The 72,089-nt window shown below is 36.9% G+C and overlaps 1 protein-coding gene across 1 annotated transcript; it reads left to right on the top strand.

Annotated features, from left to right (window-relative positions):
- Positions 1-12,612: 12,612 nt before the first annotated feature.
- Positions 12,613-59,956, top strand: LOC101889579 (type-2 histone deacetylase 1). Its single transcript, XM_059120292.1, has 3 exons — positions 12,613-14,076; positions 51,445-51,773; positions 59,792-59,956. The coding sequence occupies exons 1-3, from the start codon at positions 13,085-13,087 to the stop codon at positions 59,917-59,919; spliced, it is 1,449 nt and encodes a 482-aa protein (XP_058976275.1). The 5' UTR covers positions 12,613-13,084; the 3' UTR covers positions 59,920-59,956.
- Positions 59,957-72,089: the final 12,133 nt, after the last annotated feature.

Below are 72,089 nucleotides of genomic sequence, written 5' to 3'. Positions count from 1 at the left end.
GTTGTGGGGGAGGTACCAGAAGGTACACCAGATCTTGCGTTAACATAAATATTGAGATATGTGAAATTTGAAGACAATCGGACTCTCATTTTGCATTTTTGAGAGACATATTTATTCTAAATGATGACCCTTTGTGGGGGAGGTACTAGAAGGAGTGTTCCTGTATATTCTATCTTAACACTAGATTGTGTTTTAATAAAAATATTGGGATGTGTGAAATTTTAGGGGAATTGGATACACATTTCTCGTTTTACGAGTTTCATGGCTATTCAAAATTTTGACTCCTTGTGGGGAAGGTACTAGAAGGAGTGAGCCGATGTATTGCATCTTCAAACTAGACCTTCGGTTAATAAACATATTGTTATGTGTGAAATATGAAGAGAATCAGATGCTTACTAAATATAAAATATTGAGATGTGAAAAGCCTAACTGGAATTGGATGCTAATTTCCCGTTTTATGAGCTTCATGAATATTCAAAATTTTGACACTTTGTGGGAGAGGTACCAGAAGGAGTGTGCCGATATATCCCATCTTTACACCAGACCGTGGGTTAATAAGAATATTGGTATGTTTGAAATAAGAAGAGAACCGGATGCTTATTTCGGATTTTATAATCGCTGAGTTTAAATTAAATCGGATGCTTATATCGCGTTTAATGAGCTTAATGGTCATTCAAAATTTTAACTCGTTGTGGGGGAGGTATAATAAGTAGTGGTCCATTATATCGGTACTTTATACCAGATATTGTGTGTGGAAATATTAAGATGTGCGAAACTTGAAGAACATCGGACACATATTTCACATTTTATAATAGTTATATTTGTTGCAAATTGTGACCCTTTGTGGGGTGAATACCAGAAGGAGTGAGGAATAATATTCAGATTTGTGAAAATTGAAGAGAATTGGATGGTTATTTCGTATTTCATAGATCGACTCTAAATGTCCTGAAACTGAAACTGATTTGTTCCAAAGGGATCTAGGGTCTAAAATCGTTATTTCGATGAGGTACGTTTTGGCCGTATCAAAGTTATATATATATCCTCTCTAGCCATATGACTGAGGATATTATAAGTATTCTTGCTCGACAACTTCCCTAGTGGCGCCCAATGTGGCGTGAATGTTAAGAACTCCAGATTCTAACATCTGAGGACTATAATTCTCCACATAGGTCTCAGTGTCTCTTTTTATACCCCCCACACCTTCGTATAGTAACTCCCATATAAGGGTAACTCCCTATATTCGGTATTTTGATGATTTCAGCGATATTATTCACCAGTATTTGATCATATTTCGTATTTGAAGTTTCTAATGGATACTACAGTCTATGAGATCAAATTGGATATGCAGGTCCAGGTTTTCGTATCCAGTATTTTTATGATTTTAGAAGCATTTTTCAACGGTTTTTTTGTTTTTTGTTTTTCGTTTTTTTTTTTTTTTTTTTGGAAAATTTGAAAATTTCTTTGAAATGTTGGAGGGTATTCAAAGTTCGCCCCAATTAGTTTTATAGTAAAGAATATTGGCAGATAAATGTTCTTACTCCTGACTTTGTTACAGAGCTCAAAGTGATACAGTTGCATTTTAAAAGTAGTCCGCAGTTATGTTCAGTCATGAACAAAAAATGTAACAAATGGCGCCCAATGTTGATTTTTCTGTAGTTAAGATTGAACAAGTTAAAAAGCAGTAAGTTCGTCCGGGCCGAATTTTGAATACCCTCCACCATTGGGAATATAGCTGTTATATTGGGGTCTATACGACATGGACCTACACAGGCCTTGTTTGCCATAAGCCATTACCATATTGAAATTCGAAACTTGAAATAAATGGTGAACAATGTAGCCAAAATCATCAAAATATCGTATATAGGGAGGTACGGTTATATCGGAGCTGTGCGAAGACATGGACCAGCATAGACAATTTTCTGTCACAGACTATAGCATCCATAACGAACTTCAAATACGACATCTCAAAAAATTTCGTTGGGTATTGTACCTACCGAATATAGAGAGGTACTGATATATGGGGCCTATACGTAGACCTGTGCCTGCATATACAATTTTCTGTCACAAACTGTAGTTTCCATTACGAATACGTAATTTAAAACAATTCCGTTTAATAATGACGCTAAAATCATCAAAATACCGAATTTTGGAAGGTACCATTATATGGGGGCTATACGAAGACGTGGACCTGCACAGACAATTTTTGTCATAGGCTGTAGCACCCATTACGAATCTCAAATACCAAATTTGAAACAATTCCGGTGAATAATATAGCTAAAATCATCAAAATACCGAATATCGGGAGGTACCGTTATATGGGGGCTATATGAAAACGTGGACCTACATGGCCCATTTATTAACTTAACCTGTCTACTGGAAAAATAAACACGTGTGCAAAATTTTTGCCTTCTATCTCAATTCGTTCGAAAGATAGCGTGAGTACAACAGACATACGGACAGACAGACAGACAGACGGACATGGCTAAATCGATTTAGAATTTTACGCTGATGAAGAATATATATACTTTGTTGGGTCTGACATGAGTATTTCGAGGAGTTACAAACGAAATGACAAAGTTAATATACCCTCCATAGTATGGTGAGGGTATAAAAAAGCTCAGATTATAACATCTGGGGATCACTATTTAAAAACCAAACCGATACCACTTTATTTCTGTGGTATCCAAAACCCAGCAGATCGCCCATATAGCAGATCTTTGAATTGTTACCTGCAGAATAGACTTGGAACTCTGTGGAGGGATAACACTCTCTAACCACTCTCTCATCGATACAATGATGCATCATGTAGAACCCTCTCGACTTCATCACTTTATTTTAGAATTCCATCCCATTGTAAATTTAACTTATTTTTCTATCCTTTACCCAAGCATTCATGTTTTTTTCTTTTCACCCCTAATGAAATCCATAATTCCCAAGATAATATTATTATTAAATAATATTAAAATTTTAAATTCATTTTTAATATAATTTCATTAGCTAACCATCAAGTTGATTAAACGATAATTTTAAATTAATTACCGCAGAGTTTTTTTTTTTACTTTTGTTGTTTCTGTCACTTGCTGGCAAAGGTTTGATTAAAATATTCAATGACATTTCATACCACTCCCCCCGCCTGGGGGATGTTTATGCTATTTAATTGTTGTGTTATATAATAAATGTAATTAACAAATAAAATACATTTCTAGTTAAATTATAATTAATTAAAGTCACCAATCGATAATGACACAGATGACGGAATATATGGATTATTCCAGGAAATAATTCACTCGATGAGTTACGATATCACACACTCCAAGTGCATCTCAAAAAATGGAAGATATTCCTTTTCAAAGAGCTATCGAAATGTAAATTTGAAGAAATGGCAAAGCTTTGGGGTAGTTATAAACTGCAATCGGAGGAAAATATTAGATAAGATTTATATCCAATTCTGAATCGATTTCCAACAAATTTGGCGGAGGCATTTGTACATATTGTACCAAATAACATTGTTATAGTGTGCGTAATGCCCAGCTACTAGCAAGTGCCAGTTATTCCATCAGCGTCATCCTTAAAATTCAAGGTTTGTTCCAACAGTTCGTATTAGGCCGCCATACATATGATGGAGGGTATATCAAAATCGTCATTTCGTTTATAACCCTTCGAAATAATAATTTTAGACATAATAAAGTATACAGGGTGAGATGAAATAACTGCAACTAACTTCAGGCTACTGTCATTTCTAAGTCATTCGTCCGACAGCTGTTAAAATTATTCCAGTGACAGCTCATTATATTATTAACAAGCGTACAAAAACACTTTGGTGAGAATTGTCCAGAAAAAAAGTTATTCGCGATGGAATTCAAGCGTGATAGTGTGATTTCTTTATATTTGGCAGGAAAACCACAAGTGGTTATCGTTAGGGCACTCCAGCATTTAAATGTGAATAAATATTTTGTGTCTCGTACCATCGCTCGTTACCATGATACTGGTAGCGTAGCGCGACGTCAAGGAAGTAGACGGAAGAAAACAGCAACATCAGCAGAAATGGTTAGAAAAGTAAAGAAGCGACTTGATCGAAACCCGCGTCGCAGTGGCCAGTGGCCGAAAAATGGCTCGTGAGCTGAATATGTCGCAACATTCCATTCGGCAAATAAGAAAAGTGCAAAACTTACACCGCAACAGAAAGAAAGTAGACTCAAAAGAGCTAAAGAATTGCTTCGCTTGACCGAAAGTGGTGAACTGCCGAATTTGGTTTTCTCTGATGAGAAACCATTTGTTGTCCAGCAGTTTGTAAACAAACAAAATGATCGTGTTTACTTGCCAATGAGGTCAGGTAAAAATGTGCAACTTCGGTTGGTCACCAGAACTCAAGCGCCGGCCTTGGTGATTGTGTGAGCCACCATAACAGTCGATGTTTGTTCTCCGCTCGTATTAATCGACCGTGGTATCACAATAAATGACGAATGTTGTCGCGCAAATATTCTGGAGGGTGTATTAAATCCTTGGGCACGCAAACATATGCCCGCAACCTTGGACATTCCAACAGGCCTCAGCACCATCGTACTCAGCACGCGCCACCCAAGCATGGTTACAAAATGAGGAACCTCATTTCATTTCCAGCGCACAATGGCAACCAAAATCTCCGGATACCTATCCGTTGGACTCTTGTGTCTGGAGTATTTTGAAAAGCAAGGTTGGCACAAAATCGATCATCTCAAGCAAGCGCTTCTATTGAGTATTATGTCTGCAGGACTTTTGGTATTGAAAATGGGCCACATATGTCCACATTTTCGAATAGCCCCCATATAACGGTACCTGCCGATATTCGGTATTTTGTTGATTTTAGCGACATTATTCACCGGAACTATTTCAAATTTATTATTTGAAGCTCGTAATGAATACTACAGCATAAGACAGAAAATGGCCTATGTAGGTTCACGTCTTCATATAGCTCCCATATAACGGTTCCCCCCGATATTCGGTACTTTGATGATTTTAGCGACATTATTTACCGGAACTATTTCAAATTTCGCATTTGAAGTTCGTAATGGATATTACAGCTTGTGACAGAAAATTGTCCGTGCAGGTTCACGTCTTCGTGTAGCCCCCATATGACGGTACCTGCCGATATTCGGTATTTTGATGATTTTAGCGACATTATTTACCGGAACTATTTCAAATGTAGTATTTGAATTTCGTAATGAATTCTACAGCCTATGACAGAAAATTGTCCGTGCAGGTTCACGTCTTCGTATAGCCCCCATATGACGGTACCCCCAATATCCGGTATTTTGATGATTTTAGCGACATTATTAACCGGAACTATTTCAAATGTAGTATTTGAAGTTCGTAATGAATTCTACAGCCTATGACAGAAAATTGTCCGTGCAGGTTCACGTCTTCGTATAGCCCCCATATGACGGTACCCCCAATATCCTGTATTTTGATGATTTTAGCGACATTATTTACCGGAATTGTTTCAAATTTCGCATTTGAAGTTCGTAATGAATGCTACAGCCTGTGACAGAAAGTTGTCTGTGCAGGTTCACGTCTTCGTATAGCCCCCATATAACTGTACCTCACGATTTTCGGTATTTTGATGATTTTAGCGATATTGTTCTACGGAATTGTTTCTAATTTGGTATTTGAAGTTTGAAAGGAATACTACAGACTAAGACAGAAAATTGTCTTTGCAGGTCCATGTCTTCATATAGTCCTCATATAACGGTACCTCCCGATATGCCATATTTTGATGATTTTAGCGACATTATTTACCGGAATTGTTTCAAAGTTGGTACTTGAAGTTTTAATGGATACTACAGCCAAAAACAGAAAACGAGCCATGTAGGTCCACGTCTTCGTATAGCCACCATATTACGGTACCTGCCGATATTCGGTATTTTGATGATTTTAGCGACATTATTTACCGGAACTATTTCAAATTTAGTATTTGAAGTTCGTAATGAATATCACAGCCTATGGTAGAAAGTTGTCTGTGCAGGTTCACGTCTTCGTATGGCTCCCATATAACGGTACCCCTGATATTCGGTATTTTGATTAATTTAGAGACATTATTTACTGGAATTGTTTCCAATTTCGCGTTTGAAGTTCGTAATGAATACTACAGCCTATCACAGCCTATGATAGAAAGTTGTCTGTGCAGCTCCACGTCTTCGTATAGCCCCCATATAACGGTACCTGCCGATATACGGTATTTTGATTATTTTAGCGACATTATTTACCGGAATTATTTCAAATTTTGTATTTGAAGTTCGTAATGGATAATACATCCTATGCCAGAAAATTATCTCTGCAGGCTTATGACAAAAGTTGCGTATGCAGGTCCACGACGTCGTATAGACCCAAATATACGGTTACATTCGGTATCTTTAAGATTTTAACAGAATTTCTAATTCATTTTAATATTTTGAAAATTGCCAAATTTGTACCAAATGGTGGAGGGTATTCAAATTTCGTTCCGGCCGAACTTAGAGCTTTTTTACTTGTTGGCGTTCATTCAATAAAATTAAAAAAAAAAGAAAAATATATGGCGTTTGTCTTTGTTGCAGTTTTTTTTTTATTTCTCCCTGTATTGCTTCTTTTCCACATTCTTTTACAATTCCCTGTAATTTTTGAAAAAAAAAAAATAAAAATTTGGTCGCATTGTGTAATCATTTTAGTATTTTAATAAAATCAGTTGGAAAAATAATTGTAATACTCTCTCGAGCCTTTGAAAATATTTTTAAAATAATATAAATGATTGATCCGTCGGTTCTAAAAATTTTTCATAAAAATCCACTTTTGTCGTCTCTGGGAAATATTCCTAAAAACTTAAAAACTAGTCCTCACAATAATGTTTTTCAAAACGTTGTAAAAATATTTTAATAACTATGTTTGCCCATCAGAAAATATCTTTTACAAATCCAGGATATTTGCACTGGTTGTCCTTTTAAAATGTTCTTATTCTGGTGTGACTGAAGATCTAAGGCCCATTAAAATATGTTTCTAATTCCAGGAAACAAGTAAGCAAAGGCTATAGTCGAGCGAAGCCGACAATATGATAGCCTACGACACTGCAATGTGTTAGAAGCCCCCTAATGTCCAAATCCATCTCCGATGGTCCTAAGTCTCTTCTCAGGAAAAACTCTTTGTCGATTGGTTTCAAATTGTGTGATCAGGAAAATTGTTTGGTTTTTGGTTCTTTTGACCCCTAAATATTTTGAGACAAACTCCAAATGCAAGAGGCCCCTTCGTATCTCCAAATTTAGACTCCTGTATATGATTTGCTTGTCTGCAATATTTGGCTATATTCGTCAACGAAATCAGCATTAAGAAAAGTTCGCCTATTGTGTATTTTGGATTTCGCCTTAGCCATTTTCAGCGTTTCGGTGGAATGGAAATATTGGTATTTTTTCAAACAAAAGTAGTGGTCCATTCTACTCGCTGTCCCAAACTCTAACTTCATGCGTGATTTCGTGTCCTTAAGTTTATATTTGAGACCTTTAAATTGGCTGCGAAAACAGGAAAAATTTTAGTTGTTGGTCCATTTCAACCTCTTTCAACTTTATTTTTTAATATCCCGAACTCTTCCAAAAATCTATTTTCAAATCTATAAAAGTATTTATGTTTTTTTTCCATGAAATTCTATTGTAACTTTTACAAATTGGCTCATATTCGCTTAATTTTTTATCCATTTCCTTGCCTATTTCAAAATCACCATCCAACCCTATGTTAATCATCTCTATTAGCTTACATTTACAGTATTAATGTCGTATGTATGGAAAAAATGTGTGTGTATTTGTGCGCTATTCTTAGTAGAGACATAAATATACCGCAGGACTAGGGCTATAACCAAAAACCGGTAAATATCAACTGACCGATAATTATGCGGAATGATTGTTGTACAGACGACGCAGGGTCTGGGCATAAAACCTCACATTTAAATATCTATGTGTGTGTATGCGAGCGTTTTCATATTAAATGAGGTTTTCGGTTTCAACTTCAATTTATATAAGCACGCACACTAACATACCAATATATATGTAGAAGAGTATGCATGTGTGTGTTTATGCGGTTAATTCAAGTGCGACAACGAATAATTCGATTTCAATTTAACTAATTAGTTGACAATGAGTTATCGTTAAATACTACGACAACAACAACAACTATCATTTTAACGTGAGTGTGGCATACTACAAACTCACACACACACACATAGTAATGGTCACTTTTGAACCCATTAATGATATCGTGGTAATAGCAACGGACAACGCGTCATGTCTACGCCTATCTAGATACGTTGATGAGTATGTGTTCCATTGGCATTCAATATTGTGTGACTATCGTCATAATTACTTCAAGTCATCATTAACAGCATCATCGACATCATTATCGCCATCACCATCATCTACATCATCGTCATCATCATCGCCATCATCAGTGCCGCTGTTAATGATAAGTGTTTATTGCGGTGGGATTGTTAATCTTGATACATCTTTAGAATCAGCAGATTGATTTCAAATGAAATGAATTGAAATGTTTCGATTTGTTATACTTCCATGTAATCTCATGTAATGAGGGTTTGTGATATTCTCTTCGATGGTGGGGCATACAGTCACAGCTAAATAATTAACCGAGAGTGGTATCCTTTTCAAATTAATGAAAATCTGAGGGGAATCGCAAGGGGGGGGGGGGGGGGGGGGAGGGTGTAGTGACGTTGGGTTAACTTGGAATAAATTGAAAATATGATGGGGAAGCCAAATATGGCTACAATTAAAATGTGTGGAGGTGAAATATAGTAAATGCGGTCAGAAATTAATGAGAAATGGAAATCAAATTCTTTTCTGTTTTATGTCAAAAGTTCTGGTTTACTCATGCCTAGAAGAAATCGCAAAGGTCCGGTTGTGGGTTAAGCAAAAATATATTTCAAATATCTACCAAATTTATGATTTTGAAGTTTTATTAAGAATATGTTTTTCTTACGGATATGAACGCCATAATCGTAGATTTATGAGGAAGCTACTTATTAATATCAGCTACTTATTTCAATTTTTAGGAATATTTTTGAGGACATTTGTGGATTTTAAGCATATGTTTTTTATAGACAATAAGAAATATCATCTTGAATAATATTTAAGCACTAGCAGAGCTATAATCTTAAATTTTTAGGTAACGATTTTTTGAAAATTTAATGTATGATGTTGGTTTTGGAAATGTGTGATAAGGGGGTGTGGATGTAAAAATAATATTTTTTAAAGAACAATTACACCAATAAACCTGGATTTTTATTTTTAAGAATATTTGTAAGGAAGATTTTTTCAAGGGTCAATGCAAAAGAATTTTTCATGAACTAATAGACCAATAGGTGTTGATTTTTAATTAAAATATTATTTTCAAGGACCAATGGGTGTGTATTTAAAAAATATGTTTCTAAGGGCCAATAAACGTGTATATTAAAATAATCTCTTTTAAGGACCAGGGAACGTGGATTTTTAAAAAAAATATTTTTTCAAGGGCCAAAAGACCTATGGGCGGGGATTTAAAAAAAAACTTTTTTAAGGATAATAATAAAGGCGGATTATTAAGTAATATTTTTTTTTTTTTTTTTTTTTTTTGTTGCAAAATCGTCAGGCAAAATCCCATTATTGTTGTTTTTATAAAAACAACGTTTGTTTATGAGTGGAGAACGATGGTAATGTTTACCAGGGGGTAAGGCAGGGAATACCTAGGTTTCGGAAAGAGCCACCAATCCTCATCAGTTCCCTTGTTTCTTGTCTGGGATATTCTCCCCAGAAGTTATTTTAAAAATAACTTCTATGACAAAAAACATTTTTTACCCAAGTGACGAGATCGTAAGCTCAATAGAAGAGAAACAAAATAATTACATAAAACTAAAATTCTTTTGGAAAATCTTCTAAATCTTACAACCGCACTTATAAACATTTACATCTTTCTCCACTTGTTATGCTTTCGTTCAACCTGAAGTAAGTAACATAACCATGTAAGTTTGTTTTGTCTGTTACAACAAAAACCCCTTCGTCGACCGTTTTTTCACGGACCAATATACCAATGTGAGTCGAGTTTTAAAACATATGTTTTCGAGGACCAATGAACGTGGATTTTTAAGCTGGATTTTTAAAATAATATTTTTTCAAGGACTAATGGACGTGAATTTTTATCAAAATAGTTTATCAAGGACCAATGCGCGTGGAATAAAGACAAATAGACTAATAAGCGTGGATTTACAATAAAAATGTTCTCAAATACTAATAAGCGGGGATTTAACAAAAACCCTCATTTTTTTTCCAAAGACCAATAAATGTGGATTTTTAAAAAAATATTTTTTCAAGGACCAATAAACGTGGATTTTTAAAAAATATTTTTTCAAGGACCAATAAACGTGGATTTTTAAAAAATATTTTTACAAGGACCAATAAACGTGGATTTTTAAAAAATATTTTTTCAAGGACCAATAAACGTGGATTTTTAAAAAAATATTTTTTAAGGACCAGTAAACATGGATTTTTAAAAAATATTTTTTCAAGGACCAATAAACGTGGATGGGTTTTTAAAAAATATTTTTTCAAGGACCAAAAAACGTGGATTTTTAAAAAAATATTTTTAAGGACCAGTAAACATGGGTTTTTAAAAAATATTTTTTCAAGGACCAAAAAACGTGGATTTTTAAAAAAATATTTTTTAAGGACCAGTAAACATGGATTTTTAAAAAATATTTTTTCAAGGACCAATAAACGTGGATTTTTAAAAAAATATTTTTTAAGGACCAGTAAACATGGATTTTTAAAAAATATTTTTTCAAGGACCAATAAACGTGGATTTTAAAAAAATATTTTTTAAGGGCCAAAAGACCTATAAAAGTGGATTTTAAAAAATAAAAATAAATAAACGTATATTTTTAAAAAATAGTTTTTCAAGGACCAATGGACGTGGATTTAAAAAAAAAAAAATTTCAAGGACAAAAGACGTGGATTTTAAAATATTTTTTCAAGGACCAATGAATGTGGACCAATAAACGTGGCTTTTTAAAAAATATTTTTTCAAGGACCAATGAACGTGGCTTTTTAAAGAATATTTTTTCAAGGATCAATAAACGTGAAATTTTAAAGAATAGTTTTTCAAGGACCAATAAACGTGGATTTTAAGGAATATATAGATATAGATTTTGGATTTTATAAAGAATATATTTTCAAGGATGAATAGTAAAATGGACGTGGATTTTTACAAAAATATATTTTCGACGACCAATAGGCCAATGGGTGTGGATTTGAAAAAATAAATGTTTTCTCAAAGACCAATAGGCCTTTAAAAAATATTTTTTCAATGACCAAAATTGTAATGGGCCTGGATTTTTAAAAAAATATTTTTTCAAAGACCAATTTTGCAATGGGAGTGGAATTTAAAAAATATATATATTTTTTCAAAGACCAATTTTGCAATGGTCCTGGATTTAATATTTTTTTTCAAAGACCAATTTCGCAATGGGCTTAGTATTTTAAAAAAATATATATATTTGAAGAACCAATGAGCGTAGATTATTGAAAAAATATTTTGTTTAAGAAAAAGGACCAATTGACTTGGATTTTTGAAAAAATATTTTTTTAAGAAAAAAAAAATCATAAAGGACGTGAATTTTTAAAAAAATATTTTTAAGGTCCACTGGACGTGGATTTTTGAAAAAAAAAAAAATAAATTTAATGGACCCTGGGCATGGATTTATAAAAAAAATATTATTTTAGTGCCCATTGATCGCGGATTTAGAAAAAAAATATTTTTTAAGGGACCAATGGTCAAGACCCTTAGATATATAAAAAAATCCGGAATTGTTTTTATATGGGTGCTACTACGAGACATTGATCTACATTGAACATTTTCTACAAGAAGCGTTTCTGCCCCCTTCTATACCAATCTGTCAAAAAGGGCGGTTGATACTGGAAATAACTGATTTTAAATAGCTGCCTCGGCTTGCAATGTAGTAGCAGTATTTCACCATTGACTTCAAGAATATTGCCCTTTAAAGTGGAAATTATCTGTGGCTTTTCGGTGCAACACTGTGTCGAATCACAGCTCCGAGGTGTCCAAACAATATCAGCTCTGCGGCTGATAATGCCTTAAAAACGGTGTCTGAAAGCCCAGATTTTGATCTAATAATCGAATACTATCACTTCCTCTTGGAATTTCCCATCCCCCAGACCATGACCCGAAAAAATTTCTTTTTTTTTTTTTTTTTTTGAAAGTCTATCAGTTTTATAATCGTGTGTATTTCACGGATTATATCTACAATAATTTACATTTTAATAATTTTCTAGGTCTATATTAGCTACGATTCTGGAATATTTGAGAAATATTTCTATCGAAGCTATAATTTTGAAAATAAAAAGAATTAATTACCTCAAGTGCATGGATCGCTAATTTTTAATACATTTTTCAAGAATCGTCTGAGTTATGATAAAGGACCAGTAGAGCTGTAATCATGATTTTTTTCCAAATATTTCCCAATGATATCCTCTTGCTCTATCTGCTTTATACACTTTTTACATTATAAGATCTTCCATTAATTTCTTTTTTTTTTTATTTTTTTTCAGTTATCTCAAAAAATGCTATCAAAATTTCAACCAATTTATATTATCGAAATTCAGTGAAAGTTCATTGCCATCGCGTTGCAAAAGTGTTTTCCCTTTCAACCCATCCGATGTAAAGAGATCTACACTCTCACATATATATCGGCGAAGAGAGCTCGGAGTGTTTTAAAACAAAATTTCGATACTGTGATAATTAAACAAACCAAAAAGTTCATAAAACCAAAAAAAAAAAAAAAATATTCGCTAAATAAATGCTGGCCAAAAATTTGCGTGTAATTAAAACAACAAGCCACAAAAAATAAAAACAAAATTCACAAACATCCAACAACCAACCAGCAAAACAAACAACCAAATCTAACTCCAATAAAAACACCATTTAAATTCAACACCATTCGACGGAGCAGCAACAAACTTGGCCGTTTGGGGAATAGAGAAATTATCATTTCGACAAAAACAAATAATAAAACGCGTTCGCCATCATCATCATGCTGCAATCTATGAAATTGCGTACAGATCAACTTTCCGATGCAAATAGTAACAGCAGCAGCAACAACAACAACAACGTCAGCAGTGCCAGTAATACCAATAGCAACACTAACGCCGGAGTAGTAATGGTGGACAATGGTCTTGGCACAACCACAGCAACATTAAATCCTAGCCAACTTTACACAGCCACCAACAGCAACAACAACTCCGGGACATTGTCAGCACCTGTTGCCCGAATTGTGGCAACACCGGGGGCGGCAGCACTTGCTGCAGCTCATGCTAATGGACTTGGTGTAGTTGTTTACGCTAATAACACTAACAACACAAACAGCGCCAGCAACAACAACAACATCATTGGCAATGGCGACAGTAATGTTGGCGGCATTGGCGTTGGCATTAACAATAACAATAAACATATGATGATGGTAAACAATAATCATTTAAATAATCTACAACAACAGCAACAACAACATCCCCTGCATCAACAGCTACATCAGTATCAGACCAAGTATTTAGAGACTGCCATTGCTGCGGAGACAACAGCATCGGCGGCCACAATTAATTCAACCAAAGTTACAACATCGTCGAAAACTTTTCATCCCTATTCGCGTCCTCCACCGCCCACAGCAGCAACAGCAGCAGCATCGGCAGCTGCCACACCGGCTTTGTGCTTATCGTCCTTTGGCTATGCCACACAAATAAATTCCAACATTGGGAATTTAAAAACAAATTCTGCTACAGCTGTGGAGACTGCAACAAACAACAACAGCAACAATAGTAGTAATAATACAAACACCTCTCCAGCATCAAGTGGATTATTAACTTTCCCAGTGCCACCAACAACATCATCGTCGACAACAGAATTATCATCACAGTTTCCAACAGCTACACAAACATCGTCAGGAACTTTATTAGCCAGCAGCAACAACAATAATAACAACAACAGCATGGAACATCAGCAACAGCACCACCAATCCTCAGAAACTAATCCGTAAGTTGAACATGAATCCAATTTTTGAAATATTTAAGTAGAATGTAGCGGTTTTTATCAAAACAAAAAATTAGACAGACAAAAACAAAGGTAATATTTAGGGGATATATTGACTTTGACAGTTCTTACATCTATAGAAGAGACCTTTTATATATAATACTAGCTGAACCCGGTGCGCTTCGCTACCCTTTTGATTTGATATGCATTCAAAATTTTATATATGAATATTTGTTGGTTAAAAAAAATATATATGACAAATTTTAAAAACGTAATTATTGTAATACCTTTATGCATAAACAAACAAATAGCTCGGTCTACCAACCCGTGAACATGCCAGGAACAGCTGACCTACTTTCTTCATGGAGCTATGGGAGCTATATCCAAATTTTAACCAATTTCTTATTAATTTGTCAAACTTATTATTGTTACCAAATTCTGCCACACATTATGAATTTCATTGGAATCGGACATACATATCGTGTTTGGTGCATAATATACATGAATCGGCCGAAATATGCTCGTATATATAGGAGCTATATTCAAACCTCAACCGATTTCAATATTATTTAGCAAACTTTTTTTGCTACCAAATTTCGTCTCTCTTTCGTCTTCATAGGAATCGGACGTACATATCGCATTGGGTGCATCAAATTGTAAAATCGGCCGAAAATAAATATGGGATCAATATTTAAATCTGAAACTATTTCAATATAATTCGGCAATTTTATTTTCTAATCAAATCCCGTCACTCATGCCAAATTTCATTGGATTCGGACATACGTATCGTGTTTGGTGCATCAAATAAACGAAACCGGCCGAAAAAATATATGGGATCTATATCCAAATCTGAACCGATTTCAATATAATTTGGCAAATAATTTGTTTGGTCAAATTGCATTGCACATTCAAAATTTCACTAAAATGTGGCGCACACGGCGTGTTTAATGCATCAAATACATGAAATCCGCCGAAAATAGAATTTTGGCAAATTTATTTCTGTTTCAAATACCGCTACGCTTTCCAAATTTGGAGACTGTTTCTGTAATCTATCAATAGATATGTGCATATAAAATCTAAATTTTTGGGAGGTACCTCCGATTCTGATGCCATATCTCCAGTTCCAAGTGGAATATCAAAAATTTATATAGCCTATGTTACTTTCAGGCGATGTTGTAGAAAACATGAAAATTTTCAGAAAAATCTGTTCGACGGTTTTCGAGTCCATAAATTACAAACATACATACAAAAATGTTCATCTTTTATAGATATATAAGATAATCGCGTAACAGAACAGGGGTTCTGACAGAGATACCTGTCACAAGTGGCTTTTTATCTAGGGATCTTCTACTTGCGAAAGAAATTTCAAATCCCTTCATAAGAGGACCTTTCTAAGTTCTTATAAATTCTCCAGGGTTCACAGGCCACAAAATTTAAGGCCCCTTTATATATATACATTTACAGGGATCTCAATACAAAATTTCAAAAATCCACCGTCATCCTAAGACAAACTGTTCCAAATTTAGTACCATTTCGTACAGTTGTCACACTCTCATAACAAGTTTTAGAATTTTTGGTAATCCTTATGATAGAATTTTCAGATACCTCTTGGTACATCTATCCTGCGCCCTATCAATGATTCTAATTTCATATTCCAGATTTATGTCCAATTCTGTTTGTCCAATACAAATTATTAAATTTTTAGTTCATTTTAATTTTTTTCGTACCCTTTTAGTACAAGTTTCCAAAAACCCAGCCTGATCGCCAACATAGCATCACTGGTTATTTTTTAACTATTCTCCCCCAGCATTTCGTAATTGTAACGGAGTATTAGCCATTGGTGTCGTATTTCTATTTCTCTTAAACTGTGAAATATAAATTTGCTTCTCTTTGGAACAAGCATTCACTAATTCCACAGCTCATTGGTTGTTAAGTTAACAATATTATTGTGAATTGTTCCGACTCTGGATGGGGTTCTGTATTAAGGACGATGTACTTTTTCCAAGCAATATGAAAGAAGTATTTTTTAATGGGCCAAACATTTTTATTCCCTCTGTATTTAATCATTTTCATACTCTCCCCCATACCATGGAGGGTATATTAACTTTCTCATTCCGTTTGTTACTCCTCGAAATACTCATCTCAGACCCAACAAAGTACATATATTCTTGAACAGCTTAAAATTCTATGTCGATCTAGTGATGTCCGTCTGTTTGTCTGCATGTGTGTCTGTCTGTTGGAATCACGCTATCTTTGGGACGAATTGAAGAGAAGGCTAAAATTTTGTATTTTGTCAGTGGGCAGGTTAAGTTCGTAAATGGGCCATGTCGGGGCACGTTTTCATATAGCGTCCATATAACGGTACCTCCCAATATTCCGTATTTTGATGACTTTCGCTTAATTTTTTTTACCGGAATTTTGTAAATGTCCAAAGTTTGTAATAGATACTACAGCCAATGACAAAAAATCGTGTATGCAGGTCCACGACTTCGTATGGCCTCCATATAACGATACTTCCCTATATTCAGTATTTTGATGATGTTAGGGAGCTTGTTCTCCAGAATTGTTTTAGATTTCGTATTTTATGATCGTAATGGGTATGACCGAAGATTGCCTATGCAGCTCCAAATCTTCGTATAGCCCCTATATAATGATATTTCTCGATATTTGGTATTTTGATGGTGTTAGCGACATTATTCACCGGAATTGTTTCAAATTTCGTATTTGAAGTTTGGAATCGGAACTACAGGCTATGACAAAAAATTACTTATGAATCTTTGTATAGCCCCAATATAAGGATTTTTTTGAGAAATATTTTTCCACGAATTTTTTTTTTTAATTTTTCAAGTTTCTTCAAAATGGTGGATGGTGTTTAAAGTTCGGCCCGGGGAACTCCACTCCCACATGTTTCAATATTTTGACCTAATTTTTTTGCATTTCTCATTTTCAAAATATTTACTATCGATTTACATTTATAATAACTCTTTGGCGACAAAAAGTTAAGGGTCCCTCTTGGAAAATGTTATTCCGATTCACAGGGTGTATTTCCTATTTAAACTTGTTTCCATTGAGCTACTCATCAACATCTTAACAAACCAATGTCAGATACAGGTCTCTCCCAACTTTATTGAAATGAAAAGTAATTGTTTTCAAATAAAAGTATTTATAGACAAATTATTTATAATATGCAAAGAGACTTTTTGAGTACCTGCCGTACTACAAATGCAAATACTTGCATTTGTAAGAAATTTTCCGATTCAAAAAAAAAAAAAAAAAAGAAAGAAAACACCAACCTCCCATAAAGTTTAATTTCGTCTAACTTGCATTAACATTCAATTTGAATGCATGAAATATGAATAAATAAAATTTGGGTTTTGGCCATATTTTGATATTGTCATCATACAAACTGGAAAATTATGCAAAACCGCAATCAGCGAGCAAGAGATGCGAAGCAACAACAAAAAAAAGAGGAAGAAAACGGATGACAATATCCTGCGGTAATATTTCTCACTTAACCACCATTCCCCTTCTCCCCACCACTACCATCCCTTTTGGGGATTCATCCCACCTAAGCAGTTACTTATCTTAGCAGCTGAAAGCGCAGACCCTCGACTTTTTCACGCCCTGGGGTTAAAGCTCTTAACGACTGCAGGTAAAATCGTTTTTCATACTTATGCCAACATTATTCCGTCTAGATTCCAAATTTATATCATTCATGGAACATTTGCTGGAAGTTTTTGTATTTTTTATTCCGTGTTCCTCTTTTTCCAATGGGAGGGGAGTCCTTTTTCCTATTACCATGCGGGACATCGCCAACACAAAAAAAAAATCCCCAAATTCATGGCTCGAAATGAAATCATAAAAAATAAAGGTGTAACGACGGATTTTTTCTTCAGCTCACTCCAAATCCTAACACAGCAATGTGTATCCTATGCTTCGCATTCTTCTTTTTTTTCTTCTTGTGGCTGTCACAAAAGATGCCGAAAATTGAATTTTTATGTTTAACATAAAACAATTTTTATGCAAATTATTAATCCATCCATAAGTTGATGAAACCTAAAAAAAAAACGAACACGGAATCGTCGTGGGCGGGCCAAGCAATCAAAGCAAATCGTAAAAAAATAACTGGAAACGGTTTTATTTGTCAAAACTTAAGGTAAGTGATGGGCAGCATTTGCATTTCGGATGAGGGCGGCGGTTTGTGAAGTTTCGTCCAAGTACATTACAGGTCCTAAAATTTAAATGTTGAAAGGAAGTGAGGATTTATCATGATTGTTCAAAAATAAAAAAATTAAATCTCCTAGAAGAGCAATAATTTTTTGATGGAAATCCCAAGGTATATTGTCAATAACTAAATTTCTTACATATATTACTTAAATAATAGAAGACCTAACAAAAGAGAATCAAACCATCACATTAAATTATATTTCAAGAAATTATGGTATTTTTTTTTAAAGGCCATATGACTTTTTCTCCTAGTGTAGCTATGGGAATCTCATAATACAATCAATCAACCTTCAATGGAAGAAAATTCGGTTTTCTGTTAGAAAATTCTCTTGTTTTTTAGAGTATCTCTAATTGGTCTCTTAACGGATCTCGAGTGTTCCGAATGCACATCCTCTGGTCCTACACCAGTGTTGCTGATCTCCACATATCTTTTCAAGGAAGACATTCAAACCTTTAAATGTTTCATGGATTCATAACTTCTTCATGGTCTCTTTAAAGTTACACTGACTCACACCTCGTCGAAAATACTCCCATGTCTGTATACTGTCGAAAAAGTACCTAGACAGCACCTCATCTATAACAACCCTGTGCCCATCACATCATCTATACCAGCTAGGAGCAGTCTCGAACGAAAATCATTGATTAGACAAGGCAAGAGGGTCTCCCACCACTACTAATGCATATATTGTGAGCAAGGCTGATCTATACATATATACCTGATGCAATAATCTCATCTATTCTCACACCATGGTTCCCATAAAATTCTTGGTTTCGGATCTTATAAATGTTTGTAAAACAGCACTGAACATCATATTTTCTTTAAATACTCTCCACCTTAGCGCCGGGAGAGAGTCACACTCTTGTATTATCCCAATTTAGTTGACATTGCCCTTCTCTAGCCTTTATCTTGCCTTTAAACTCCCTTTAACTCTTACGTGACCATTATAGGATTTACATAAGGGCCGGGAAGAGGTTCGCTTTTCTATGCTCTCCCAATTTTGTTACTCTCTGTTTGATTGAGCGTGTGGAGAGAAATACGCTCATCGAAGGCACGAGTGCCCGAATTGTCTTGGCCCTGATTTATACAATCTCTCTAGGTCTCGGCGGTCTTTTGGCCATCAGCCCAGACCAAAAAGACTCCCTAAAATTAAATTCGACCATAAATGCAGTTCGCTAACAAAAATGTCTTCAAAAATCTATTGTCATTATATCTCACTTTCTGGACAGTCGGTTAGTCAGCTCGTCTACGGCAAGGCTCAATCTCTGGCCAGCCGGCTAGTCAGCTCGTATATGATAACCGCCAGCCAGCTAGTCAGCTCGTCCATGATAAAACTCTCTGGCCAGTCGGCTAGTCAGCTCGTCTATAAAAAGACCCTCTGCCCATCTAGCCAGTCTGATCGTTTGCAACATGAGTCTTTAGCCATCAAGCCGGCTTGGTCGTATATGACAAGACACTATGGCCAGCAAGTCAGACAGCGTGTCTGTCTCAAGCCTCTCTGGCAGAGAGCCAGTTAGCTCGTCTATAGCAAGACTCATTCGTCTATGACAATACACCGTTGCCAGTCAACTCGTCTGTAGAGACTCACTTTCCGAAGACAGTCCGTATATAGAGACTCCTGGTCCGACAACAGTTCCACTATAGAGTGACTGATGGCCTTCGGCTCGTCTATTGACACTCCCTGGCCTTCAGCTCGTCTATTGACACTCCCTGGCCTTCAGCTCGTGTCTGGAGACGCACCGGACTTCAGCTCGCCTCTAGAGACTCCCCGGACTTCAGCTCTCCTCTGGAGACTCCCTGCCCTTCAGCTCACCTCCAGAGACTCCCTGGCTTTCAGCTCGTCTATTGAGACTCCCTGGCCAGCCATCTCATCTATTGAGACTCCCTGGCCAGCCATCTCATCTATTGAGACTCCCTGGCCAGCCGTCTCATATATAGAGACTCCCTGGCCAGCCATCTCATCTATTGAGACTTCCTCGCCTTCAGCTCGACTATTGAGACTCCCTGGCCTTCAGCTCGTCTATTGAGACTCCCTGGCCTTCAGCTCGTCTATTGAGACTCCCTGGCCTTCAGCTCGTCTATTGAGACTCCCTGGCCTTCAGCTCGTCTATTGAGACTCCCTGGCCTTCAGTTCGTCTGTTGAGACTCCCTGGCCTTCAGCTCGTCTATTGAGACTTCCAGCCCCTCAGCTCGTCTATTGAGACTCCCTGGCCTTCAGCTCGTCTATTGAGACTCCCTGGCCTTCAGCTCTATTGAGACTCCCTGGCCTTCAGCTCGTCTATTGAGACGCCCTGGCCTTCAGCTCGTCTATTGAGACGCCCTGGCCTTCAGCTCGTCTATTGAGACGCCCTGGCCTTCAGCTCGTCTATTGAGACGCCCTGGCCTTCAGCTCGTCTATTGAGCTCCCTGGCCTTCAACTCGTCTTTTGAGACTCCCTGGCCTTCAGCTCGTCTTTTGAGACTCCCTGGCCTCCAGCTCATCTATGGAGACTCTCTGGCTTTCAGCTCGTCTTTTGAGACTCCCTGGGCTTCAGCTCGTCTATTGAGACTCCCTGGCCTTCAGCTCGTCTATTGAGACTCCCTGGCCTTCAGCTCTATTGAGACTCCCTGGCCTTCAGCTCGTCTATTGAGACGCCCTGGCCTTCAGCTCGTCTATTGAGACGCCCTGGCCTTCAGCTCGTCTATTGAGACGCCCTGGCCTTCAGCTCGTCTATTGAGCTCCCTGGCCTTCAACTCGTCTTTTGAGACTCCCTGGCCTTCAGCTCGTCTTTTGAGACTCCCTGGCCTCCAGCTCATCTATGGAGACTCTCTGGCTTTCAGCTCGTCTTTTGAGACTCCCCGGTCTTCAGCTCGTCTATTGAGACTCCACATCATCCAACTTGTCTATTAAGACCATTCATAAGCAGATTCTCTTTCCACTACACCAACTGTTCTTTCACTCATTTATTCAATAATTACAGAGCAACAATGAAGAACTGCTGGAAAAACAAACCCCTCTCCCCCGCTCTCCAACAACTCATTGGTAATGTGGCCAGCACTTTCAAAATTATAATGACATTTCTCATTAACATTATTAATTATGAATGACACTTTTGTAAATTGTTGATAACTGTTGTTGTTGTTGATGTTGTGGCGGTGGCCGTTTGGTTAACCACTTAGCTACACTTTAAGGAAGAAATATGTCATAATGACAATGTTTGTGTTGGTGTTGTTGCTGAGAACCCTAAAGATGGTGTCGTGTTGTTTTCCATAATTTTTCATGAAGTGGACGAACACAAAAATGATGGACAGCCCAAGGAAACAGACCTGGGTAAAAACGATGAAGAAGAAACACATTGACAGGTATATTGACAATTCAATATTAGTGATGACCAAACTGGGACGCATATGCACACACACCCGCTCAACTGCCGACTGACCGGCCATATGCATGAGTTTGAAAGAGAAAATGGAAAAATCCTTGTACCGATGTCAGTAGATGTCCAGGCACAACCACACATTGTCTAAGTTTACTTTCTGCTGCTTGGGTTATTGACGACCAGTCGACAAGCAAGCAGCAGGTCAAAGGCACACTTATCACACCGACACACTTGTAATGGCAGAAGCAGAAGCAGCAGCAACAACAACGACGAGGACGACGACAATGCAAAAAAGGGGGAAAAACTGAAAAAGCTATTGAAATATAAGTGGCACCACTAACAAGGACAACAATCTTACCGCTACTACGACTACTACATGGGCATTGACGACAACTACTACAGCAACAACACCGAAGACAACGTTGACAATGACAACAACAGAAGCATACCAAACAAAGAAAGCCTGCCCGCCTGCCTGCCTTCCCCAACAACAAACAACCCCAGAGAGAGAGAAAGAAAAAAGAACGTTAAAAATAGAGTAAAGCCAACTGAAACAATCAACACCCCTGACATGGTTTACACCCACAAACTCAGCATGACCTGAATGTAAAAGTTTCCCAGTAAAATATACATTGTAACACCTTTAGTTACGCCTTACCTCTCTGTGTGTATGTCGATCTATCTGGATGGGTGTCTTTTCTTTTTTTGGTTTTTTGTTCTAGGCCAGCTGGGATTTTTCCATGAGAATATTCACATCCGGCCAGCCCAACTAAGACACCATGTTAAATAAATTTAAGAATTTAATTTGTATAAAGGAGGATTTAAGAATTAACAAGGACAACAAGTAATAAAAGGGAGAGGGGAGAGAGAATGCCTCAAATTTGAAGGTACCTAAATAGCTTGTGCTCGGCTGTATTACCACCGCTCCTATAAACAGGCCATTATCTTCCAATGAAAAGCCCATCACCTTTCAATTAAGACGACCTTTAAGCTCGTCTATAAAGAAGGCCTCCAAGCTCGTCTATAAATAGCTTATCAGCCAAGCTGCTTCTATTAAGCCGACCTCAAAGCTCGTCTATAAAGATGAACTCTAAGCTTGTCTTTGGAGGGACCTTTTCATCAACTCGTCTTTGGAGATACCTGCTCATCAACTCGTCTTTGGGGAGAAAAGCTTCATCTCTTTTACCATTACCCTGGCCTTCAGCTCGCTTCCAACGACAGCCTAGCCTGGCCTTCAGACCGCCTCTAGAGGCCCCCTGGCCTTCAGCTCGCTTCCAACGACAGCCTGGCCTTCAGCTCGCCTCTAGAGGCTCTCTGGCCTTTAGCTCGTCTATAGAAACTCCTTGGCCTACAAGTCGTCTATTGAGTCTGTCTTGCGTCCAGCTCGTCTAATGAGACTTTATGATCTTTTACCCGTCTCTAGAGACCCCCTGGCCTGCAGGTCGATTCTATAGACTCTCTGGCCTTTAGCTCGTCTATAGAGACTCAAAGGCCTTCAGTTTGTCTATAGAGTTTCAATGGCCTTCCGCTCGTCTTTATAGACCCCCTGGCCTGTGCTCGCCTCTAGAAACTCCCTGGTCTTCAGTGCGCCTCTAGAGACCGCCTGGCCTTCAGCTCGATTCTATAGACTCCGTGGCCTTCAGTGCGCCTCTAGAGACTCCCTGGCCTTTAGCTCGCCTCTAGAGGTTCCCTGGCCTTCAGCTCACCTCTAGAGGTTCCCTGGCCTTCAGCTCACCTCTAGAGGTTCCCTGGCCTTCAGCTCACCTCTAGAGGTTCCCTGGCCTTCAGCTCACCACTAGAGGTTCCCTGGCCTTCAGCTCACCTCTAGAGGTTCCCTGGCCTTCAGCTCACCTCTAGAGGCTCCCTGACCTTCAGCTCGGCTATAGAGACTCTATGACCTTCTACCCGTCTTTAGAGACCGCCTGGCCCGCAGCTCGATTCTATAGACTCAAAGGCCTTTAGCTCGTCTATAGAGACTCAAAGGCCTTCAGTTCGTCTATAGAGTTTCAATGGCCTTCCGCTCGTCTTTAGAGACCCCCTGGCCTGTAGCTCGCCTCTACAGACTCCCTGGCTATTAGCTCGCTTCTAGAGACTCCCTAGGCTTCAGTGGGTCTCTAGAAACTCCCTAGCCTTTAGAGCGCATCTAGAGACTCCCTGGCCTTTAGCTCGCCTCTAGAGACTTCTGGCCTTCAGTGCGCCTCTACAGACCCTCTAGCCTCCGGCCTTGTCTCTTGAGACTCCCTTTGCTTCAAGTTCGTCTATTGAGAATCCCTATCACCCAGCTCATCTTTTGAGACTCCCTGGCTTTCAACTCGTCTATTTAGACTCCCTGGTATTCAGCTCGTCTATTGAGACTTCCAGGCCTTCAGCTCGTCTATTGAGTCTGTCTTGCATCCAGCTCGTCTAATGAGACTCCTAGCCTTCAGCTCGTCTATTGAGACTTCCTGGCCAGCCAACTCGTCCATAGAAAATCCCTGACCAGCCAACTCGTCCAATAAGACTCCCTGGTCTTCAGCTCGTCTTTTGAGACTCCCTGACCTCCATCTTGTCTATAAAACTCCATTTCGTCTGTGAGCTTGTCTGTAAAAACTTGTTGGTCCATCAGCTCCGTCCAGCTTTGCCATGGTGGCTCTCTGGGTCATTAGTACCGTTATAAGAAATCCCTTCTCATTCATCTAGTCTATAAGGACTCCCTAGCCCTCATCTTCACCTTCTGATTACCCTGTTCCTTTAGAGTTCTTATTTCGTTCAAAATGAGTTTTATTTCAAAATATGTTGCCTTATGTTGCCCCAACCCGATAATATCAAATTACAAACTTAGCTCCCAATTACACACAACTTCCATTTATAACGACTGCATAAGCTACTCAACTTTCAAAGAAGATTTCCTGCCGAAAAAGCAAAACTTAATTACATCGACATTACAAACCTCGAAATTAAAACATTTATCTTTTTGACTTTTCCACTAGACATTTCTTCCATTCAGGCAGCCAGTCATCCAGCCATCCGTCCATGCATCCACCCATAGACATGCAAATAGCCGTAACATCTTAATTTTCATGATATCATTTCAATGGCTCTGTCCTGTTCTCACAATGTGCTCCTTATCTGCTTGATGGCATTTTCCACACTCTAAGTAAACAATAACAATGCTCGCTATATTTTCTCTTTTACATCAAACGTTAATATGTCAAGTTATCTCCTCGGCTCTGCCCGCTCTGCCCGCTCTCTCCATCCACCTCTAATGGCATTTATTTTGACATTTGTGTCCATTTCATAATCATATTTAGGAAAATAATGTACCCTCAAATTAAGTTCTAAGAAAACATATAAAATACGCCAAGCACGACAAACAGTTAAAGAGCATTACTTTGTCGTGAGATTCGTATCCTTAGAGAGGAAGAGCGAGGGCAGTGGATATATTTTCCTTGTGTACGTGAACATCTTAAAGCCAACATTATTTTAGGCCAAATATTAGCAATGGTTCGAGGCATCCTCTAAATTTTTGTTGCCTTACATTTGGGTAAACATTTGATGACACGCTTGTTGCCTTTGGTTGTGCGACAGCAGTGGTTAGTTCGAAGTTCGTTAGAGGCTTGTTGTTCGTGCCGCTGTTGTTGTGATAGCTATTAACTTTAAAGCGTCTGTGTTTGCATAGTAAGTTCCATTCATCTACTTTTGATTTCAGCGCAAACAAGTGGAGGGTACATCAAAGTTAGGTATGATTGTTGGAGATGGGGGAGGGAAAATGTAGCATTACGTTATTAACCTTCACGTTGTTGAGGGGGTCATTTTGGGAAACTCTGTTTTTTTTTTTTTTTTTTTTTTTGTATTTATAACTGGACTCCCTGTTATTTCAGATGTCCTATAACGGTTCCATACAGCTTGTCTATCGAGATACAAAAATTACCCTGAAGCCTATGAATGTACTCATTGGCCCTCGATCCAGTCAGACTATCTATAGACTCACTGGAATTCCCCTGCCATCCAGTCTATGGAAATACTCACTGTGACTCCCCCACCAACTTGTTTCAGCTCCTTTCTGCCAGCTCCATGGCATTCAGTTTATCTCATCTATGGATACCCCCTGACCTCCAAATCGTCTTCAGAGACTCCGTGGCGTCCATGTTACCAATGCAGACTTTTTGATCCCTAAGTCATCTATAGAGACTTCCTTTTCTCCATGTCGTCGAAAGAGACCTCCCGTCTTCAAGATCTCTATAGTGTCTCCTCGGCCTCCAAGTCATCTATGGAGACTCCACCTACTATTTCTCATCAAAAGAGACTACCTTGCCTACAGGCTGTCGATAGTGATGACAAATAGTCGGTGGAGTCTTTATGGACGACAGTCTGTAGACGACGTGAAGGCCGAGGAGACTCTATAGAGACAGCCTGTAGGTTAGGCCTCCAGGTCGATTATAGACACTCCCTGCATATAACCTTGCCATTAGAGACTAACGTCGTCGATAAAGAAATACCCGGCCTCCAGGTCTTCAAAATAGAAACTACCTGGCGTATAGGTCGTCCTCGTCCTGCTACTCGTCTGTATGAACTATCGGGCCTTCAGCTCGTCTCTAGAGACTCCCTTGTCCTTTCGTCGACCTTTAGGAACTCTCTGCCTTTTACCTCGTTCTTAGAGTTTCTTTGGCCTTTAGCTCACCTCTACAGATTCCCTGGCTTGAGAGACTCTCTGGCTTTCACCTCGCCTTTAGTTTAGCTTTAGAAAATTTCTGGCCCTCAGTTTGCTTGTTAGATATTCCCCGGCTTTGAGCTCGCCCCATAGAGACTCCCTGGCCTTCAATTGTTCTGTAGAGATTCCCAGTCCTTGAACTGGTCTTTAGAGATTCCCTGGCCTTCCCTTTTCTCTCCTTTAGAGATTTTGACCCTTAGTTCACCTTTAGGGAATTCCCGACTTTGAGTTCGCCTCTAGAGACTCCCTGGCCTTGAGCCCGCCTATAGATACTTTCTGGCCTTTAACTGGTCTCTAGAAATTCCCTGGCCTTGATTTTGCTTTTAGAGACTCCCTGACCTTCAACACGCCTCTTGAGACTCCCTGGTCTTCAGCTCTTTTATGGAGAATCCCTGGTTTACAGCTTTTCAGAGAATCCCTGGACCTCAGCTAACCTCTAGAGACTCCCTGGCTCGCATCTAGATACTTTCTGGCCTTCAACTGTTTTCTAAAGATTCCCTGACCTTCCAGTTGTCTCTAGAGATTCTCTGGCCTTCAGTTCGTCTATTGAGACTCCCTGGACTTTTAGAGACTCTCTGGTACTTAGTTCACTTTTAGATAATCCCTGGCCCTCAGCTTGCTTCTAGAGACTGGCCTTGAACTCGTCTCTAGATACTTCCTGGCTTTCAACTGGTCTCTAGAGATCCCCTGGACTTGAGCTCGCTTCTAGAGCTTTCTTTTACAGCTTTTCAGAGAATACCTGGACCTCAGCCTACCTCTAGAGACTCCCCGGCTCGCATCTAGATACTTTCTGGCCTTCAACTGTTTTCTAAAGATTCCCTGACCTATTGAAACTCCCTGGACTTTAACTCACCTTTAGAGACTCTCTGGTCCTTAGTTCACTTTCAGATAATCCCTGACCCTCAGCTTGCTTCTAGAGACTCTCTAGAGACTGGCCTTGAGCTCGTCTCTAGATACTCCCTGGCTTTCAACTATTTTCTAGAGATTTCCTGGTCTTCAGCTTGCCACTAGGGACACTCTGGCCTTCAACCCGCCTCTTGAGACTCCCTGGTCTTATGCTCGTTTGTGAAGAATCCTTGGTTTACAGCTAATTTTCAGAGAATCCCTGGCCTTCAGGTTGTGGATAGAAACCCTTTGTCGTCGATAGAGAGTTCTCGGCCTAGAACTCATCGAAAGACACCCCCTTGTCTTACCCTCATCACTCTGACACTCTGGCCACCCGTGATTCTTTCACCCTTATTTTATCTATAAAGACTACCTGTTCATCCAGCTAGTCTCTAGAATCTCCCATTCCTCCAGCACGTCTATGAAGACTCCCTAGACTCAAGTACACCTATAAAAACTTCCTAGCCTTTAGTTCGTCTAAAGAGACTCCGTGACCTCTAGCTCACATGTAAAGACTTCGTGGCTCTTTCTGACTCCTTCAACGTTATACTGTGCATAAATACTCCTGGCTTTTTCGCTCGTCTGTAAAACCTCTCTTGGTTTCCAGTTCATCTGACTTTTTCCCTCGTCTGTAAATCCTATATTGGATCCCAGTTCATCTACAAAGATTACATGGACCTACAGTTCATCTCCAACCTGGCCTTCAGTGTGTCCCTACAGACCACTCACCTCTCCTGTGTGTTAATAATCTGAAACTTTTTTCCTCTATCTCCTACAAAAACCACCTCAAAATAAAACCATAACACAATGTTTAACGTCTTGACCCATCTTGATTCCGATTTCCTTCATGGATTTTTTAATTTATTATGGCACTTTGTTATGGTAGTCTTGTCACATTGGTAATGAGCAAAACAGACAACAAAAGCTTCGCTACAACGAACACCACCATCGCCCTCACTTTGGCCGCTATTTCGCCATTATCATTTCAAGCTAAGAAAAAACTGAAATGAAACCAAGGACTACGTGAATTGTCTGTTACAATAATAACTTCTACCCACTCCTCCTTCCACAAAAAGTCGAGGGCGAAAAAGCGTATTTTATAAGGAGGCTTTTAGAGCGTAACAAAAATCATCCTGTGGCTTGTTTGTTGGACAATAGCCGCTGTGTTGTTGTCCCACATTTTTACGCATAAAAATTACCTTTCATAAATTTTGCACAGTTGCTTCGCTTGGTTGGTGTGTTATTTCCTAATGGCGGCAAGGCAGATGGGATGGAGCATTTTTATTCCATTCAATGGGATACATTGTGACACAGGACGACACAACAACAACAACGAACGCCATTGAATGATGTTAAGCCAAGGGGATGTGTTTGAAGCACAACAGATCATTGTTAAGAAATATTAATATTTTAGCAGCTTCAAAAATTCATAAATTGAGGGCAAATGGAAATTTAACTTCGTCTTTTTTTTGGTAAATTGAAGAAATTTGTAATAATTTGCTAGAATGAGAAGTGAGAAATGTAGCAGTGATGTTTGATATCCTGCATCACAATGAAATGGAAACCTAAGAAAATGTGTCTCTCTTTGCTATTTTTTACAAGATGTGTGTTTAGGTTCTAACAATCTTTAATGCGGTATATAGGCGACTATAATGGGACAGTATCGAATACGAACAAGGGTCGAGGCATTCGAAACCTCTTAAGAGGTAGAACCGCGATGATGGGAACCCCAAATACTAATCAACAATTAATTCTACTAGAAAATAATTTGAAACCCATTAAAGTTCCTTATGTTGAAAGGGAGAATTCGGAGCTATACGATAACTTGGCCGAATTTTGAAATTTGTTGACCATGACTTCAATGAGAAACCCCAGGTATCAAATTTTCCAATATTGAAACTCCCAGTCCACAGTTTTTTTATTGAGATTTCCAAACCTTCAGCTCTTCTCTAGAGACTCCCTGGGTCACCAACTCATTTATTGAGACGCCCTGCCCTTCAACTTATCTGTAGACATCCAACTCATCGATAGAGACCCCCTGATAACCAGGTTGCCGATAAAACCTCTCGGGGATCCAGGGAAACCGATGGAGACTACTTGGTCTTCAGTTCATTTATTGGGACTTCCAGGCCTACATCTAGTCTATTGAGACTCCCAGACCTCCATTTCCTCTATTGAGACTCCCAGGCCTCCAGCTCATTTATTGACACTCCTTGGTCTCAGCTCATCTATTGAGACTCATTGACCTCCAGCTCAACTATTGAGACTTCCTGGCTTCCAGCTCGACAATTGGGACTCCCTGGCCTCCAGCTCGTCTATTGAAACTCCCTGGCCTCCAGCTCGTCTATTGAGACTCAATGGACTTCAGCTCATCTATTGAGACTCCCTGGCCTTCAGCTCGTCTATTAAAACGATTTGGTCTTCACGTCGCCGATAGAGCCTCCCTGGTGTCCAAGTCGTCGATGAAGACTTTCAGCTCGCTTATTGGGACTCAATGGCCTTCAGCTCTTTTATTGAGACCCCTTGGCCTCCAGCTCGCCTTTAGAGACTCCCTTGCCGTCAATCAACTTCTAGAAACTACCTGGCCTTCTGCTCGCTTCTAGAGACTCCCTGACTTTCAGCTTGCCTCTAGAGACTCCCTAACCTTCAACTCGTCTTTTCAGACTCTCAGGCCTTTAGGTCGTCTATAGAGACTCTATGGGCTCCAGCGCGTCTTTAAAGACTCCCTGGCTTCCAGCTCGTTTATAGAGACTCCCTGGCTTCCAGCTCGTCTGTAGAGACTCCCTGGCCTCCAGCTTGTCTATAGAGATTCTATGGCCTCCAGCTCGTCTATTAAGACTCCCTGAACCTCCTCAGGTCATCTATTGAGACTCCCTGGTCTTCAGCTTTTCTATTGAAACTCTGGGCTCCAGCTCCTCTATTTAAACTCCCTGGCCTACAGCTCTTCTTCTGAGAATTCCTGCCCACCAGCTCGTCTATTAAGACTCCCTGGCCTCCAGCTCGTCTATAAGAACTCCCTGGCATCCAGCTCGTCTATAGAGACTCCCTGGCCTCCAGCTCCTCTATAGAGACTTCCTGGCCTCCAGACTCCCTGAACTTCAGGTCATCTGTTGAGACCCCTGGCCATCAGCTGGTTTATTCAGACTCTCAGGCCTTTGGGTCGTCTAATAAGACTCCCTGGCCTTCAGCTCGTCGGTTGAGACTCAATGGCCTTCGGGTCGTCTATTAGGACTCACTTACCTCCAGCTTATATATTGAGACGCATTCAACTTATGGATGAAGTCTCCCTGGTATGCAGGTTGCCGATAAAAACTCCCTTGGGTGCTGGTAATCGATAGAGACTCCCAGAAACCCAGCTCATCTATTGAGACTGGGTGACATCCAGCTCGTTTATGAAGAATCTCTGACCTCCTGTTGTACTATAGAGTTATATTCTTATAAAAAAGTATACTGAAGACCTGTGAGAGGTCTCCCTATAGAAGTAGGATTTTTAAGAGTAATTTTTGATATAAACAATTAGCCAGAGGTCTTCTACGAGAAGATCTGTGGGAGATATTTTATAGAAAGAGGACTTCTAACAGGTCTTCTATACATGGAAGACTTCTCACATGACATCTCTACCAAAAGATCTTCCACAGGTCTCCTATTCATAAAAGTTCGTTGTTCTTCTGCGCCTAGTAGACTTTTCTTCGATCTTCTCTATTATAAGACCCCTTGCAAGTCTTATCTATAAAAAAGTCTGCTCTACACTGAAGGCCTCTCACAGGTCTTCTATACATAACAGACACCTCACAATCCCTTTAAGGCTAGAAGACGTTTGGCATTCCTCTTTGGTTCTAAAGTTAAAAAAATATTCATTCAGGTTTTCTGAATGAGAGAACTTTAAAAACGTATATGTTCTGCAAAGGCCTTCTTTTGATTGAAGATACTTCACAAGTCGGCTGTAGATAGAACAAATGCCCCAAATCTTCTACAAATACTAGACCTTTTAAAGGTGTTAGTTTAATAGGGAATCTTTCACAGGTTTTCTGAGGCTTGTCGAGCTTTCGAAGGAATTCTATGGCTGGAAGATTTTTTCACAGGTCTTCTATGTCTAAATATCTAGTAATTCCTGTAAATATCTAGTAATTCGTTCGCATGTTTCTATGTTTTCTATGTCTAGAAGGCCTCTCACAAATTTTCTATGGTTAGAACAACCTTCACAGATGATTTTTGGCTGGAAAATTGTCTATGGCTCTGAGACCCAAGAGATGAATAATTCGTTTAACTTGCTTATAGAAGAAAGATCTCCTAGATCATATATAACTATAAGACCTCTAATGTATTCCACTGATAGAAGACTATATAAGATTTTCACAAACTGTTCCATCCTCTAGGTAACTCCCACTCTTGCCATTGTTAATAAATGCCACATTAAAAACAAAGAAAACAAATTAAAAAATATTTGCGTAAATGCACAATACCACATAAAGAGCAGGAAGTAGAAAAGATTAAAAACCAAGAAACCCTATTAGCATTTGTCGAAACCACATGAGATATGTTTTGCTCTTTCTATGGAACGAAACGAAATGAAAAGGTTTTGTTTTGCTGCTGCAGCTACAACTTCTACTTCCAACATTTCGAAATGAACTTTCATTTCACAGATTAAAGGAAATCCTTGCCATTTTAACCAAACACATGCACTCATACACCAAGACAACTCACACACATACACACACACTCACCTCTCCCATTACATCACTGATGTCTCTTACACAGCAGTGGGTGATGAATTAAGGCCCGGGTAGGGGAGGCGAGCTGTAGCGTAACGCAAACATTTAAATAATGTAAATTATTCATTACTCCCCTGTGTGTTTTGTGTGCAACGCATTCGACCGGCCTTATTGTGGCGGCAGCAGCAGCAACAACATTGGCATAAAATGAATCTCCTGCTTTCATATGGATTTTAAAATCAGTTTTCATTTAAAGTCAAATACTGTCTGGGTTGGGGTATCGGTATGTATGTGAGGGTGTACAAAGTACTTATTTAGCTGTAGGCCCAAGCATTTGAATAGCAAGCAAACAGCCATTGCTTTTGGGAATCCTGTGAAATGATTAGGATATGCCGAGTCGCTTTTGAACGCTTCCGTTGTGTTGTTTTTGTTTTCTTTATTGCCTTTGATATTTAAGCAAGTGTTGAAGCGTTTACGCTAAAAAGTTAACAAACCATGTTAGATAGAAACAAGAGATATGGGTGGGGGTCTTTGGAAATTAATGAGGGGGTGTATGGGGGAGATTAGGCATATTGTAGAATTATTTATGTAGAGCTATTGGAAGCATGCATAAATGCGAATCCGAATCTGGTCCGATTTTCAGCAAATTTGATGGACCCTTTTGTTACTCTAGTACCAAATAACATTGCTGTATAGTGTCTGATATAGCTTCGATAATAATAATATTCAAAAATATTAATTGGGGCAATAGATATACCGGACCGAGTTCCACCAAAAAAATCTATCCAATTCGGGCTGATATTCTATATATGATGGACAATAACCATAAAATCGGATAAAGATATATATGGGATATATATCCAAAACTGAACCGATCTTGACAAATTTTTAGGGACTTATTTCTGAGCTGTATCTGATATCTGGTCCAATTATCATTGTGTGGAATGCATAGTATGCTTGTGAGTGATTTAGAACCCCAAATCGGATAAAACTTCTATTGAAGCCATAGCTATATCTGAACCGATGATCACCAAATTTGAAGCACTTATTTCTAGGATGAATTCCGTCTGAAGTGCCAAAATTCAGCCATTTGTGATGCTATTGGCCATTTGGTGCACAATAAACCTGAAAGCGGATAAAAGTATATATGGGAGCTATATACAAATCTGAGTCGATCTTGATAAAATTTGGCAGAGGTATTTCTGAGCTATATATGATATCTATCGGGTGCCAAATATCATAGTTGTGGAGTGCATATTACGCATGTGAGGGACTTCAACACCAAATCGGATGAAATATATGTATGGGAGCTACAGGTATATCTTAACCAATGTTCACCAATATTTGAAGTACCTGCTTCTAAACATAATTCCGTCGGACGTGCTATATCCAAATCTGAACCAATCTTGATACAATTTGGCAGAGGAATTTCTGGGCTGCAGCTGATATCTGGTTCCAAATATCATTGTGGTGAAGTGCATGTTATGCATGTGGGGGACCTAAAACCCCAAATCTTGTGAAACATATATATGGGAACTATAGCTCTATTTGAACCGATTCCCACCAAATTTTAAGTAATTGCTTCCACACTGAATTCGGTCAGATGTACCAAAATTCAGGTTAGTTGGACTGATATTGCAACAGGGTTCGTCCTTGGGCCGAACAAATAGTATTTATCATCTTAATCGGATAATAAATGCGACCTGCATTTTTTCATAAGAATACATGGATGGACGGACGGATTGACATGCATAAATCGACTCAGAAAGTGATTCTATGTAGATCTTCTAAAGTAACTATGGGTCTATCTCGCTTCCTTCTCCCTGTTACAAACAAATGCACAAAGACATAATACCCTTACCACTATGAGGTGTAGGATATAAAAATAAACAAAAACAAATAAAAAATCAGCCAATTTCGGCCGGGCTGAACTTTTTATACCCTCCATCATATGAAAGAAACTTGAAAAATTTAAAAAAAAAAAAAAAATCGTCGAAAAATACCGCTCAAATGAAAACTGTTACATGTGAATAAGTATTTTGTGTCATAGGCTGTAGTAACTGTTCCGAACTTTATACACGAAATTTTAAACAATTCCTGTGAATAACGTTGCAAAAATCATCAAAATACCAAATATTGGGAGGAACCGTTATATAGGGGATATAAGATGTTGTGGACATATATAGACAATTCTCTTCTAGTGGATTAAGTACACACAAGGAACTTTTTTTTGAGAATTTTCAGACAAATCTATTGAAAAATGTGGCTAAAATCATCCAATTACCGAATATCGGGGGGTACCGTTATATGCGTGCTATACTATATCGTGGACCGATATAGCCTATCTTCGAACTTGACCTGCCTGCAGACAAAAGACAGATGTATGCAAAATGTTAGCTTCCTATCTTAATTCGTTTTGACTGTAACGTGATTACAACAGACGGGCAGACGGACGGACGGAGAGGGCTAAATCGTCTCAGAATTTTACGCTGATCAGGAATATATATACTTTGTTGGGTCTAAAATGATTATTTCGATAAGTTACAAACGGAATGACGAACTTAATATACCCTCCATACTAAGTATGGTGGAGGGCATAAAAAAATAAATTCAAGCTATGGATTGTTTTAAAATATTTTCAAAGCCACCTAAATATGGTGGATATTTTGGAAAATATTTTTCAAAACCATCTTAAGGGTCTTAAATTTTTTAAAAATACTTTTTGGAAACCAGTCCATAAAAACTGACCTATTGAAGGATCGTAGATCGATTAAAAATATTTCTCAAATTAGTCTTGGGACTTGGAATTATTTAACAATATTTTTTTTAACAGTCAAGAAATTTGGATTTTTAAAAATATTTTCTCAAGTGGAGTTATAGCTATATCTGAATCGATTTTCACTATTTTTTTACTCCAAAAAATTTGAATAACACTTAAGGTAGTACAACCCATCAAGTCTATAAATTTCTCAAGTCCAAGAATCTGCCATTTTCAATGGATTTACCATGTCCGATTCCTTTTACTTCCGTACCGCATTCCTATAAGTGTTCTTGCCTCGGGATATTTCACTGACTTTTTTATTTGACCACGTAGATTTGTATGTATGTGTATAAAATTCCACTCATTTGCTTTGTACGAAAAGGAGAAAGTAATCAACATTTTTAACAAAGCTCCACGAAGGAGAATAGTATTCATAATGGGTTTTTTTTTAGAAAAACCTTAGTGTTTCCTTTTAGTGGAACCATTGAAGCGAACATCATCATTTCCGGTTACATTTTCTCTTGTCGTAATTTTCTTCTTTCTGGTCATTTTCATCTTCACTAAAATGGTATTTGTGGATACTACACAAGAGGTGTCCTTTCAAAGAATAGAAAACACTGAAAAATTGAAAATATAGAAAATAATTGAATATTTTTCAGATAAAAGATAACTACTATTGCATAAATCTGAATAAAAAATAAAATATATCTATTTTATTAAATAAATCTATTTTAACAAAAGGTTGATTTTTTCAAGCAAACCGCGTCGATTTTTTAAAAATAATTTTTCAGTGGCCTAATTGAAGCGTGGATTTTTAAAAATAATTTGTTAATGCCCTAATTGAAGCGTTGATTTTTTAAAAATAATTTTTCAATGGCCTAATTTAAGCGTGGATTTTTTAAAAATAATTTTTCAATGCCCTAATTGTAGCGTGTATTATTTTAAAATAATTTTTCAATGCCCTAATTGAAGCGTGGATTTTTTTAAAATAATTTTTCAATGACCTAATTGAAGCGTGGATTTTTTTAAAATAATTTTTCAATGACCTAATTGAAGCGTGGATTTTTTAAAAATAATTTTTCAATGACCTAATTGAAGCGTGGATTTTTTTAAAATAATTTTTCAATGCCCTAATTGAAGCGTGGATTTTTTTAAAATAATTTTTCAATGACCTAATTGAAGCGTGGATTTTTTTAAAATAATTTTTCAATGACCTAATTGAAGCGTGGATTTTTTTAAAACAATTTTTCAATGACCTAATTGAAGCGTGGATTTTTTAAAAATAAATTTTCAATGACCTAATTGAAGCGTGGATTTTTTTTAAATAAATTTTCAATGACCTAATTGAAGCGTGGATTTTTTTAAAATAATTTTTCAATGACCTAATTGAAGCGTGGATTTTTTAAAATAATTTTTCAATGGCCTAATTGAAGCGTGGATTTTTTTAAAATAATTTTTCAATGACCTAATTGAAGCGTGGATTTTTTTAAAATAATTTTTCAATGACCTAATTGAAGCGTGGATTTTTTTAAAATAATTTTTCAATGACCTAATTGAAGCGTGGATTTTTTTAAAATAATTTTTCAATGACCTAATTGAAGCGTGGATTTTTTAAAATAATTTTTCAATGACCTAATTGAAGCGTGGATTTTTTTAAAATAATTTTTCAATGACCTAATTGAAGCGTGGATTTTTTTAAAATAATTTTTCAATGACCTAATTGAAGCGTGGATTTTTTTAAAATAATTTTTCAATGACCTAATTGAAGCGTGGATTTTTTTAAAATAATTTTCAATGACCTAATTGAAGAGTGGATTTTTTTAAAATAATTTTTCAATGACCTAATTGAAGAGTGGATTTTTTTAAAATAATTTTTCAATGACTTAATTGAAGCGTGGATTTTTTTAAATAATTTTTCAATGACCTAATTGAAGCTTGGATTTTTTTAAAATAATTTTTCAATGACTTAATTGAAGCGTGGATTTTTTTAAATAATTTTTCAATGACCTAATTGAAGCTTGGATTTTTTTAAAATAATTTTTCAATGACTTAATTGAAGCGTGGATTTTTTTAAATAATTTTCAATGACCTAATTGAAGCTTGGATTTTTTTAAAATAATTTTTCAATGACCTAATATTGAACCTCAAGACAATTATTTAAGAATTAAATGAATCTGTTTCAAACAATTACATTCATCGATAACCTGAAAATACCCGAGTATATCTATGTTACATCTTCTTACCCCAGCCTTGTCCCAACGATGTGTGAACATTGAAAATGGCATCCACGTATTCAACAAATCTAACACTTGATAAATGGCTCTACTCTCCACTCAAAGATTTGCACATTTGAAAAATGTTCCGCCATTAACATTTTCCGAAACATTTTCACTTTTGAATTACAATTTCCATGTCTTTCTTGGTCGCGGTAATACCAATTTAACAAAAGCAATAAACATTTTTCACTTGCAAAGTAATTTCGTTACATTTCATTTGGTTTCGAAACGAAATGGGACTAGCACAGGTTGAGAGATAGAGAAGGTTATGGGTAATAAAAATTGTATGTACCATTCTAAAATTGCAACTGAAAAGGAGGGCTATAACGCTGGCCCACTTTCTGCCAAATAGAGGTTAATAGATTAATCTTCTTTAGCTGTTCAGACCATAGAGCCAAGAAATAATACGGGGCAACACTAACATTATTTATGATAACGAAAAAAACCAATGTCGTAAATAGGGTTGCCAAGTCAGATATAGGGTAGCAATATTCCTACAGTTTTGTAGACAGAAGTCCTTCTTTGAGAACATCGATCCATAGAAGATCTTTTGTTCTATGAAAGACTTAAAAATCTTAATTGACCTATAGAAAGATCTTAAAATAAGTTTTTTTTTTTAACGAACATATTTCCTGTAAGACAATCTCAGAGACCTTCAGAAAGCCTTCATTTTACTGAAGATTTTAAAACCATATCCTCTTTAAAGAAGACTTTGAAAAGGGTGTCTACAGAATCCATCCACATGGTGTTTCCCAACATAAGCCCTCCAGAAGATTCTTGTCTAGAAAAGAACTTGAAAAGGACTTGATTGTTGTCTAAGGAAGAACTTTTAAAGGTCCTTTGTCTGTAGAAAACTTTTAAAAGCAAACCACTTTTAAATGGGATTATGTTTGCAGACGACCCACAATCTTCAGAGTACCCTAATTTTTTAAAAATAATTTTTCAATGGGCCTTATAGAAGCGTGGATTTTTTAAAAATATTTTCTTCAATGGCCCAATAGGAGCGTGGATTTTTTAAAAATATTTTTTCAATGCCCCAGTAGAAGCGTGGATTTTTTTAAAATATTTTTTCAATGGATTTTCAGAAGCGTGGATTTTTTAAAAATAATTTTTCAATGGATTTTCAGAAGCGTGGATTTTTTAAAAATAATTTTTCAATGCATTTTCAGAAGCGTGGATTTTTTAAAAATAATTTTTCAATGGATTTTCAGAAGAGTGGATTTTTTAAAAATAATTTTTCAATGGATTTTCAGAAGCGTGGATTTTTTAAAATAATTTTTCAATGCATTTTCAGAAGCGTGGATTTTTTAAAAATAATTTTTCAATGGATTTTCAGAAGAGTGGATTTTTTAAAAATAATTTTTCAATGGATTTTCAGAAGCGTGGATTTTTTAAAAATAATTTTTCAATCGATTTTCAGAAGCGTGGATTTTTTAAAAACTAATTTTTCAATGAATTTTCAGAAGCGTGGATTTTTTAAAAATAATTTTTCAATGGATTTCAGAAGCGTGTATTTAAAAAAAAAAAAAATTCAAGCGTGGATTAACATAGATCTGTTAATTTTTTTCAACCCAATCTTGGAATTTTGGATTATTTCACAATCTTTTTTTTCAATTCAGTGAACAATTTTTGGATTTTTCAAAATATTTTCTCAGACCTCTTAAACAAGCGTGAATTTTCTAGTGGAGTGTTTAAAGGCCTCACAGAAGCGGTAGATTAAAAAAAATATTTCTCAAACTAGGCTAAAAAAAGGTCAGATGATCCTGGTCTTCAGTGTTCTTATTTATTTATTTTTTATGGCGAGAATCCTCAATTTTTAACTTCTATCTATATTGGCAACTCTGTCCAATATGAAATAAAACTCTCTCTCCACGCGAAGGAAGAGCAACAAGCCATCGCATCCTCGGCCTTAAACATTTTTGGCATGAGGCAATTTTTATGGTAACTTCTTTATGTCAGCAACAAATCTTATATCCTGGTGCGTAACTCGAATTGCTTGTTAAAATGCTTGCGGCAACTTAATTGCGTGCCATCTTGGCTTCGTAGTTTCCAATGCGGCACGCTCTTCACAGGCTGTCACCACAGTTGCAGACACCGGAGCTGGAGGGGCGTAGAACAAGAACACGTAGCGTAGAAAAAATAGCACATTTATGATAAAGTTATAGAAAAATTAATTTAAATTGTCGGAATTTTCATTAAGGTTTGATTAAGTGTGTCATCTGGCAAAGGCACGCACACTCACACAACCAAATGCCGCTATTAAATGCCATGGTATCCCTCCTTAAAATTTATCTCCCCCACAATTTGTATTGCCCTCGCCGCCCACCAAAGAAAGGCAGCAACATGTCGTCAGGTAGTTTGATGATAAATATCACAAAGTCATATTCTACTTGAGAGTGGCGTGTGGTGTCATAGCTATCACGACAATCTTCTGAGCAGATACTTTCCCCACTACCACGAACGACACCGACACCAAAACCATCAACGACACCACTGAGAAGCCTGTGAAAACGGATACCCTTACCAGAATAGTACCTTAGGCGTTTTTTTTACGCTCCACTACGGCTCATCCACAAGATTTTCTCTTCTTCACCTCCCCTTCGGGTGCCTCTCGATGTACACGACTATCATCATTAACCAAAACCAGCTGACTTCGTTGAATGTCTGGTACGTGGGATATTTTAACGAAATTGTTATGGCCTAATGGCCTTGTACTTATTAGTGGGTAATTATAATGAGATTTTCATAATTCTCTTCAGTAGTAGTTTTTTATGTTGCTTGGCTTTGCTTTCTTTTGTTCCACATTTTAGATTTGCTTTATCACCTAAAGCAGGTTAAGGAGATCCCCTGTTTTGTGATACGAATAATCCTTTGGCTGGAGGGTTGTGTAAAAAATGAAAGTTTTACACCGTTTCGAAATTAATTGAATGAAGTTGGAAATGAATGGTTTGAATTGAGTATTGGTTTCCGTGTGATATGAAAGCCTTTCGGATCAGAAGGATAAATATAATATTCATACATTTGTAAAAAAATCCACTTTTCCCTACCTTACCTTATATTACCACTATGTGGTGTAGGGTATAAAATATTTTAAAAAATCCAGGCTTTTTCAATGAAAAATATTTTTTGAAAATCCAGGCTTCTGTGAGAAGTTTAAAAAATTATTTTTAAAAAATCCAGGCTTCTGTGTGAAGTTAAAAAAATAATTTTTAAAAAATCCACGCTTCTGAGAGACTTTTAAAATATATTTTTAAAAAAATCCAGGCTTGTATGAGACCATTAAAAAATTAATTTTAAAATATCCACGGTTCTACTGGGCCATAATTTTTTTTAAAACTTATACTTTTTTGAGACCTTTAACAAATTTATTTTTAAAAAAATGTACGCTTCTATGAGACTTAAAAAAAATGTTTTTAAAAAATCCTCGCTTCTGTGAGGCTTTTAAAACAATTATTTTAAAAAAAAACCCTATCTTCTAAAAGGGCCTTGAAAAATAATTTTTAAAAAATCCGCCTCTGCAAAGCCTTGAAAATGTTTTTTTTTAAATCTCTCTTCCGTGGGACCATAAAATTTTTTAAATATCCACGTTTCTATGAGGTCCTTGAAAGATTATTTTTAAAAAACCCACGCTTTTTAAGGCCATTGAAAAATTATTTTTAAATAATCCACGTTTTTAAGAAGCCTCGAAAAATTATTTTTAAATAATCCACGTTTCTATGAAGCCTCGAAAAATTATTTTTAAATAATCCACGTTTCTAAGAAGCCTCGAAAAATTATTTTTAAATAATCCACGTTTCTAAGAAACCTCGAAAAATTGTTTTTAAATAATTCACGTTTCTAAGAAGCCTCGAAAATTTATTTTTAAATAATCCACGTTTCTAAGAAGCCTCGAAAAATTGTTTTTAAATAATCCACGTTTCTAAGAAACCTCGAAAAATAATTTTTAAAAAATCTACGCTTCTATTGGGCCATTAAAAAAATATTTTTAAAAAATCCACGCTTCTGTTGGGCCATTGAAAAATTATTTTTAAATAATCTACGTTTCTAAGAAACCTCGAAAAATTATTTTTAAAAAATCCATAGTTACTGTGAGACCGTTGAAAAATTATTTTTAAAAAATCCACGTTTCTGTAAAACCATTGAATAATTATTTTTAAAAAAATTCACGCTTCTATTGGGTCACTGAAAACTTATTTAAAAAAAATCCATTTGTGAGGCCATTGAAAATTTATTTTTAAAAATCCACGCTTCAGTGAAACCTTTGAAAAATTATTTTTAAAAAATCCACGCGTCTGTGAAACCAAGTTTGCGTGAGACAATTGAAAAAATATATTTAAAAAATCAACGCTTCAAATAGGCCTTTGAAAATTTAATTTTAAACACCCAAGGTTTGGTGAGGCCATTGAAGAACTATTTTTAAAAAATCAACGCTTCAAATAGGCCTTTGAAAATTAATTTGTAAAAAATCCACGAATCCGTGAGGCCATAGGAAAATTATTTTTCAAAAATCCACGCTTCTGTGAGACTATATATAACATGTTTTATTTAAAAATCGATGTTCCTTTTACAGGATATATATTAATGTCCTCTAAGAAACGGTGTAAAACAGACAAGTGTTACTGGAAATATTTACACTTGTGGTTTATCACACGGTCTACATAGTTGCCTCCCTTTTAACTCTCTTCTTCCTAATCCAATATGGCGTGTGGTTATTTAGGTTAGTTGGTTGCCGGTTTAAGTTTGACACGACACACTTTCGACTAAAGACATTTTCCCTTTAATTTTCTCATACGCCCTTAAGGATCTACCTTCGTGAGTGGGTGCTAGTGTGTGTTTCGGTATCAAACCACCAGTGTGGGGTGGTTTGTTCCATAAAAGAATAGTAAATTGCCGGTAATTACATTTTCAATCAATATTTTTTCCTCTTGTTGTTGTTGCTCTAAAAAAGAAGGTAGTTGAAATCGTGTGTAATTATAAAGTACAACTTTGTTAATGTGGCGTGCAATTGTAACAGATGTATTTTTTCTCTCTCCCTCGTCCAATTAAATCGATTTCACAAATAGCCTTATTAAAAATTAAAATGATGGTTTTTTGGGTTGGAAAATCGTTTTCACGAAATTGGAGGTTTTTTTATAGGTTACAGAATGGTGGGAGAGTGGAAAGTGAGTGACAGCTTTGTACAACAACTGGAAAAGGGGAAATTCGAAGTTTGACTGAAAGTAATAGGTCAGTAGAACAAAACCCAATCACACATCCAAAAAAAAATTACAAAAATTAAATGAAAACAAGTTAAAAAGTATCAGTCGGTTTTGCCGGCAGAGGTATAACCTCAGCCAATATTCGATTATTTAAATGTACTTTGACTTCTTTTCTGATTATTCAAATTGTAGACCCTATATGAAGCAGTTTTCGAAAGAATGACCCAATATTGTCCATTTCGTATCGGACCTAAATAAATATAAATATTGCGACGTGCCAAATTTGGACAATATTGGTTACTTTCTTCACTTTATATGAGATTTGTGATAATTGTAAGAAAATGTTAAAATGTGCTTGAGGTACCAGATATAGTCGACCGAAGTATTCCATTTTCACATTTCATTTACTACAGATAAAAATATTGGTATGGGCAAAATTACAAGAAAATCGAACATTTATATCCAATTTTATGCGAAATCTTAAATTCCATATTCATCTCAGATTTTCGGTTGAAAGATATATTGAAATATAGGAAGTTGTTAAGAAACTCTGGTTATGACAGATAAAAGTATGGAAATGTTTAGAAACGCTGACTTGTTTCGCAAGTAATGACAGATAAAAGTATTGAAAATAGTGACCTTTTGTGGGTGAGGTACCAGAAGGGGTTCGCAGATATATGTTATCTTCGTAGTTTGAAGAGGGTTCGATGTTTATTTCGCCTTCTTTGAGGGTCTTGTTTTTTTTTTAAATCTTGAACCCTTTATGGGGAGGTAATGTTCCGATCTCTACCACCTTTATAAAAGAATCTTGTGTTGATGGAAATATTGAGATGTACTAAGTCTGAATGGAATCAGATATTAATTTCGCGTTTTATAAGATTCATGAATATTCAAAATGTTGTCCCTTTGATGAGGAGATAGCAGAAGGAGTATACCCTTATATTCCACCTTCACAGAAGTTCTTGTGTTAGTAGAAATAATGAGACGTGTGAAATTTGAAGATAATCGAATGCTTATTTCGGATTTTATAATCGTTTTTGTTATTCAAAACTTTGACCCTTCGGGGGAGGTACCAGAAGAAATAGTCCGATCTCTTCCATTTTTATAGCAGATCTCGTGTTGACGGAAATATTGAGATGTACTAAGTCTGAATGGAATCAGATATTATTTCGCGTTTTATGAGCTTCGTGAATATTAAAAATGTTGACCCTTTGTGGGAAAGATACCAGAAGTAGTGGACCGATATATCCCATCTTCACAACAGATTTTGTGTTAGTAGCAATAATGCGATGAGTGAAATAAAAGAGAACCTGATGCATATTTCGGATTTTATGATCGTTTTGGTATTCAAAACTTTGACCCTCTGTGGAGGAGGTACCAGAAGGAATGGTCCGATCTCTACCATCTTTATAATCGTTCTTTTGTTGATAGAAATGTCAGATCTTGTGTTAGTAGAAATGTTGAGATGTGCCAAGTCCGATTATATTCGGATGTATCGTGTTTTGTGAGCTTCATAGTTATTCAAAATTTTGACCCTTTGTGGAGGAGATACCGGAAGGAGTGAATCGATGTATTCCATCTTCATACCAGACCTTGGGTAAATAAAAATATTGTGATGCGTGTAGTTTGAAAATAATCGGACTTTTACATCACATTTTATAAAAGTTACAATTATTCGAAATTTTGACCCGTTATGGGGGAGGTACTTGACGGAGTGTACCGATATTGTACATTTTCGCACCTGACCTAGCACTGATGCCAAATTTAAGATTCGTAAAGTTGGAGCAAAATTGGATTATCCTTTCTCTCTCTGTGCAGAAAAATATTTTTTTTTTTTTTTTAAATGTCGAACTTTTGTGGTGGAGGTACCAGAAGGAGTGGACAGGTATTGTCCATCTCCGAACTCAATCTAAATTTGATAATAATATTACGATGTACCAAGTCTGGATCAAATCGATGGATATGTCGAACTTTTGTGGTGAAGGTACCAGAAGGAGTGGACCGGTATTGCCCATCTCCGAACTCGATCTAAGTTTGATAATAGTATTACGATGTACCAGGTATGAATCAAATCGGATATTACTTTCGAGAGTTATCATGCGCACCAATCAGACGGACACCGCTAGATCGACTCCAAATGTCCTGAAACGGATTTGGTCCAAAGAGACGTATGGTCTGAAACTATTATTTTGATGAGGCATGCTTTGATATGATGGCCATATGGCTGAGGGTATAAAAATCTACCTCTGTGATGATTCATTATTAAATTTTTGAGAATCCAAAAATTAGCCTTTTGTAGGGAAGGTGCCACAAGGAAGGGACCGATATTGCCAATCTCCGAATTAGGCCTAAGTTTAATAATAATATTACGATGTACCAAGTTTGGACCAAATCAGATAATTCCTTCGAGAGTTATCGTGAGCATCAGCCAGACAGACAGGGGGACAGGCATCGCTAGATCGTCTCCAAAGAGACCTAGAGTCTAAAACTGTTTTTTCGATAAGGTATGTTTTGGACGAATCAAATGATAGCTATATGGCTGAGGATAAAAAACATCCGTCTGTAATGGTTCTTTGTTAAATTTTTAAAAATCCAATATTAACCTTATGTAGGGAAAGTACCACAAGGAGAGGACCGATATTTTATATTTCCGTACTCTATCTATGTTTGATAATAATATTGCTATGTATCAAGATTATAGTGCACACCAGCCAGCCAGACAGACGAACGTACGGTCGGACGGACATCGCTAGATCGATCCAAAATTTTCTGAAAAGGATTTGGCTTAAAGAGACCTAGGATCTAAAACCGTTATTTCGATAAGGCACGTTTGGCGGTATCAAATGAAATATACTCTCTGTAGCCACATGGGTGAGGGCATAACAAGTTGGAATGTCTTTTTTCCAACTTTTATCAAACTTGATAGTAAATCAAAATCACTCCATTAACCTCAAATTTCACTGAAATTAGTCTTTAAATTATGTACTTCCTTATCGTATTGTCAATTTTCTAATTTATTAAACACACACAGCGATTACGCATTTCAAAAATTGACAACAACAAGAACAATAAAAACAAATCATTTATCGATCGAAACTAAACGAATCATTAAATTCCGTTCTGCAAATTTTTGAAACCCAATTCGACAGCGAACACGACAGATAGACAAAATCGATGGTAGGTAGAGTAATGTTTCATTTTTTTTTCACCACTCGCTAAACGCTACTTATCGATTGTCCTTTGTTACCAATTGTCTGTCAATACGTCATTTATATCATTTAGCTTTGTTGTTGCTATTATTATTTTTACTGTTATTGCCATTGTTGTTGGGCAATTAAATAAAATGCATTCAATTTTAGTTCATTGACGAAGGCGAGGAAAGGGAGCGAACAAAACGTAAGCGCAAAAATATTTACCAATTATAAAAATACAAAGTGCCAACAAACCTAGCGATAACAACGGCAGCAGCAACAACAACAACAACCACAAATTTCCAATAAACAACAAAAATAATACAATACAATATAATGAAATATGATTTAGTTTATTTGCTTATTTGTTTTGATTAGGGCTCCATTTAAATTGACTGAGTTCGCGAGTGTGTGTGTTTGTTGCTTTGTATGTGTGAGTGTGTGTGTGTGTTTTGGCATGTATTATTAGTACAAATTTATGCATATTTACATAGAACAAATACAAGCCCGAGCAAGCATCCTAGTTACAAGCAATGGTAATAAAGTGTCAAATATTTTAGTTATGCATGTTTTCCTAATACATGTTCGACGCTGAACTACACCAGTTTGTTTTACGTCGGTTGGGTGAAATATTTCTGAGAGTAAACACTTTCAACTACTTGCCTTGGTGAAATTCCCAAACAAAGGCAAATAGATTATAAATTGTCATACAAAACTATTTCACCTTGAATATCGGTTTATTTGAAATCACAATTGAAATCGCAGGACGTAGTAAATATTACACTTTTTCAAATAGTACCAAAGGTTGAAACTGCTCTCCCGAGTCTTCCGTTACAGATTTTGAATAGGCTACACAAAGTAAAAAAAAAAATGATTAAAAGAAAGTAAATTTAGTAGGAATAGAAAAGAAAACAAGTTAGCAAAGGCTATAGTCGTGCGGGGCCGACTATACTATACCCTACAACACTACAATATGTTAGAAGCCCCCTTATGTCCAAATCCATATTGGAAGATTTCGCTTTTGAAATTAGGATTTTGACTAGGGACATTTGCCCAATATTTACGCGCTCCGCCGTGCTTTTTGTTGTTGTGGTCCATTTTACAGCTAAATTTAAACCAATGGCCATCCAAACTGCTAAAATTCTTCCCTGCCCTTAACTCTCTTCTCAGGCATTTCGATTGGCTTTAATTGTGTGATCAGGAAATTTTTTCTGTTTTTGGTCCATTTAAACGATCATCTCCAAAACTTTTGGAAGGAACTTTTTTAGTTGTTGGTCTATTTCAACCCCTAAATATATTGGGGACATCTTTGAATACAATAGGCCCAGCCCTTCTGAGCCCAACCCCACCCTTGTGAAAATTTTCGTGAGGATCGGACGATAATATCAATCTGTATACAATAACCCCAACCTGTGTTGTAAGGTGAAAAAAATATTACAAAACATACACTTCTATATTATAAGTCAAATTGAAAAAATCGCATGCGATAAAAAATATGAAAAAATAAACATATGTCACAAAATACTACAAAAACTATATTAGCATTATTATTGGAACTTTTTTATGCGATTTTTTTAAATTTTATTCTTTTATGCTAAGAGGGTATTCTGAATTGACATAAGTTGTCAAAATCGGTCCAACCATTCTTGAGATATACACATTCTGGTTAACACCCCCTTCATTCGTATATAAACATATTATATTTACTATCCGCATCTACGTAACGGTCAGAATTTACCTCTTTTGTCTATTTGTGCATTTAACACAACTGTTATGGTCTATTTCACCCTCTAAATATTACCCGCTGACCATAAAAATTGGAAGGCTTCTACTCAGTCCTAAACTCTAGCCCCATGCTAACTTCCGTTTCGATTGGTCAATAATTGCGACCTGTAGAGCAAGTGCAAAATCAAGAAATTTTTCGGTTTTTGGTCCATTTCAACCCCTAAATATTACGCGATCATCTCCAAGAACAATAGGGTTCTATTCTGACCATAACCCCACCTCCATTCTCAATTTCGTGAGGATTGGTTCATAATTGCGACCTGTAGCGTGATTACAAATTAACATGGACAGACGGACAGACGGGCGGAAGGACATACATAGCCAGATCAACTCAGCTCGGCGAGATAGGAAGATCCATACATACTTTCCTATGTGGGAAACCAATATTTCGAGGTGTTCATGAATTTTTGTGAAAAAAATCAGGTCGTATTTATTACCCGATTGAGATGACATTTTCCACATATCAAGCCCAAGGACGAATCCTATTGAAATTTGTGAGAATCGGTTCAAATTTTAAATATAGCTCCTACATGTATTTTCAAATGATTTCGGGTTAATTGTGCGCCAAATTGCCAATATCATTCCAAATCACCTTAACTTTTGCACATCCGAACGAATTTAGTGTACAAATCGGTTCAGAAATAGCTATAGCTCGTATATATCAAATATCAATGTTATGGAGTGCATATTACGCTTGTGAGGGACTTTTACGCCAAATCGGATGAAACATATATATGGAAGCTATATCTGTACCGATTTCCACAAAATATAAAGTACTTGTTTCTAGGACGAATTCTGTCGAAATTGCCAAAATGGTCGTATATACAGGGTGAGATGAAAAAACTGCAACCAATTTCAGACTGCTGTCATTTCTCAGCCCCTCGTCAAACAACGGTTAAAATTATTCCAGTGACAGCTCTTTATATTGTTTACAAGCCTAAAAAAGCATTTTGTGAGAATTTTTCAGCAAAAAAGTTATTCGTGATGGAATTCAAGCGTTATAGTGTGATTTCTTTATTTATTTGGAAAACAATAAGTGGCTATCGTTAGAGCATTCCAGCATTTAAATGTGAATAAATCTTTTGTGTCATGTACCATCGCTCGTTACCGTGATACTGGTAGAGTAGCCCGACGTAAAGGAAGAGAACGGAAGAAAACAGAAACATCAGCGGAAATGGTTCGAAAACTAAAGAAGCGACTTGATCGAAACCCGCGTCGCAGTGGCCGAAAAATGGCTCGTGAGCTGAAAATATCGCAATATTCCATTCGACAAATATTAAACAAAAATGATTTCGGGGTGAAGCCATTGATATTCCAAAAAGTGCAAGAGCTTACAACCTCAACCACAACAGAAAGAAAATAGACTCAAATGAGCTAAAGAGTTGCTTCGCTTGGCCGAAAGTGGTGAACTGCCGAATTTGGCAGCAGTTTATAAACAAAGAAAATTATCGTATTTCCTTGCCACAGAGAAAAGCTGAAAATGTGCACATTCGGTTGGCCACCAGAAATCAAGCGCCGGCCATGGTGATGGTGTGGGCTGCCATAACAAATGGTCACCGATGGTCGCTCTCCGATCGTATTAATCAACCGTGTCATAAAAATAAATGCCGAATATTATCGCGAAAATATTCTTTAGGGTGTATTAAAGCAAACATGCAACATTTTGGCCGTAGACCTTGGCAATTCCAACAGGACTTGGCACCATCGCACTCAGCACGCGCCACCCAAGAATGATTACAAAATTAGGTTCCTCGCTTCATTTCCAGCGCACAATGGCCACCAAAATCTACGGATACCAATCCCTTGGACTATTGTGTCTGGAGTATTTTGGAAAGCAAGATTGGCACTAAAAAATACCAAAGTGTCGGTCACCTCAAGCAAACGCTTCGCCGGGAATGGGCCAATATACCGCAGAGCAACATTCTGGTAGCGTGTGAGGGTTTTATTGGCATTTTGAAGGCCAAAATTCGTGCGAAAAGTGACCAGTTCGAGCAAATCCAAACTTATTCTAAAATTTAATGATTTTTTCGACATTTTTAACTTCTTTCAATAACAATAAGAAAAATGTAGAAATTAGGGCGTTCGACTTTGTTGGTGTTTTTTAATCCACCCTGTATATATCTTCAACCGATTTCGGGTTAATTGTGCACTAAATGGCCAATATTTGTCCAAAAGTCCTGTCCTAATTCGGATGAAAATCGTTTCAGATATAGCTATAGCTCCCATATATATGATTTATGCGATTGGGCGTTTAAGTCCTTCACATTCGTAATTTGAATTCAATGATCTTTTATACCAGATATCAAATACAGCCCAGAAAGAGCGCTGCCAAATTGTATCAAGATCGGTTCAGATTTGGATATATGTCCCATATATATCTTTAACCGATTTCGGGTTAATTGTGCACAAAATGGCAAATATCAATCCAAAAGTCCTGAATTTTGGTGCATCCAACCGAATTCAGTCTAGTCAAATTTGGTGAAAATTGGTTCAGGTATAGCTTTAGCTCCTATGTGATTTATACGATTTGGTGTTTGAGTCCCTCACATTCGTAATATGCATTCGAAAACAGTGGTATTTTGCACCAGATATCAGATACAGCCCAGAAATAGGGCTGCCAAATTGTATCAAGATCGGTTCAGATTTGGATATAGACCCCATATATATCTTCAACCGATTTCAGGTTAATTGTGCACAAATGGCAAATATCATTCGAATTCAGTCTAGAAGCAAGTACATCGACGTCGGAGAAATCGGTTCAAAAGCCTCCGTCAATTTTGTTGAAAATCGATTTAGAGTTGGATATAGTTCCAAAAATGTAACTACTCTTAAGCAATGATACGCATTCAAATAAGGTTCATACTTGTTATGATCCTTAGTTAAGACACTAAAACATTCTTCAAAAATCCATGATTTGAGAACCGTTTTTTTTTTGAATCTGTGATTTTTTTGTGTTGAGGTAGTCTTGAATTTTAGAAATTCCAAAATATCTACGGTTAATTTCTTTATTTCAAATTCTTCGACATCTTATGGAATCTTTTCTCATGGAAATTAGCTATTTGACTAATATTTGCTTTCACAGAGTCGGCTACAAGAGATGCTTCAATTTTCTGCAAAAATAGTTTGGTGGAAATTTTCACCCATATTTCTACTTTGTCTTTCCACCTGTGTATATTTTTCAGAATAAAAACCCCCCAAAAAATGTGTCATAGAAATTTCTGTAAATTATTTTTCTACTTTAAAATTTTGAAAATTTATCTGAAAATTAGTCATTTGAGTTTTCAATTTTCAATAAAAATATTTCTGATAATCGAAAAACGAATAACCTCTTCACGCAACCTACCTATCTACCAACCAACCATCATCGCATATATGGATTATTACCGAAATAAAGCAGATGCTGTATTCCACAGCATGGAGCGGAGCATATTCAATGGGAATTACATTAAAAAGGTATAAATATTCAGCAATTGTTATGGGAAATCTAATCTAATCTGTATTTCAATAAATTGTACAAATTCGTGGCGAATCTGTTGGGCGAATTGGTATTGGTGTTGGCATTCAGTGTGTGTGAGTGTTGCATATTTACCGAAAGGACCGGAAACACAACAGGAACTGACATACACACATTCACACACACACATAGCTATTGTAGATGGCAATGGCGAACAAATGTATAAACAATTTACAATGTAATGATGTGAAATCACAATTCTTGTATCTGTAAATTAGCTTTTGCTGTTCGTTTGTTAGCTGGAACTCATAATATTCAGCATTCCCCGCACCAAAAGCTATTCTCTCCCGCAACAACCACCCGCTATGGAAAACAAATCCCATTCGTTAAAGTCGTAGCAACAGCGCCGCCACATAATAACATGGCAAAACATTGAACACAAAATTGAGTTTCCGGCAAAAGTTTAATGAAGTTACACGGACAGAGCAGGGCACAAGGCACACTACTGGCCAAATTTCATGGCATTCAAAAAAAAAAAAAAAAAAAGAGAAATGTAATGGGGAGCCGAAGGGGTTTCCGGTGAGCCAGAGTAGAGTATCGAAACAAAAATAGGTCGCCATAGATGGGCATTTGAAAAACTAGGATGGGTGGTGGTAAATAAGGATATTAGAGAATACCATCACTCCACACCTAGCAGTTGGCGAACGGGGGTGAGTCAAAACTAATTGAATTTTTTTTGTCTGTCCATGTTTGCATAAAGATAATAAAATGTATTTTGTTTCTGTTTATGTTTATTCTCATCCGTTATTTTTTTTTTTTTGTTTTTTTTCTAACAGCATTGCTTTACCAACAACAATGACGAGTGGCAGCGCTGTAGGCGGCAACACCGATGATGGCCATACAAATGCTGAAAATATTGATTCTAAACCCGAATCGACTAATGACAGTTTAGCTTTGGTACCATTCACACCCATGGAATGTTCTGATATGTCAACGGCCACAGATGAATTTTCCAAAGACCAACCGGATCCGGATACGATAAAAATGTTTGTGGGCCAAGTACCAAAGGCATGGGATGAAACAAAGTTGCGTGCCCTCTTCGAGCAGTATGGGCGGGTGCATACGCTGAATGTGTTGCGTGACAAGGTTACCATGATGAGCCGAGGTAAGTAAATTTCAATTAATGTCATTATTTAATTAAATGATATTATTATTTAAATAGTCGGAATAATTAAATTTGTTAACTTATATAAATAAATGCCGAGAAGACCTTGTACGGAAAGACCTTCTGTGACAGGAAGGCCTTCAGGTCTTCTACAGTCATTCGGTCTTTTATGAGAGGACCTCCTCGTCTTCAATGATCTTCTTGACCTTCTCGTTCTTCTTCTATGAGAAGGCTTTCCGGAAATCTATAAGAAGACCTTCCGGTCTTCCATGAGAGAAGACATTTGGGTCTTCCATAAGAGAAGACCTTCGGGTCTTCCATGAGAGAAGACCTTCGGGTCTTCCATGAGAGAAGAACTTCGGGTCTTCAATGAGAGAAGACCTTCTGCTTTTCTATGAAAATACCTTCTGGTCTTCTATAAGAAGACCTTCTGTTCTTCTAAGCGAAGACCTTCTGGTCTTTTATGAGAGAACCTTCTGGTCTTCTATGAGAAGTCCTTCTGGTCTTCTATGAGAAGACCTTCTGGTCTTCTATGAGAAGACCTTCTGGTCTTCTACGAGAAGACCCTTTGGTCTTCTATAAGGAGATCCTTTGGTCTTCTATGAGGAGATCCTTTGGTCTTCTATGAGAAAACCCTTTGGTCTTCTATGAAAAGACCCTTTAGTCTTCTATGAGTAGACCCTTTGGTCTTCTACGTAAAGACCTTCCAGTCATCTAAGCATTTATGTGCCTAGAATGTTAGTGTGACGATATTTGATCCTTAATGAGATAGAAAAGCTGGTGAAGCTCCTCTATCCATAGAAAAGCTGGTGAAGCTCCTTTATCCATATAAAAGCTGGTGAAGCTCCTCTATCCATAGAAGAGCTGGTGAAGCTCTTCTATCCAAGAAGAACTGCTGAAGCTCCTCTATACGTAGGAGAGTTGGTGAAGCTATTTTATTCATAAAATAGCTGATGTAGCTCTTTTATCCATACAAGAGCTGGTGAAGCTCTTATATCCATGGAAGAGCTGTTGAAGCTTTCTATCCATAGAAAAGCTTTTGAAGCTCTTCCATCTGTTGGAGTTCTTCTATACATAGAAGAACTTGTGAAGCTCATATATCCATAGAGGAGCTGGTGAAACTCTTCTATCCATAGAAGAGCTGCTGAAGCTCTTCTATCCATAGAAGAGCTGGTGAAGCTCTTTCATCTAATGGAGTCTTCTATCTGTTGAAGCTTTTATATACATAGAAAAACTGGTTAAGCTCTTCAATCCATAGAAGAGCTGGTGAAGCTCTTCTATCCATAGAAGAGCTGGTGAAGCTCTTCTATCTATAGAAGAGCTCGTGAAGCTCTTCTATCCATAGAAGAGCTCGTGAAGCTCTTCTATCCATAGAAGAGCTCGTGAAGCTCTTCTATCCATAGAGTAGCTCGTGAAGCTCTTCTATCCATAGAAGAGCTGGTGAAGCTCTTCTATCCATAGAAGAGCTGGTGAAGCTCTTCTATCCATAGAAGAGCTGGTGAAGCTCTTCTATCCATAGAAGAGCTGGTGAAGCTCTTCTATCCATAGAAGAGCTGGTGAAGCTCTTCTATCCATAGAAGAGCTGGTGAAGCTCTTCTATCCATAGAAGAGCTGGTTGGAGCTCTTCTATCCACAGAAGAGCTGTTGGAGCTCTTCTATCCATAGAAGAGCTGGTGAAGCGCTTCTATCCATAGAGGATCTGGTGAAGCTCTTCCAGTCTTCTATGAGCAGACCTTCCAGTCTTCCATGAGAAGACCTTCCGTTCTTCCATGTGAAAACCTTCCGATCTTCAATGAGAATATCTTTCGGTCTTCTAAGAGAAGACCTTCTGCTGGTCTATGAGTAGACCTTCTGCTGGTCTATGAATAGACTTTCTGCTCATCTATCAGTAAGTCTTCTGGCCTTCTATGAGGAGACCTTCTGGCCTTATATGAGAAAACTTTCTGGTCTTCTTTAAAAAGATCTTCTGGCCTTATATGAAAAGACATTTTGGACTTCTGGGATTCTATCAGAAGACTTTCCAGTCTTCTATGAGAAACCTTCCACACTTCTATGAGAAGACCTTTAAATGGTCTTCCTTCGGGTTCTCTCTGAGAAGGCCTTCTACAAGAAGACCTTGTGGTCCTCTGTGAGAAGAATGTGTAATTCCTTTTTTACTATCATACCTGAAGCCAGAACCAATTTTACCAATATTTATGGATATTAAATCCGCCATTTACGCCACCAAAACCAGCATCCTACCTTACCGCATTCGAAATTTCCTTGCATCCTCTGACTTCCAACCAAAAAAAAGAAAAAATCGAATTTAACTCATTTCGTATTCCCGCCGGATGCAAAAACATTCTTTATCGTCACATTATATCTAACAAACAAATTTTAATCAAAGTTATAAACATTACGAAATATTGTTATGGTATAACAACCGAAGATGAAAGAAAACGTACACACACACACATAAGTATGTAATAGTGTTAATAAAGTTTTATGGGTAATTTTACATATTTTTTTTCTCCCTCGAAGCTAATACCTCTACTCTTGGCAAAGCTAAAAACAAATATGCGATTTGTGTTGTGTGTAAGACCACAATTTTACTATACACTGTGGTTGTGTATGTGTGTGTGTGCGTTTGTAGCTCATGCCGATAATAGTCTTGTTTTTATTATTACGGGATATTATAGTAATATCAACACAACTAATACTACTACAAAAGTGGTAAACAGATTTTCTTGTAACGTGTGTACATGGCTGCCAAGAGGCTTGCTTACAACATGTTAACATGCAATGTGGTAAGATAAGATTTTTTCATCTTGGGATATTACGAACCGAGGTTTGAAGGTTGGTTTTCATAGGTCGGTTAAATATCGCAATTTTGTATGAATTTTCAATAATTTTTTTCTAAATTGATAAAGAATCCAAAGTCTTCACTTTCGGTCGCCTTGATTTCATCTGCATGTAGGGTATCCCTAGAACCAACATAGGCCCGATTCTTTTCTCTCTCTCTACACCACTTTTAATGCCACTGACCAGCTGTCATTAGTTTTTATCCCATGTTAAGCATTATGGTTTTAGGAATGTTAGTATTTTGTTATCGCTAGTAAAACATATGTTAAAGGCCATATACACCAAAACACATACACACACACACACACACTCTGCGACCTCCTGAGCACAGCATGGCGATAGGATATTTTGTATAAAAATTAGAATATTACCATATATTATTTACACTTCCGAGTTGAGGTTATGAACACGTAACATCACCACCAAACCCCCACTCTCCCTAAAGGCGTCCCAACAAAATCTTAATAAGTGGACCGGTAAAACGACTCTATATCGAGTCGTAATTTGTGGTACATGTTATGACCACCTCTCTCTCTCCATTTGAATATTAGTAATCGACCCATAACTAAACTTCCTTATGACATATACCTGGGCTGTAGGGGTAAGCGTAGGAATATTATCGTTAACATTAAAGCTCATAAAACTATATACGCTTCCAAGCGGAGGTAATATTGGTGTGTGCGAGAGTTTTTCCTACACAACCCTTTCTATGTAATGGATATTGGTGATTAGATTACAATGTTCCGGTAACATTTTCCATGGGAAATTCTAATCATATTTGGTAATGGCATTTATGTGCCTGGAATGTTAGTGCGAGGATATTTGATCCTTAATGAGAAAAATAAGCAATAAGGACATGTTATTTGAAGAACTTATGTGGAGAGTTAAAATAACCTTAGTTATTATGTACACTGGAGGAAAAACAAAATGACGCTATATGTCATATCATGTCAATTCAGAAGTTCATAAGTTTGACTGGTCCAAACTTTAAAAACCCTCCACCACTTGGAAGGAACCTGAAAAATTAAAAAAAAACAATGTTAGAAAAATACCGTCTAAATGAAAATCGTTATATGGGGCCTATATGCAGAGGAAAACCTGCATATGCAACTTTTTGCTAAAGGCTGAAGTATGTATTCCGAACTTAAAATACGAAATTTAAAACAATTCTGGTGAAAAAATGTCGCCAAAACCATCAAAATACCGAATATACCGGTGAAGCTCTTTTACGGTAGAGCTATTAAAGCTTTCCTATCCATAGAAGAGCTGGTAGAGTTCTTCTTTCCATATAAGAGCTGCTGAAGCTCTTCTACCCATATAAGAGCTGCTGAAGCTCTTCTGTCCATAGAAGAGCTGCTGAAGCTCTTCTGTCCATAGAAGAGCTGCTGAAGCTCTTCTATCCATAGAAGAACTAGTGCAGCTCCTCTATCCATAGAAGAACTGGTGCAGCTCCTCTATCCATAGAAGTGCTGGTGCAGCTCTTCTATCCTTGGAAAAGCTGGCTAGCTTTTCTATCCATAGAAGAGCTGGCGGAGTCCTTCTATCCATAGAAAAGCATTTGAAGGTCTTCTATCCATAGAAGAGCTGGTGAAGCTTTTCTTTCCACAGAAGTTCTAGTGAAGTTCTTCTATCCACAAAAGAGCAGTTGAAGCTCTTCTATTCATATAAGAGCTGGTGAAGCTCTTCTATCCGTGGAAGAGCTGATGAAGGTCTTCTACCCATATAAGAGCTGCTGAAGCTCTTCTATCCGTAGAAGAGCTCGTAAAGCTCTTCTATTCTTAGAAGAGCTGGTGAAGCTCTTCTATCCACAGAAGAACTCGTAAAGCTCCATAGAAGAGCTGTAGCTGCTTCGATTGGGCTTGATGAATTCTAAGACCTTTAGATAAAGCTTACTATCTTATCTTGTTAAGTTAGTTGAGAAAAAGATCTCCCATTCAAAGTAGAGCTTTTTGCTTTCTTCAATGGACAGGTAGGTATTTTACTTATCCATTCTTTCGAAATTAAGTTATCTAACGGATAAATTTCTCTTTCATGGGTTGTCCTTATCCTTTTAAACTATCAATTTTCGGGTCATTATCTTTAGTTGGTAAATTTTGAAAAGCTCCAATTTATTAAGAACTCTTGGATTTGTTTGACATTTTTTCAGAGGTAGGTATTTCCAACCCGGGTTTGACCTGGTCTTACTAAAGCAATGTGGTGTCATTTGAAATCCAATATTTATCCACTAAGTGGTCACTTGACGGGGTTATTTAAAACGGTTCGGGAGTTATATAAAAATTATAGTTTGTTTGGACCCGAATTTCTTTAAAAAATCCACAGAAGTTAAAAGAGGTCCTATTTTGAGCATCCACAAAACATACACTATATAATAGCTTACACTCCAACCTTACCATAATGTTACGATTTTTGCTATTATCTTTACTGGATCTGATTGATTGACTGATTTTCAAAATTCCACAATTGTGTTTTGCTACTATTTTTTGAGGGTATTATATACAGGTCGCAATTATCGTCCGATCCTCACGAAATTTTGGATGGGGTAGGTTTATGTTCAGAATTAAAGCCTATTGTTTCTGAAGACGTACATTTAGAGGTTCAAATGGACAAAAAAATATAACAATTCTCTGATTTTGCAGTCGCAGGTCACAATTTAAAACAAATCGACACGGAATTTTTCATGAGAAGAGATTTAAAGACAATTGTCGAGTGCAAATGTTTTGCATACCAACAACACGAAGGAGTGTGTAAATATTTTGCAATGTCCTGGTCAAAAAGCCAAGGGTAACATCTGGGAAGTGCTCTATGGCATCATTTCAAAAGCGAAAATTTCCAAAATGGATTTGGACATAAGGGGGCTTTCAACATATTGTAATGTTGTAGGGTATCACATAGCCGGCCCCGCGCTATTATAGCCTTTTATGCTGTATGGTAGACGCCCTCCACCTCAGGGTAAAGGAAACATTAGAACCCATTATGACCCACAAATACCAAAATTTGTCAAAAATCATCAAAATACCGAATATCGGGAAATACCGCTATATGGGGGCTATACCAAATCGTGAATCTATACGTGCAATGTTTCTCCACACGAACAAGGACCCATTATGACCCATAAATACCAATTTTCAGACAAATTCGTGAAAAAATGCTGTAAAAATCATCAAAATACCGGATGTCGGGAGGTACCATTATATGGAGGCTATACCAAATCGTGAACCTATACATGCAATGTTTCACCACAAGAACTAGGACCCATTAGGACCCAAAAATACCAAATTTTAGACAAATCGGTAAAAAAATATGGCAAAAATAGTCAAAATATCGAATATCGGAAAGTACCGTTATATGGGGGCTATACAAAAGCGTGGACCTACACATGCAATGTTTCGCCACCGGAGCTAGAACCCCTTATGACCAACAAATACCAATTTTTAGACATATCCGTAAAAAAATATGGCAAAAATAGTCAAAATATCGAAGATCTGGAGTTACCTTTATATGGGGGCTATACCAAAACGCGGACCTATACATACAATGTCTCGCCACACGAACTAGGACCCATTATGACCAATTTTCAGACAAATCCGTGAAAAAATGTGGCAAAAATCATCAAAATAGCGAATATCGGGAGGTACCGTTATATGGGGACTATACCAAAACATGGACCGATACATCTCATTTTCAATACCAACCATCCTAGACACAATACAAATTGATCTGCAATTCATTTTGACGCTCTACGTCAAATAAAGTAGGCTGTATCGTGATTTCAACAAACAGACAGGGACATCGTCCGCCTACATCGTTAAATCGACTTAGAATTTTATGCTGATTATCAATATATATACATTCTGGGGTCTACGCCGAATATTTAGGGATGTTAAAAACGGAATGACAATGTAACATTTGTAACATTTTGGAAAGGTCATAGTGTCAACTATAATTTGGCATATATATAGTGGACTCCCAAAATGGGGCCTTTTTCGACTTTTGGGGGAATCATTGAAAAATCCGGGTCTTGTGATAGCTATTTTCATTAGCTTTCAAATTATACTCATATTCGTTTTGGGTCAAATTTCCGGGTACCAGGGTCCGTCCCCCAAGAAAAAAAGAGTTTCCCGGAATCAGGAAAAAATTTTAAAAACTTTTATTCGAATTAATTAATTTTGTGCCCACTTGGCACATTTTAACAAAAGTAACCTTAGGTCAAAAAATATTTTATTGCGAATATATACATTTAATAATGATCATAAGCTGAGGGTACCAACTGACCTAAACTTTTAACTTATTTAAAAGACAATTTCCAATTTTAGTCCGCATTTGAAAAACACTGATCCCTGCATATTTAGCGATAATTAATGAAAAAATACCGAAATACCTACATAAAAGCTAAATTTAATTCAAATTTCATAAAAATCATATTTTCTTTGTCCTTTTCGTGCAACCCATTCTTGTTCAAACATTTGAAAAGGAAATACTCCCCATCATTATTTATCAACAAAAAATGCATTGCATGATGTTCGTTTGCCAAAAAAAAGTTAATTGTTTTTTCCGTCCCTTTTGTGTGTTTTTGTAAAGTTTACATGTTCTTGCCAAATTTGAGTATTTATTAGCGTTAATTACCTGTTTGTAATGATTGCATGTTAATTAGCGGAACAAAACGGAATTCAGAATTTTTGCAAAAGTTACTTAATCAGATGGTGTCAAGTATGCAATATAGTATATTCAATTAAGGCCCAATCAAAAGTGGGCCACAGAACTATAAGGAAGTATGCTATTCGAATGTTTGGAGCTATGCAAGTAATAGGCCAAGTGTGCCCCTCTCTCTCAATCTTTGAATGGCGAATAGCTGTAATTTATGTCCTTTAGAAATTATTTCTAAAGACCATTTGCCTCCTGTTTTTTTTTTGTCGTATACGTTATACCTCAACTTGCTGGTTGTATACGACTAATGAAGATGCGGCCATAAAATGTTGCATATGTATATCTACTTATGTTCGTATGTTTTTGTAGAGCGTTCTCTTTTACTCTGTAGTAGCATTTATACCAAGCATAGTTTTTATATTCCATGTTATGAGTATTACTTCTTTTTTGTCAAATGTTACAGTTTCTTGTACTACTTGTTGTTGTATTCTTGTATTCCTTTTTTTGCTTCTTGTTCTTTGTGTGTCTTGCAGGATGCTGTTTTGTGACGTACTATACACGTAAGGCTGCTTTGAAGGCGCAGGATGCTTTGCACAACATCAAAACTTTAGATGGGGTAAGTAATGGAGATGACGATGACGAGAAGACCGAGACGATGTGAAATTGTTTTGGTCTACTTGTCATCCTAAGATACTTAATAAATACGTTATGAATAAATAAAATAGAGACGAAGAAAAACAACTTAGAATAGCTTAAGCTGCATCTCTGTGTACGTGTGTGTGTATGTATGTAAGTGCTTGTGTGTGTATGTATGTATGTGTGCATGTTCTTCATGCTGTTTTTTCAATGTACTATTTCCTATTTCTATGGCAGTTTTTCTTCTATTCTGTTTTTTCTATAGTATCTGTAAATGTTGCATATTGATGTGTGAGTGTGTATGTGCTTGTATGTATGAAGAAGGAATGAAAAGTTAATATTTTTTGTTTTCGTTTTTCTTTTTTTTAAATCTTTTTCTATGCAAGTCTGTGGTGTTCATTAGCTTTTGATATTTTCATTCATTCATGGATATACTTACCATACAGATGTACAATATGAATCACACACACACATATGCATATACGTACCTACATACAAAGTACTTAATGAAAGAAATGAATGTGTGCGGAAAAAACTGTGGAAATTTTTTTTAGGTACGACTGGGTGGAAGTTTTCTTATTGAAACTGATTAAAAAAGTGAATTACTCCACTTACCAAAGCGGGAACAATTTTCTACTACAAGAATTGTTATTTATTGCGATTCTTAAGAACCAAATTCAAAACATGGTGGAAAATTGTGGCTAGGATTATCAAAATACCGAATATCGGTGGGTATCGTCATATAGAAATCTTGGACTAATATGGAAAATGTTTTGACAACAGTTGCAGAACCCATTACGAACTACAAATACCGATTTTGAAACAAATCCGGTAGAAAATATGGTTTAAAACTATAGAATATTCTACCGTTATATCGGTGCTATAGTAAAACGTGAATCTACACCAAGGCTAGGCAAAGAGTATCCCATGGGATATCTGTGAGTTCACCAACACAATTGTAACAAGTAAAAAAGCAGTAAGTTCGGCCGGGCCGAACTTTGAATACCCTCCACGATTTGGAACGAATTAGAAAATTTTCAAAAAAAAAATCCAATAAAAATTCTTTTAAAATCTTTAAAATATCTAATATAGGAAGGTGCCGATATATGGGGGATATACGATATTGTGGACCTATAAAGACAAATCTATGTCTGCGTGTAAAGTACTCACAAGGAACTCCATGTGTGGATTTTCAGGCAATACGATTGGAAAATGTGGCTAAAACATCAAAATACCGAATATCGCGGGGTACTGTTATATGGGAGCTATACGTTATCGTTAACCTACATAGAGAATTCTCTGTCGGTGGGTAAAGTGCTCACAAAGAACCCCTTGTGTACAAAGAACCCCTTGTGACCATTCCGTTGAAAAATATGGCTAAAAACATCAAAATACCGAATATCGGGGGGTACAGTTATATGGGGGATATACGATATCGTGGACCTATATAGATAATTCTCTGCCGAGGTATAAATTACCCACAAGGAACTACTTGTGTGGATTTTCAGAGAATTCCATTGAAAAATGTGGCTAAAATCATCAAAATACCGAATATCGGGGGTACCGTTATATGGGGGCTATACGATATCGTGGACCGATATAGCCCATCTTCGAACTTGACCTGCCTGCAGACAAAAGAGAGATCTGTGTAAAATTTTAGCTTCCTATCTTAATTCGTTTAGACTGTAGCGTGATTACAACAGACGGACAGACGGACGGACAGGGCTAAATCGTCTTAGAATTTTATGCTGATCAAGAATATATATACTTTGTTGGGTCTAAAATGATTATTTCGATGAGTTACAAAGGGAATGACGAACTTAATATACCCTCCACACCTTTTTTGGTACGGGTATAAAAATAGAAGGTACGTGTATCGACGTTTTGAAAGTTTATATCGCAAAGCCAATGGAGGGGGCTAGTTTCCCCATATTTTTTTAAAAATTTCGGATTAAGATTTCTTGGAATCCGTTGACTTTCGGTATATAGTACATTCGACAATTTTACAGATAAACCCAGTACAGAAACTCCTAAAATAGGGCGGGGCCGACTTTATGATACCCTACACCACCTTGCTTATTTAGTAGAGCTCCACATAACAATTAAAATTTTTTATGGGAGAATTCAGTCATACACGCTATGATTATAATTTATAATTCAAAGGACTAAATATGCCGTTGCATTTGTATATTTTAAATTCGGACTTGTATTACCCATTTGGTGCGAAATTAATTTGAAATCAGATTAAGAAATATATATGGGAGATATATCCAAATCTGAACCGATCTCGATAAAATTTAGCAAATGTATTTCTGAGCTGTATTTCATATATTTCCCTGAATATCGTTGTTACGGAGTGCATATTACGGCTGTGGGTAACAAATACAACAAATCGGATGAACAATATATATGGGAGCTATAGCTTTATCTGAACCGATCTTCACCAAATTTGGCATACTAGCTTCTAGACCCAATTCGGTCGCATGTGCCAAATCCCATCCCATTTGGGTAAATATTAGACGTTTGGTTTTCAATAAAAGTTAAATCGGACGAAGTTATATATGGGAGCTATATACAAATCTGAACCGATCCCAATAAAATTTGGCAAAGATATTTCTGAGCTGTATTTGACATATTTCCCTAAATATTGTTGTTTCAGAGTGCATATTACGGCTGCGGAGGACAAAAATAACAAATCGGATGAACAATATATATGGGAGGTATAGGTATATCTGAACCGATTTCGATCAAATTTGGCATACTTATTTTCAGGCCTAATTTGGTTGTATGTGCAGAATTCCATACTATTCGGGCTGATATTACACGTTTGGTGCACAATAAAAGGCATATCGGGGGAGATATATATGGGAGCAATTTCTAAATCTTGACCGATTATCTCCAATTTCAGTAGGGTTCGTCCTTGGGCCAAACAAATGATTTGTGCAAAATTTCATCTGGATAGGGCAATAAAGGCAAACTGTACTTTGTTTACAAAAATACATGGACACACAGACAGGCGGACGGATGGACATGCATAAATCGACTCAGAATGTGATTCTATGCAGATCATCAAAAGGAACTATGGGTCTATCTCGTTTCCTTTTGCCTGTTACAAACAAATGCACAAAGACATAATACCCTGACCACTTTGTGGTGTAGGGTATAAGAATTGTCTACACGGAAAAGAAAGGATAATCCGATTTTGCTTCAATTTTGCAAATCCTAATAATTGCATCAGTACTAGATCAGGTGCGAAAATTCACAATATCGGTCCACTCCATCCAGTACCCCCCTCACAAAGGGTCAAAATTGTGAATAATTACAACACTTATAAAGTGTGATGTAAGAGTCCGATCGTCTTCATATTTTCACACATCCCAATATTTCTAGTAACCCAAGGTCTGGTGTTAAGATGAAATATATCGGCCCACACCTCCCCCACAAATGGTCGAAAATTTCAAAAAATATATTTTTTGCCCAGAAAGAAATTTTCACACTTCCCATTAATTTTATAAACTCAAGATCTAGTGTTAAGATGGAATATATCTCTCAACTCCTTCTGTTACCTCCCCCCCACAAAAGATCGAAATTTTGAATATCCATAAAGCGAAATTAATTAATTAAAAGCGAAATTAACATCCGATTCCATTCAGACTTAGCACATCTAAATATTTCCATCAACATAAGATATGTTATATCACGAAATTGTCAATATTGATCCATTCCTTCGTAGCCTAATACATAGAGGGTCGACAATTTGAATAATCATAACAGAATAATCGAACCTTGGTTCAGGGTATACATCTGTCGGCAAAACCGACCGATATTTTTTAACTTGCTTTTTTATAATTGACCTAGCACTAATCAAATATTTAATTTTCCAAGTGTGAACAAAATCGAATGATGCTTTCTTGTTCTAGAAGTCAAATAATTTTCTTTGAAATTTTTGACTTTTGTGTTGGAGGCACTAGAAGGAATGGACCGATATTGCCAATCTTCGAACTCGATTCAAGTTAGACAATAATATTATTGTCTATTAATATAATTTCACCTCAATCGAATGCTCACTTCGAGAGTTGTCGTGCTGTGCGCATCGGACAGACAGACTTAAATCCTTAGATCGACTCTAAATGTCGTAAAACTGATTTGGTTCAAAGAGACCTAGGGTCCGTTATTTCGATTAGGCATTTTTGACCGTATCAAGTGATATATATCCTCTGTAGCCATAAGGCCGAAGGTATCCCTGACAATCTATACATATCGATTTTTGAACGATTGCCCTAGAAATGTGTCTAAAATCCTCAGAATACCGAATATCGGAAAGTACCGAAGCATGGGGGTCTATAGGAAAACAAGGATCCATGTAGACAATGTTCTGCCACAGGAGTTGGAAATCATCAAAATACCGAATATCGGGAGGGGATATATAAAACCTTGGTTTATGTTCTATATAGCCCGTTTACGAAATATAGCGTGGTTACAACAGACAGACCTTCGGACATCGCTAGATCGGCTTAGAAGTTTGCGTTGATCAACGATATATATACATTGAGTATATTGTGGAGTTACAAACGGTAGAGGGTATAAAAATGTTTGCGCCCCTAATGTACATACTTCCATGGAATCCATATTATTATCGCTTCGTAATATTTCGAAACATAATTTTTACTTCATTGAAAATGTTACTATAAGCGCTTCCTAGTACAGAAAAATGTCGCTTACTTTTTGTAGGCGAAATATCTATCAAATTTCAGTGAGTACAATTTCCAATACCTTTTAGTATGAATTTTTAATGCTTACACCCTATCTCTAGCCAAGAGACCGGTTTGTGAAATTTCAAGACCAAGATAAAGACTCATCACGAATTTCCATTTGCCAAAAAAAAAATAAATAAATAAGGGTACAGAGACCGTGCATTCCGTTTGAACATATCAACATTCTCCACAGTGTAAATAAAAATACACGCTTCGAGACATATAAATGCATAAATAAAATAATTCTCCTAATGACATCTCTTCAATGTTGTTTTGAACTGCTTGAAAATGTACGCCATACATAAGTTGTAAATTATTTTCTGTGTTTTTTTTTTCTCCCCCTTTGACGTGGCACAAAAAAGAAGTATTTCAATTTATGTCAAAAACATATCCTTTTCAATAAAAACCCATGTAGGAATATTCTGAATTGCATCTGTGATGTGATGTGACATGATGACGATGATGATGGCGATGTTGCTTAGTAATTCTCTTAATTAGTATATTTTTTGTCTCATAATCATCAGGCATTGCCCACTTCATATATGTGAAGGGAAAATATCTAGAGTTGGAGTGTTTTCAGTGGATGTTGTGGGATAAGAGTAAAATGTTGCTTGAAGAAATGGTTTTCAAAACTAATTTTGGAAAATACAACTGGCATATAAATTACTTTTGACGTAAATACAAAATTCTCCGGATTTTTAAAATAATTTAAAATAATTTGAAATTTACAAAAAGAAAAACGTGTGAGGTACTGTAAACTCCAAATCGGATGAAACATAGGTGGCGCAAAAGTGAACTTCCGATTTTTTTGCTGTAATTTAAAAAAAAAAAAAAATTAAAACCTTCTTCTTCTTTGATTTTTTTTTACATCAAATCGATATGTGATTTCATGTAAATGACCGCCGCCAAAGTATATTGTCATATGAGCCCTTTTTATGGCATTTTCCATCACTTTGTCTAAAACTTCCGGTGATAGGTCCTCACATTCTTAACGGGTATTGTATTTAAGAGCTGAAAGAGTCTGAGACTTGGTGACATAAAACCACGACTTCAAAAAGCCCCACAAAACGAATTCTGGAGCGGTCAAATCAGGCGATCTTGCTGGCCAGTGCTAATCGCCAAAGCGGGAGATTAGGCGCCATGGAAATGCATCCGCATATCGATTGTGGTACGTTCAGTGTGTGACGTTGCACCGTCCTCTTGGAACTACAAGTTTTCCAATCCCAACTCATCAGGTTGCGGAAAAAAAGAAGTCGTTGATCATTGCTTTGTAGCGTACACTATTCACATTAACCGTTTGACCCGCGACGTCTTCAAGGAAAAAAGGTCCGATGATTCCTCCAGCGAATATAGAACACCATACAGTGATTCTGAGCGAGTGTAATGGCTCTTGAAGCGCAAAGTTTGCTTAGTTACATACCCGCTAGATGCCAGTGGGCCTCATCACTCATGATTATTTTTGTGAAAAATCATCTTCTTCGTCGTGGTGATGACTTGAGCGTATGTTAGACGCGATTGGGGGTCATCAGCTAACAGCTGATGTACCATCTGGACTTTGTACGGAAACATCCTCATATCTTCCGTACCGAAATACGCTGTAAAGACCGTCGACTGATACCCATTTGCGTGTCACGTCATTTGGTCGATGTCGACGGCGCTTTCGCGGCATCCTCGGCTACAGCAGCCAAATTCTCTGCAGAACGGATACTCCGGGGTCTGCCACGTCGGGCAGCATCTGTTGTGGTGTCAGTCTTTTCTAGGCGTCGCTGTGTTTCACCAGTACGCATTGAACGGCCAGGAAATCTGCAACAAAATTCACGTTGTGCCAAAGTCACCGACCGATTATTGGTTAAATAAATAATCACTAATATTCCGCATTCTGGAGCCATGAAGCATAACATTGTTTATTAACGTGTATTTCGCATGTGTATACTACAAAAAATGTCAAAACAGAACCGAACTGGTATTTTCTTATAGGAGGATAATTTTTGCGCCACCTGTATATATGGGAGCTATGGTTATATCTGAACCGATTTTCATCAAATCTGAAGTACTTGTTTCTGGAATAAATTCAGTCTGAATTGCCAAAATTCAGTCTATTTGGGCTGATATTAGCCAAGCAGTGCCCAATAAACTTGATCTCTGATAATGATATATATCTGAGCCGATCTCGACAAAATTTGACAGAAATATTTCTGAGCTCCATAAGCTATCTGATACCAAATATCATTCTTGTGGAATGCATATTACGCATGTGAGGGTCTTTAAACCCCAAATCGGATGAAACATATACATGGGAGCTATAACTACATCTGAACCGATTTTCACCATATTTAATGTACTTGCTTCTAGACTGAATTTGGCCGGATGTGCCAAAAGTCAGTCCATTTGGGCTAATATTAGCCATTTGGTGCCCAAAAAAACTGAAATCGGATAAGGATATATATGGGAGATATATCCAAATCTGAACCGATTTTCACCAATATTTAAAATATTTGTTTCCAGGATGAATTCAATCGGAATTGCCAAAATTCAGTACATTTGGGCTGATATTAGCCATATGTTGCCCAAAAAACCTGAAATCGGATAAGGATATATATGGAAGCTATATCCAAATAAGAACCGATTTTCTCCAATATTTATTATTCAGATTTTTATATAGCTTCGATTTTCCCCAATATTTAAATTATTTGTTTCCAGGATGAATTCAGTCGGAATTGTCAAAATTCAGTACATTTGGGCTGATATTAGCCATTTGGTACACAACAAAACCTAAAATCGGATAAAAGTATATATGGGAGCTATATCCAAATCGTAACCGATCTTGAAAAAAATTGGCAGAGGAATTTCAGGGCTGTATCTGATAGCTGGTACGAAATATCATTCTTGGGGAGTGCATATTACGAATGCGAGAGACCTTTAACCCCAAATCGAATGAAGCATCGAAATCGAAGAGGGCTGATATTAGCCATTTGGTACACAATAAACCTAAAATCGGATAAAAGTATATATGGGAGCTATATCCAAATCGTAACCGATCTTGAAAAAAATTGGCAGAGGAATTTCAGGGCTGTATCTGACAGCTGGTACGAAATATCATTCTTGGGGAGTGCATGTTACGAATGCGAGAGACCTTTAACCCCAAATCGAATGAAGCATATATATTGGAAGCTATTGCTATATATACCGATTTTCTCCAAATTTGATGTTCTTGCTTGTGACTGAATTTGGTGGGATGTACCAAAATGCAGGCCATTTCGACTTATATTGAGCAAATGGCCAATGGCACAATTAACCCGAATATATAGGAGCTATATCTAAATTTGAACCGATTCTTACCAATTTCAATAGGGTTCGTCCTTGGGCCAGGCAACTATAGTTTGGAAAATTTCATCTCAATTGGATAATAAATGAGACCTACATTTTGTTCACAAAAATAAATGGTCATGAGGACGGCCGGGCGGACAGACGGACTGACATCCATAAATCTACTCAGAAAGCGATTCCTTCCCCATGTAATAACAAAAATGCACAAAGACATAATTCTCTTCCACTATGTGGTGTAGGGAATAATTACCATTATCTGGTGTAGGATATAAAATCCGGAGTATGAGTATTATTTCTGGGAGTTATGGAACAAGAGTTGAAATGTTGGTAGAAGACATTTTTTTTCTAAATTAATTTCAGAATATACAGTAGGAAATATAAATTACTTGTGACTTAAACACCTCAGGAAGACCTGATTAAAACAAACAAGTTAAAAAGCTGTAAATTCGGCCTGGACGAACTTTGAATACCCTCCACCATTTGGTACAAATTTAAGAATTTTCAAAAAAATAAAATCCGTTAAAAATTTTGTTAAAATCTTGAAAATACTAAATGTAGCCGTATATTAGGGTCTATACGACGACATGGACCTGCATAGGCAACTTTTGTCACAAGCTATATAACATATTCAAATGCCAAACTTGAAAAAAAATCTGTTTATAATGTAGCTAAAATCATCAAAATACCGAATATAGGGTGGTACCATGGTGGTTATAAAACGTGGATCTGCGCAGACAACTTTCTGTCATAGGCTGTTATATCCATTACGAACTTCAAATGCGAAATTTGAAACAATTCCGGTAAATAATGTCGCTAAAATCATCAAAATACCGAATATCGGGGGGTACCGTTAGGTGGGGGCTATACGAAGGCGTGGAGCTGCATAGACATTTTTATGTCATAGGCTATAGTATTCACTACGAACTTCAAATACCAAATTTGAAATAGTTCCGGTAAATAATGTCGTTAAAATCATGAAAATACCGCATATCGAGAGGTACCGTTATATGGAGGCTATACGAAGGCGTGGGCCCACATGGCTCATTTTCTGTCGTAGGATGTAGTATTCATTACGAACTTCAAATACAAATTTTGAAACAATTCCGGTGAATATTATCGCTAAAATCAACAAAATACCGAATATCGGGATCGGGAATACCGTTATATGGGAGCTATACGAATGCGTGGACCAGCACAGACAATTTTCTGTCATAGGCTATAGTATTCATAACGAACTTCAAATACCAAATTTGAAACAATTCCGGTAAATAATGTCGCTAAAGTCATCAAAATACCGAATATCGGGGGTACCGTTACATGGGGGCTATACGAAGACGTAGACATACATGGCCTATTTCGTTCGGAAGCTAGAGTGATTTCTACAGACGGATAGACGGACGGACATTGATAAATCGACATAGAATTTTATGCTAATCAAGAACTTTGCTGGGTCTAAAATGTATATTTCGAGGTGTTACAAACGGAATGACAAACTAAATATACCCTCCATACTATGGTGGAGGTAATAATTAAACACATTTAAGAAAATGCTGTCTTCATAACTTCGGCATTGCTAAAAAGTTTTTTTCTAAAAATGCAGAAAAATATATGGTTTAAATGTTAATCTCCAATAAAATAATCTCTTCTTATATAAAACTTCATCTTCTATCTATTTCCTCTCTCTCTCTCTTCTTTTAATTCCTGTCGTTTTTCCATCTCCTTTAACTTTACCTAACCACTTCTAATTACATAGTTCAAGGCGCTCTAAATCCCTTCATATTTTTTTTCATCATTCCCTTTCCGTTTACCTTTGCAAATGTTATTTTTCCCATCCAAATACCTTTAAATGTATTTAACAAAAGATCGGATTAAAATCACATCAAGCGTAGGAAAATTACAATTTTGAACAATGCCATCAAGAACACACCATGATTAGCAGTTAAAACCTCTTAGAAACACAGACCAATAACAGGATTCACTGGCACAAGTGCACATTAAAGATTTTTCAATTAAACTCTCATCATCATCGGTATCTCCACAATCATCATCATGGTGGTGGTCGTTGTTGTAATTGTCATTAAGACAAGAGAGTATCTAAAACCATTCAAAGGTAAAGGACATCAATTGTTGTGTCCGCAAAAAAACGTCAACTTCTCTATGGTGGATATAAATTGGAAAAAAAAGAAATACCAAATGACAATAGCATTTATAGAAAAGTTTTATAGGTCGGAAAAAAACTAAATAATTTCAAATGTCAAAACAATCAGGTGAATGAATGATGGAAATGACTTTATGGTTTGTCAGTTAAAAGCATACTTTTGACAAATGGAGTGAAGTAATAATTGTTGTAATGGTTTGGGCATACAGTAATGGATATTTACAGTAATGGTAATTATGTTATGGAAGTGGTAAATAAAAAATTCGGTTAACAGTGTTTTGAAAATAAATTGTACTCGGTATAAAACGGAATTTATTATAAAATAGTTTAGGGACTAGACCGACAAAGTGGTATGTAACTCCTTTCAGTTGAATGAACGAATACCTCAATATTTGAAATCTATATTAACAACTAAAAAAGGCCAAACCTAGCCTGACCTGGCCTAGGCTGCAGCATTACGAACATAAAATACAAAATTTCCGTTGAAAAATGTAGCTAAAATCGTCAAAATACCGAATATGGGGAGGTACCGTTATATGGGGCCTATATGAAGACCTGGACCTGCATAGACAATTTTCTGTCACAGACTGTAGTTCCCATTACGAACTTTAAATACGTAATTTGAAACTACTCCGTGAATAATGACGCTAAAATTATCAAATTACCGAATAATGGGTGGTACCGTTGTAGGGGGGCTATACGAAAACGGGGACCCTTACAGACAAATTTTCTGTCATAGGCTGTAGCATCCATTACGAACATCAAATACCAATTTTAAAAGAATTCCGATGAATAATGTCGTTAAAATCACCAAAATACCGAAAATAGAGAGGAACAATTATATGGGGGCTATACGAAGACGTGGACCTTCACAGACAATTTTCTGGGCTGTACTATCCATTACGAACTTCAAATACCAAATTAGAGGCATTTCCGGTGAATAATGTCCCTTAAATAACCAAAATACCGAAAATAGGGAGATACCATTATATGAGGGCAATACCGAAACGTGAACCTACATGGCCCATTTTCAATACCAAAAGTCCTGAAGTGCGCCTTCTAAGAACACCATTAAGCGTTTATACGAAAAATTTTCGACTGGTAAGGCTCTTTCTAATCCGAAGAGGCCATATAAAAGTCGACCAAGGCGATCGGCCGAGAATATCGCTGCCGTGCGAGCCAGTGTTGAGAGGTCCCCAAGAACATTCCAAAAACGCCGTTCTGAGCAGTTAGGCATGGCTCGGTCCACTTTACAACGGATTATTCGCATTGATTTGCATTTGTTCCCTGCGGACAAGCCTCGTCGATTGGAATGGGCCCAAAGAGTCATCGAGTGGCCAAAAAAAACATGGGTCCGTCGAATATGGGCAACATTGTATATGTACCAAGGGTTTTTGGAACTTCACACAATAAATATACGAAAAGTACTAAAATATACAAAATTCAGTACCATTTCGAATCATGTGAATGGTTAAAGCTACAAACTTAAAGTTTTAAATTGGAATCAATGTTGAGGAGTAGAGACGAATAAGGAAGTAGTTTTAGAAATGTCTCCTCATGTATACGAAAAGTACTAAACGGTAATAAATTTAGTACAATTTGAATGTGGAAGAAAGGAAGGAGCTGGCATTCTTAAATTTGAAATTAGCATTACTGGAGTGTAGGTTAGGAATATGGAGGGAGTTATCGAAATTTGTATTTATGTGCACGAAAAGTATAAATGGTACTAAATTTTGTGCAATTTCGATTTTGGTGAACCGATAAAGCTGGAATTCTGAAATTTATAAATATTATAAAAATTTGAACTTAAGTGTACTAAACGGTACTAAATTTGATGCAATTTCGATTTGGGTGAACCGATGGAGTTGGAATCCGGAAATTTGGAAATAAGATTTCTACTGGACTGTTTGATGTAGGTAGTCATGAAAATTTGTACTTAAGTGTACTTAATGGTAC

This window comes from Musca domestica, unplaced genomic scaffold (genome assembly GCF_030504385.1).
Source record: "Musca domestica strain aabys unplaced genomic scaffold, Musca_domestica.polishedcontigs.V.1.1 165, whole genome shotgun sequence".
Classification (NCBI taxonomy): Eukaryota; Metazoa; Arthropoda; class Insecta; order Diptera; family Muscidae; genus Musca; species Musca domestica.
The sequence above is the reverse complement of the archived record's forward strand: the minus strand, read 5'-3'. Positions and strand labels throughout refer to the sequence as shown.

Excerpts from the sequence above, each read along its gene's own strand:
- LOC101889579 (XM_059120292.1), top strand. The coding sequence starts at position 13,085 with ATGCTGCAATCTATGAAATTGCGTACAGATCAACTTTCCGATGCAAAT. Across the intron at positions 14,077-51,444 it reads CAATCCTCAGAAACTAATCC|CATTGCTTTACCAACAACAA; the intron begins GTAAGTTGAACA and ends TTTTTCTAACAG. Across the intron at positions 51,774-59,791 it reads GGTTACCATGATGAGCCGAG|GATGCTGTTTTGTGACGTAC; the intron begins GTAAGTAAATTT and ends TGTGTCTTGCAG.